This window comes from Lycium barbarum, chromosome 10 (assembly GCF_019175385.1).
Source record: "Lycium barbarum isolate Lr01 chromosome 10, ASM1917538v2, whole genome shotgun sequence".
In the NCBI taxonomy this organism is placed as follows: Eukaryota; Viridiplantae; Streptophyta; class Magnoliopsida; order Solanales; family Solanaceae; genus Lycium; species Lycium barbarum.
In genome coordinates this window covers 13,911,488-13,983,576 of record NC_083346.1, presented here as the reverse complement: position 1 = coordinate 13,983,576, position 72,089 = coordinate 13,911,488, and the positions used below count along the sequence as shown (strand labels likewise).

The window sequence follows — 72,089 nt, the reverse complement described above, 5'->3', positions numbered from 1 at the left end:
TATATATACATAAAAGACCATAAATATCTTTAGCGTCATCACTATTATCATCGTCATCATTATCATCATCACTATCAACATAGTCATCATTATCATCACATATATCTCATAAACTTATCATAACCTTCGTAGAGCATACATTTGGATTTAAAGACAATCTATAAGAATCACATTGTATTCGTAGCATGAACTTCGTAATAATATCGCATGATAGACTTTATAATCTCTAACTAAGGCTCATCATTACCATCATCGTATCTATGGAACATCTCCTACCTTAATCTCATATGGAACCCCTTATGAACATAGGCTCATAACTTTTCGGAACATTGGTCATAGGACATGTATTAGAGCTTATAGACAATCTATAACACTGTCGGGGTGACATGAGGTCGAGAGCCCCCGATTCCATTATGGAGCATTCATAAGTATTTTGCCTCACCTTGAAGGAATTAGCATATAAGGTGAGTGTATTCGATAAACAACATCAATGAATCATAGTATGGATCATTAGCCTTGTAGAGACATAATATTATAGGCCTTAGAATCCTTAGACTTAGACTCATCATCATCATTACCGCATTCGTAACATACCTCTTTTGTTATCCCATATGGCTATTCATAAACATAGGCTCTTAGTTTTCCGGAAGGTAGGAAAGTCATGGAGAGGTAAGGAAAATACTATCATAGGAATCATATAAGGATCATTAGCTTCGTAGGAATATCATATCATGAGCTTTATGACTTCTAGACTTAGATTCATCATCGGTATTGTCATGTTCGTAACGTATCTCTTTTCTTTATCTCGTATGAAGTTCTTTATACTCGTAGATTCATAGTTCCCAATAGGTAGAAAAATCATAGAGAGATAGGAGGATTCATACCATAAGATTCATGCCTTGGAAAGAAAGGACTAGCCTTACATACCTCTTTCGTTTAACAATTTTCATCGCTTGGTTGTTCTTCTTCAATGCTCATGTTTCTACCTTCAAGAGAATTCGCATTCACATTAGCTAATCGATTACATGAATGTGCTTACTAAAGCTAGAGAAAATTGGGCAGCATTTCCTTTGTTTATACAACCTTTCCCATATTGTATATCAATTCCCAAACATTCATAATAACGTTCACAATATCATAACCAACAATCTTCATTCATCTACATTACCCTCGTTTCACAATTCCACTTCAATTCATCCATAATCATGGTCATAGTATACTAGTGCGTTTCTCACATATAATGTTTATCCCACGTCCTTAATATCATTTATAATATAACCATATCACAACACATCAATAATCGTGACCCAATTCAAGTTATCACTCAAAATGACACTATTCACACTTTCATGACCCATTTTCTATACCCTTTCACAATCCAAGTGTTTCAACTTTCAAATACCTTAAACAACATGTAAATACCATAAAACTTACCTTAGATGGTGTAAGATGAACCTTGAGTGCAAACACATCACTTGAGCAAAACCCTAGTTTCACCTTCACTTGGATTCCTTGTCTTAGATGAACTTTAATGAGTTTCTTACATTTGATTAACTTGGTTTGATGTAATTGATCACAAATACCCCTTGAATTCTTGTTGGAGAAGCGTAGAGAGATGTTTTAGAGAGAAGGGGTGTGAAGGAAAATGAAATGAAATGAACTTGGATCCCCTTTTTAATACACAAAATCAGTCCCGACCCATTTATACAGACACACATACGGTCCGTACAATTTATACGGTCCGTATGTGTGACCGTATAATGGTTCTAGTGGAGTCTCTTCTCTGGACAAGTTATACGGCCAGATCTACGGTCCGTATCGTTTGTACGGTCCGTATAATGGACCGTACAATCCACAGTTTTCCGAAAATCATTTTCGTCAACTCGTTTGATCTCCAATCCTTATGGAACCTTCTTGACACTTGTTTATCACTTCATTAATAATCTAGGGGACGTTATAACTCTTATCCAAAGCATCATTAAGTCATCGTTAATTCGTTATTCTTAAATCCTTTCCGATACACCTCGTATGTCTTGCATCCTCTTGGAAACTTTCTTCTCTTACTTCGAATGTCTTTGAAATCTCATTTAGAATCATCAAATGTTATTTCTTACTCATCAAAACATCGAATACGTCGCGCCCTTCGTCAGTCTATTCACTGTGCATGAACGGAAATTTTTTCGAGGTGTAACAATTTTTGTCCAAGATTCTTTTACCCCATACTCCTTCATAACCCATAAATCTATAAGAGTCCATGAGTATTCACCATTAAGCACAGAAAGACAACTCCCAAACACTCCTAGCTCCGAAGTATCACATCATGCTCTATCTCTGTCCATTTCTCATTAGCCAAATTAATAGAAATAATTTGCTTGCACCAGCACCCAAGCCAATGGATTTTCCCATTCACAAGCTTACCCTTATTATTATGTTAAGTTTTGACAAGATAACAAGATAAACTTTATGAACAAGGAAGATAAAACTATTCTATGCTACTACTAATGGATATTTTTCATAGATGTTGATAAAGAGAGGATTACAGGTGCTATATAGAGCTGGACAGGCTCTAAATTTAGTACAAGATAAGGGACAACTGGACCTGCAATTAACTATATTAGTAGAGGACAAAATCTGCTTCTCTAGACAAATCTGAGGGACCTAATTGACATAACTAGAACTTGAAGTTAAAACTTACTAGGGACTTAACTGACATTTATTTTACCTACCTCAACCCTTTGTCATTAATGACTACGTACCACTAACCGAGCTAAAGGTACTAATTCCTCAGCACACAACATTCCTTCCTTCTTAGAAATCTTCCTTGTCCTCAAGAAAGAATTCTGGAAATCTGTTCTTCATGGCATGGAAATCTTCCCACGCGAGCTGATCAGGAGGCAACTGATTCCACTGGATCAATAATTGAGGTATGGCTCTATTTCTTTTTTTTAATCATCCTTTTATCTATGATAGCTTTAGGGCTTGGGCAGTAGGGATTGGTTAGGTCGAGAATGGGTGGGTGATTGATGTTTTTGGGTATTTTGTGACAAGGTTTGAGTAAGGAAACATGAAAGGTAGGGTGAATTGTAACTTGAGATGGGAGTGCTAATTTGTAAGCTACTAGACTCATTTTTTTCAAAATCTGATATGGTCCATAGTACTTAGCTGCTAGTTTTGAGAAAGGTGAATTGGAGAGGGTATGTTGCCTATAAGGTTGGATTTTTAGATACAACCCAATCCCCAACTGAGAATTGTCTATCTGATATGTGATTGTTTGTATAAGAAATCATTCTTTGCTGAGCTCTATTCAAGTAAAACTTGATCAGCTGGAGCTTTAACTCTCTCATTTCTAAACTCATGTCTACCTGTTCATTCACTACAACACCAGAAACATAAGGTAAGTGGATTGGTTGGGGGGGGAGGGGCTGACCATAGAGTGCTTCATAGGGGGTAGTCTTAATGGCTGAGTGATGTGTTGTGTTATACCACTATTCAGCCAATGATAGATAGTGAAACCAATCAGTAGGAGCATCAGAGCAATAACACCTTAGGATAGTTTCAAAGCATCTGTTCAAAACCTCAGTCTGTCCATCAGACTGGGGATGGTAAGCTGTTGAGGTGCTTAGAGTTAGCCCTATCACTCACAATGCTATCTGGCATACCATGTAGCTTGTAAATATGATCCAAAAATAACTGAGCAATGTCAATAGCAGCATAGGAGTGAGGAACACCTATGAAATGTGCATACTTAGTAAGCCTGTCTACCACCACCCAAATGACTGATTTATCTTTGGATTTAGGTAATCGTTTCACAAAATCCATACTGATACTGGACCATGCAGAACTTGGAATCTCTCGTGGTTGTAACAGTCCAGGATATGGAGAATTGTCATGCTTGCATTTCTGACAAATGTCACACTGCTTGACATACTGTGTGACTTTATCTTTCAACCCCTTCTAAAAGAACAAAGAAGAAATCCTCTGATAAGTTCTGTTTAACCTGAGTGACCCCCTACAGGTTGATCATGCCAAGTTTGCATGATCTCCTTCTTGAGCTGAGAGTTGTTGCCAACAACCAACTTGCCATTTTTCCTCAATTGACTGTTGATATAAATGTACCCCTTCTAGTCACCTTCATGCTCCTCAACTAGTTTAATGATGTCATGTATCTCCTGATCATCATTCCAACTAGCTAAGACTTTTTGAAGCATTGAATCTCCTGAGTTGCTCACTAATAGTGCTGAAATTTCTTTGGTTGGCAGCCTTGATAATGAATCAACTGTTGTGTTTTCCTTGCCCCTCTTGTATTCAATGGAGAAGTCATATTGCATTATTTTGGATATCCATTTAAGCTGAGAACCAGTGTTGAGCTTCTGCTCCAATAGGTATTTTAGTGCTCTTTGATCTATTTTTACCAAGAATCTCCTTCCCCTTAAGTATTGTGACCACTTATTGATTGCTAACACCAATGCCAATAGCTCCTTGTCATAAACTGAAAGTGGTTGGTGTTTAAGAGATAGACCTTTGCTAATATAAGCTATGGGGTGGCCTTGCTGCATAAGTACTGCCCCAATACCAAAGTCACAAGCATCAGTCTCAACAACAAATTGTAAGGAATTATCAGGTAATGCTAACACTGGAGCAGTAATAAGTGGCATTTTTAACTTCTCAAAGGCAGAAGTTGCCTTATCATTCTAGTGGAAGTTGTCGTTCTTTAGCAAGTCTGTCAATGGTTTGCTAATAAGACCATAGTTCTGAATAAATCTCCTATAGTAGCCTACTAGCCCCAGAAATCCTCTAAGTTGCTTGATGGTAGCAGGTTGAGGCCATGTTTTGACAGCACAGATTTTCTTAGGATCAGTTGCAACTCCATCTGCAGATATATAGTGTCCTAGGTACTCAATCCTGCTAGTACCAAAAGAGCACTTAGATTTGCTTACAAACAGCTTGTGCTTCTTCAAAACCTCAAAAGTGATCCTGAGACGCTCTAGGTGTTCTTCCATCCCTTTACTGAATACCAAGATATCATCAAAGAACACTAAGATGAACTTCCTTAGGTGTTCTTTGAAAATGCTATTCATCAAGCCTTGAAAGCAGGATGGAGCATTTGTGTGGCCAAAAGGCATCACAAGATACTCATAGTGTCATGAATGGGTCTTGAATGCTGTCTTGGCAATGTCAACATCATTAACTCTGATATGATGATATCCAGATCTAAGGTCCAACTCAGTATAAATTCTAGACCCTCCCAATTCTTCAAGAAGTTCCTCTATGACAGGTATAGAAAACTTATCCTTGATAGTTAGTTTGTTCAGGGCCCTGTAGTCAACACAAAGCCTCTATGAACCATTTTTTTTGTTTACAAGCACCACAGGACTAGCATAGGGGCTGGAACTAAGCTGCAGTATACCTTGTTCTAACATTTCTTCCACCAATTTTTCAATATTAACCTTGTGTGTGGAAGAATATCTACAGAGTCTAATATTTACTGAATTAGTACCAGTCAAGAGAGGGATTTTGTGATCAAAGGAACCTTTGGTTGGTGGTAATCCCTTAGGATCAGAAAACAGCAGTTTATACTCATCAAGAAGCTGCTGAATTCTAGGTTCCTCAATGATATCTTTCCTTTCTTCTTCTACAATAGTAGGAACCACCTTGAGCGTAAATAGTTGAGCATCACACTTTACCATCTTGTTTAAGGCCCCAACATCCACAGTCTTGATTGTTGAAGTTTCTCCCTTTAAAACATGACTAGTACCATCATATATGAATTCCATAGTTAGATTCTGGAAATTCATAATGATGTCACCTACTGTCACCAACCATTGTATGCCTAAGATAACATCACAAGCTCCTAATGGTAGTACCCACATATCAGAAGTGAATGTGGTATCACCCATCAACTATTTAAAGCTTTGACACATTTGCTCAGTAGCTATTGCACTTCCATCAGCAACCTCGACAGACTGAGAACCAATATTTTTGAGTTAAGAAACCCACCTTTTCACAATCTTAGAGTCAATGAAGTTATGAGTGCTTTTTGAATCAATTATCACACTGATAGGCATTTGCTCAGTGTAGCAAATGATTCTCCATGATTGATAATCAGAAATACCATTCAAGGCACTAAAAGAAATGGTACAAGGTTCCATAATCTGTCCATTAACAATGTCAGGTTTTACATGCTCATCCACCACAGTCACACCACCACCTTCCCCCTCTGCTTCAATTATACATAACTGTTGGGGTTGATTCTGGTTGTCATACTCCACTTCTATCATTTATCCACCATCTTCTAATTGTAGTAAATACAGTTGTTTTGTAGTTTTGCATTTATGTCCTGGAAAAAACTTCTCATCACAGAAGTAACATAACTCTTTGAGCTTCTTATTATTGAGCTCAACAGGAGTTAGTCTCTTTCCTTTGTTTCCAGTTGGGGTTTTAAAGGTGTTTGGTTTGAAAGCAGGTTTAATATTGTTGTTTGAGAGGTGGTTGGAGTTTGAAGCTGGTTTAGAAGAATATGAGTAGGTTAGTATATGGGAATAGGTGTTCCTGGTAGGTTTGTGTTGAATGAGGTAAATTAAGTCATATAATCTAGCTAGTTGGTAAGCATGGGGTAAGGAGTAAGGTCTATGAGCCTTCATCATATCTCTAATCTCAGGTCTGAGACCAGTTATGAAGCAACTTACAGCATTTTCAGCTGACAAAAAAACTCTGGCCATGGCCCTATCAAACTTGTTTTGGTACTCCTTATTGTCACCAGTTTGGTTTAACAGTTTAATCTCAGACATGGGGTCCTCATATTCTGCCCCAAATCTGTCAATAACAGCATAAAGATATTCATCCCAACTAGGTGGTGTTAGTTGTATTCTACTTTTCAAATAAGCTTGATGCCACTCAATAGCAATGCCATCAAAATGTATAGAAACTAATTTAAACTTATGAGAGTTTGGAACATTGTCTAAAGAGAAAAACTGCTCTATTTTGTGGATCTTAAATCACTACCATCAAATCTTGGAAAATCAAACTTACCAACTTTTGACAGCATATTTGAAGAATTTTGTATCTGATAGTAGGTATTTTATGTAGCTGCAGCTGTAGGTGCTCCAGATGTATTAGGAGGACCAGTAGTGTTACCAGTTGGAAAACTATTTAGTGTTCTTCATTTTCATGAATTCAAAGGGTCCAGTGGTAGGAGAATAATCTTCAAGAGCCAAGTTTTTCTCCTTCTCATTTCCTTTTTGGTTACCCTTCACATATTGTTTAAGTTCTTCCATAGCCTTATCTCTAGCTTTTTCCATTTGATCTTGCCTTAGTGTAATGTTGTCCAGATCCAATGAAACACGAGCTAGAGCATCTGTAATGGTTTTAAATTCTGAAGCCATCACCATAGTGCAAGGATTCACTACTCTGTATACCAAATGTTAAGTTTTGACAAGATAGCAAGATAAACTTGATGAACAAGGAAGATAAAACTATTCTATGCTACTACTAATGGATATTTTTCATAGATGCTGATAAAGAGAGGATTACATGTGGTATATAGAGTTGGACAAGCTCTGAATTTAGTACAAGATAAGGGACAGCTGGACCTGCAATTAACTATATTAGCAGAGGACAAAATCTGCTTTTCTAGACAAATCTGAGGGACCTAATTGACATAACTAAAACTTGAACTTAAAACTTACTAGGGACTTAACTGACATTTATTTTAACTACCTCAACCCCTTGTCGTTAACGACTACGTACCACTAATCGAGCTAAAGGTACTAATTCCTCAGCACACAACATATTATTGTTATACGAAAAATCCATACCTTGATAATCATTAATACATCTCCAAGAATCACTCTTTAGACTATATATTTTGACCTCAACACGACGTATATTTTCGTGAATAGGAAAAACACCCACTACCTTATAATCATTTTGTAACTCATCATATACAATTTTTTTTTTGAAATATTCGATTTCATCCATAGAGTAAGCACGACTCACTTTAAGTCTATACTTAGGCAGTTTCTTATACTTTCTAATTGATGGGTTCCACAGAAACAACTCATGTAATTCGTCATCATCGTAAACTTCTTTTACAAGACAAATCAATCCATTAACAGAACTCCAATCCAAGTATAATCATTTGGAGTTTTACACGGATAATCTACGTCTAATGACTCGGTTACAGAATCGTAAAGTAAAGCGTTAACACAACAATGCTTGAAATAGCGGTTAGGATCATTAACCTTAAACATAAGTCCATGGTGGGCGTAATTCTTGTTACTAGCGGATAATAAGAGATGTGTCTCCGCAAAATTAGGGCTAGAGATTAAAGAAAGCCAAGATTTTGAAACACAACTGAATCACAAGAGTGATTTCACAGGAAGCTTTAACAAGATCCTTATGATGAGTTCGTTATGCATTGAAATTGTGGGTTTGCTTCATATTTGGGATTCCATTACAACTGCAGCTGCAAGTCTTTGTAATGAAAGGGGTTATAGGGTTTTTCAATTTGGTTTGTTAGGGATTTCCTACAGTTGAATGGGGATTTAATTGGGGCAGGTCGGGCTTTTTCTGTTGGATGAGGTTAACAGCATGTTTGGCTAAATTTCTAAAATCAGCTTATTTTAAAAATTACTTTTTTTTTAAAGCAGCAGTTTGTGTTTGGCCAATTAATTTAAAGAGTGATTTTGAGCAGGAATTAGACCTTGACCAAGCTTTTAAAAAGTAATTCCAAGTGTATTTTCTCAAAAGTGTTTTTGGGGAAAAACTATTTTTTTAGCTTTTGAAAAACTGGTTCTGCAACTCTCCAAAAGTGCTTATTTTGTTCCAAAAGCTTGGCCAAACACTTCACTCTTTTTTAAAATAAGCACTTTTGGAGAAAAATAAGTTTGCCAGGCAGGCTATCAGTTGACTATATTGTTAACCAATGAGAGGCTGCCACGTAATAAATGACATGAGTCCGTTAAAAATGAGGGCATTTTAGAGCCCAAACGTCAACGTCGGGGGTATTTGGAGGCTGAAAGGTGGATGCAGGGTATTTTTGCACCAAACCTAATAGTTTAAGGGTATTTTAGGCCCTTTTCCATATGGTCAAAAGGGAAAAGATTATTAAGAAATAAAAAACGGAAAAGGGTTGAAAATGTCTTTAAACTATGCAAAATTGAATAAAAATGTCCTCCGTTAATAGTTTCCCTTAACCTATATTATCAGTTAAAAAAGAACATGAGATTATTCTATTTTAATTGATAAAACGAGTTTAAGAAGAAAAAAAATAGTTACACACTCTTTTATTAGTTAAAGCAATTTCAAAAGAAAAAAACACTTTAAAAATAATATTTTTATTAGGAAAAGAATGTGATTAAAAAGAAAAGGAACAACATATTTATTAGGAAAAGGGACCTTTTTGGCCCGATTAAGTAACAATTTTTAGACCAAACTATTAATGGCAAGAGCATTTTTGTTCAATCTCGCATAGTTTAAGAGCATTGTTGTTCAATCTCGCATAGTTTAAGCGCATTTTTGTTCAATCTCGCATAGTTTAGGAGCATTTTTTACCTTTTCCCAATGTATTTTAGCACATATGATATTGAATAATTATGTTTTTTGGTCCTTGTACTATTAGATTGAACATATTTAACCATTAACTTAATCAAAAGTTTGACTTTTGACCTAAGAACAAATAGAAGAATTGGAGCCCTTACTAATCCGGATTTAGGCTTAAGGGTGGAGTCCATCCAATCACAATCCTAGTTCCTCAAACTGGAGTGACGTATTAAACCGGTTTCCAAAGGATATTACTGGGAACTCAGAAAATAAAAGAATGAAAAATGAAAAAGCTAAAAAAGTGGAAATAGAAAAATATCCCAAAAGCATTAAACCCAAAACTCTACATTTGTTAAACCCCTTGTCATCTTCTCCATCTTCCATTTTTACAAAAAAAAAAAAAAAAAAAAAAACTCCCAAACATGGTTTTATCTCTCATGCATTCAACACAAACTTGGCTTTTTAATTTTATGATGTGTACTTATTCCACTTCAAAAAAAAAAAAAAAAAAAACCTTTCTGCAAAGATCAATTCTGTCACTGAAAATGCGACTCAAGTTCAATAGATGCTTTTCTCGAGGCCTCATTTGTTTTCATTAAGATTAAGACACATGAATCTGAATGCACATCCGAATGGTTAAGTTGTTGTCTCTCGATCTAAACACTGAATGATAGTGTTTTTTTCAACATCGAAATGTGCTAATATATTTATTTAAACATAATAAATATATTATTTAAATAAAAAATAACTAAATAATAAGAAATAAACACAAATTTAATAAAATAAAATTATTATTTGATAAAAATGAAACATCTATTTCGTTATTGATGGTGGAGATGCTTTGTAGTGGTGGTGGTGGTGATAGTTGATGTCAGTGGCTAGTAAAGGTGGTGGTGATAGTTGTGATGGTGGAGTTGTGGCGGTGATAGTTGTGATGGTGAAGTTGGTTGATGTTAGTAATTGGCGATGGTGGTGGTGGTTAATGATGGTGTTAGTGGTAGTTGGCGACGGTGCTAGTTATGATGGTAGAGGTGGTTGGTACTAAGGATTGACTGCAGTGGTGGTGGTGGTTGATACTAGGTGGCGGCGGTGCTGGTGGTGGCAACGGTGGCTATTGATATAATTATAATTACTAAGTGGTAACTGTGGTAGCGACTAACAATCGTGGTTGTTAGCTGTGACGATTGCTAGTGGTGGTTGTAATGGCAAAGTGGTTAGTGATGGTGGCTGGTGGTTGACAACAGTGGTAGTGGCCGACAATAGTGATGGTTGTAAGGGCAGAGATGTTAGTGGGGGTAGGGGTGGGTGTGGTGGTGTGGTTTGGGTTGGGTTGGGGTGGTGGTGAGGGTGGTAGAGGGGGAGAGGTTAGGGTGAAAGGGGGTTAGAGTGGAGGGGTGGGGGTGGATCTTGTGGTTATGGAACGGGTGGTGATAAAAATTATTTATACAAAAATACCTCTTACTGATATTAAGACTTTGTTCAAAATCTTAATGATTAAGATCTATTCAAATCAAATATGTGTTTAGATCTTGATGTAAACAAATGCAGTTAATGAGCCAGTGTATGGACCATTTAAATTCAAACCTCTATTAAGTGCAAACCAATGAGGCCTAAGTAACATTTTATATATGGCATACCTACGTATATAGAGAAAATTACAAATTTGACCCTTTATGTTTAGAGGTAGGTTCAAAGTAGTCGTTTAGATATACGCATGACAGTTTAATCTTTTCAGTTTTGTCAAAAGTGAGTACTTTTAATTTTAGTCAAATCTTTGGTAAACTCTGTCTATAAACTTTTAGGGACTATGAAAAAAAAATTAAGACATTATGAAAGTCCAGTTAAATTCTAGAAACTGCAACACAAAAATAGTACAAAAGTTGCAAAAGTTGCACCAAACTCTGAACATGAAAAGGTAAAAAATTATTGCAGATTTTTTTTCAACTCTATCTTCAACTCCAACTTCATAAATTTCAAATAAAGTGAAAAATATTTAGAATCAATGGCCAAACGCCTACTTAGACATATGAATTATGATTTGTTCCAATTGAGCACCTGAACACGTGATAAAGTGTTCCTATTAGACATTTCAGTTTAAATTTTAAGAATACTTTTTGAGTGTATTCTCAAGTACCCATTATATATAAGTTAACCACTTAAAATATGTCAGCTCCTTTAATTTTGCGCATTAGCGTGAATAAGCTGTAAAACCTCATAATTCTTCAATTATGACTTATGTGTATAATTAAAGGAAATAACCTATTTTATGCATGTGTGCTTAAAATATTACATAGTTTTTAGTTTTCCAAGCAATAGTAATGTCAAACAAATTGTAACAAAAGGGAGCCTTTTTTTTTTTTTTTAAGTATCGTCTTTTTGTTTGGGGTAGGGGAAGGGGGTTTAAAAATGGTGCAGTGTTTCTTTAGCATAGGGAAACATGATTAAATGAATCATGAAACATTGAAGCTTCTTTTGTGTTTTAAAAAATGATCAGAATATACATTTTAAAAAATATGTTCCACTTTTAAACGAACCAAAGGAATTTATATCATTTCGTCGTCACATAAATTTTTGAAAAGCACAAAAGGAAAATTTAATTATATTAAGAAAGTCCTTGTCCTTGTGCTGAGGGTCTACCAGAAACAATCTCTCTACCTCCAAGGTAGGGGTAAGGTCTACGTACACTCTACCGTTCTCAGACCTCACTTTGTGAAATTTCACTGGGTATGTGTTGTTGTTGTTATATTTCCATGTATTTATGATTTAAATGAAAGTAACATCTACTAACATTTCAACAAAAGAATAAATGCAACATATATAATTGATGTCTCCTGAACTCAATTCTTTTTCTTCTTTTTGGAAGAAAATGTTATAATTCATAACGGATGTAGTTAATCACACTTATGTTATAGCTAAGTTTGATTTCAGGAATTATCAAAGTCTAAATCTAAATAAATGCGATAAATAAATAAAAAATAAGAGTCTGTTTGTCATGTATTTGCTTAAAGGTAAAAAGTAAGTCTAAAGTAAAGATAAAAAAATCTTTGTTCAATTTTTAAATATTTTTGTGTAACTTAATTTTTCAGAGAGCCTTAAGTTTTTAGGAATTTGCAAAAGATCGAACTAATTTTTCAATAAGTTAATGTCACACGAGTGGAAAAAATGTAATTACATTTACGTTTACTCTTAGTTTTAAGCCCGGGCCAAATGCCAAACTAGTATACAATATACGTAAAGATATTTAAACCATATATATATATAAAGTGTAATCCTTCATTAAAGGGTGTCCTGACCCACTTGGTACCTGTTCTAACTTCTTTTTCCCAGCTCCAGACCCACCTGGTACATTCCCTGGTTCTTTTTGACAAATTTATAACTTAAACTGCTCAAAAATGCATTTAAGGGGACTAATTTGAACTTACCCAAACGTAAGGGACCATTTTTATTATTTTCTTAACATACATACACCTTAGCGTTATATTTCATGTTCTCCTCAAACCGGAGTGACGTGTCAAACCGATTCCGCCAAAATGTGGTTCATTGCTAACCCATATTTTAATTATGGAATCAGAAAATTAAAAAAAATGAAACATCTAAAAAAGTGAAAATAGAAAAATATCCCAAAGCCATTAAACCCCAAACCCTACAGTTGTTAAACCCCTTGTCATCTTCTCCATCTTCCATTTTCTCTTAAAAAAATAAATAATAATAATCGTTGTGTACCCTGAACGGGTGAGAGACCCTGAAAAAGGGAGTCTTCTGGTTGCGGGATCTCCGGCATAAGCTTTCTTCCAAACATGGTCTTATCTCTACCTCTTCATTAATTAGCTACCAAAAAAGAAGCAAAATCAGAATTCTACTAAGAGTAGAGAAATTGAGAAATCAGTGATTTACATACTCCTCCCGTTAAAAAATAGTGTCTACTTAGTTTTTATTTTTGATTAAAAAAGAGTGTCCACTTTCAGAATAAAAAACAAGTAACATTATTTTTTCAGATTTATACTTAATATTAAGTGTTAAACATCAAATCCAATACACAATAACTATTTAATTAGGAATATTTTAGTCAAATTATCATTATTATTTTTCGTAAGGAATGTAAATAACTCTTTTTTATCTGGAAAAAGAAATAATAGTAAAATATGCCAAGGGCATTATGGTAAAATGACATAGTAATGGCAATTTCGTAAATAAAAAGAAAAAATGAATGGAAATAAAAAATATCCTCACAATTAAACCCAAAACCCTACATTTGTTAAACCCCTGGCCATCATCTTCTCCATCTTCCATTTTCACAAAAAAAAAACTGTCCAAACATGGTCTTATCTCCACTTGTTCATTAATGGCTACTAATTAAGCTTAAAAATAAACAAGTATGGCAGCAAAGAAGAAGCAAAATCAGAATTCTAGCCAAATTGAGAAAACAGTGAATTGCAGTAGTAAAAGTAAAAAGAAGAAGAAGAATAGTAAAAAAAAGAAGCAGCAACAACAACAGTTTTTGAATGAAGATGATTATAGACTAAGGTTACAAGAGGGTTTATATTCACCTGATTATATTTTGACTAAAATTTTCAGAAAGGATGGTCCTATACTTGGTGCTGAATTTGATTCTCTTCCTCAAAATCCTTTTACTCCCAGTAACAAAGGTAAATTTTCTTCAATGAATTACATTTATTGTCAAAAACACACACATGAATTATCGTTTTTTCGCGAGTTTTACACCTCAATTACTAACATACCTCAATTATTAGTTGAGGTGTGTTTTATAATACGTAGATGGTGATAGTTCAGATAAGTAACAAAGGTAAATTTTCTTCCATTTCATATTTTGAGTGAATTTTGGGAAAATTACGCTCTATGTCTACCGGGAGAAAATATTTACTCCATGTAGCCTATATTTTGAGTTTGTTACGCGATTATAGCCCATATTTGTGTACAAGCACCTATATAACCCCCCTCCGTCGATCATTGTAGATTTCCCTCTTTTTCCCTGTTGCCAATATTTAAATTTGACAAAGATTAGATTAATTTTGGTTGATGAATACTTATGGTATGATACCAGCCACTTCTAGCTTGACTACATTCTTGTACTGTAAATTCTTCTTGATCAAAAAACCCTTCCGTCCCAATTTATGTGGCATCTTTCGGGTTTCGAGATTCAAACAATTTTTTCTTTGACCTGTACTTTTTTCATATGTCAGTTTAAATATTTTGAATTGTAAATTATTGTGACTTAGAGTACTTTTTACTTAGTTTCCGAATATGTAATTTTTTTTTCTAAAAACTTCAAGATTCCATGTCCAAATTCACATTCTAACTAAACAGGTTTGACTCTCGAAATCGGTACTGTGCAACATAAATTAGGACAAAGGGAGTACTATTATATACTTTTGTATAAGGTTGATACATTATGTGTAATGCTTTCCCCTCAGGTATAATGTTGTATAATATTGTATATTGGGCTACGTGGCGTAATATTTTACGATGGACTGTATATTTTTAAAAAATTCTCGAATTTTGGGAAAGCAAAGTGGTTTTGGGTTGATTGTGTAGGTGATAGTTCTGTATATGGTCGTGTTCCATTTCTAGTTCTGGTTAGAAGTGATGCTCTATGGTTAGGGACGTGAATGAAGTCTGTGTTATAGGCAATTGAGTCTGTGGGTTCGCATTACCACTGGCACTACAACTTCTTTTGACCAGTAGGATTTTCACTAAGGGGATTTAAAATATAAAAAAGTAAACACACGTTGAAGCCTTGAGAATTCAACTTCTTCTATATATACATAAAAAATTATTTAATATATACAGTGTAATTTTTTTAACCCCTTTGTGCCCCCTAGCTCCACCCCTGCTTTTGACTATGGGTTCAGACTTAGTATAGATTTTTATACACACACACTGTAGAAATGAATAGACACAATGAAGTTTGTCAGGTAGGTGATGTATACCCTACTGTATATCCACAGTAGGTTCTCTGTATTCTTTTGTCTGGTGTGCCGCTTGGGGAGCTATACTAATGGTAAACAATCTTAAGAAGAGAGGATTATAGTGGTGAGTCCGTCTTGCATGTGGCAAAAGCATGAGGTATTGTTTTTTGGTTGCGTTGGAACTTTGGGCCCTGCTAGTTTACAACCTTCAATATCCAAAGGGTTGGTCTAGGACAGTAGTGAAAATTATATCAGGATGGAGCTAAGGGGCAGCTGAAAAGAAGAAAAAGAAGCTATGGAGGATGGTGCCTTGGCGTGTTATCAATAAACGATATTTTGATTTATTCATATATGTAAAAGAAATAAATAAAATGATCTTTGATATATCCGAAGATCCGAAGAAAAAAAAAAGCCCGGACAAAAGAGAAGTGGGGCTGCTCCTCAATATATATCAGCCTTTGAGCATTTGACTCAAATATTCAAAATGTTGCTGATAGATGACATTGCTAGGCAATTGATTCTCTTGAATGGCTAGCCTTGCTATGCACATAGATAGAAGAGGGATAAAAGGAATCAAATCTTGAAGTCTATACATGAAAAGATGATTCTAGTCGTAATAAATAGAGTAGGAAGGATTAGATTATAGCCACTTGTCATTATTGAAAAGTGAAATGTCAAAGAATGCTATTACATCTTCCTCTTTTGTTTGTTTCTATGGCTGGTTAACGTCGTTACTTCCTTCTGTATGCTTGCTGTGCTAAATCTTGTTCTTCCACAATCAGGTTCCAGAATTTCTAGTCATGCTAGAGAAGAAAACCAAGCAGCAATTAAGAGGAGAAAGGTACGCAAGATAGGTTCCGGGAAAAATCTTCACAATCTCTAATTGCTCATTATCAACACTTAGTTCTTTTCAGTTTATTAATATTTTCTCTTTGTATTTTACTTTTTTCCTCACCAGGTCTCTGCGCCTGCCACCACGCATTGCCGAGCTTCATGTGAAAGTACCCCTCCTGTGAAAAAGCATGGTACTGGGAAAGGTCTAATAACAAAAGGCACTTCGGTGAAAAAATACGGCACTGGGAAAGGATTAATGACTGAGAAGAGTGCTCCTGTTAGAAAGCACGGTACCGGGAAGGGTTTGATGACAGTTTGGCGGGCAACAAATCCTCACGCCGGAGACATCCCCACTGGTGTTGATTTTGGAGAGAGTGCTAAAGAGAGAAAGAAGAAGTTGCTGCAGCGACAGTCTATTTTGGTTGAGCCTCATCCCATGCCTTTGATATTACGTAGCAATTTGTAGTACATGTATGTCTACCAAGTTCCCTTTCTGATTCTTTGCGAAGGTTGGTAATTGCTAGCTGATCTTCTGTCTGCAGAGAAAAATAGAAAAGAAATTGCAGGATAAGAAAAAGGTTGGCGTGAAATGCAGAAAGGTAAAATTCTGGCTAATGTTGAAAAGCTACTACTATTAGTGGTTGAAGTGTTTATTTGATATTTAGTGGCTGGAGTGATTTTAGTTTGGCATTTCATAATTGTAGGCAGTGAATAAAAGGATCGAAAAGCAGAAGCCACCTCGTAAGGAAAAATGTGAACTTGCGCTGGAAAGGAGGAAGTGCCAAGAAGGGTTACCTATCAAAAAAAGAAAATACCAAGAAGAGTTTACTCAGCAGGGGTCACTAGCGGATGATGAGGAACTTGAGTTAATGGAGTTGGAGGCAGGACCTAACTCATTGACATGCTGTACACACTTCGCGGGCAATGGACTTCGTGGCTGTTCACTTTGCAAAGGTTTTATAAGATCCCCTATTTTTTTCTATCGTCTTGCAAATGTTAGTTAATTGCTTCCTGTTTGTTCTATCCTCTATTTCTCTGTTTTGTTAGCTGTTTTTTCTTTTTCTTCTCTTAACCTTACTTATACGGTCTAATTGCTAGTCGTAGATGACCAAGTTATATTACACGATACACCAATCATCTATTTGGCTTGAAGTATACAGATTTACGATTTATGTCTAACAAAATGCCTTTAATGCTTTAGGTTTACTGCCAAAGTTTCCTCCAGATTCAGTAATAATGAAGCTGCCTCTCTATATGCGACCATGGGATTCCTCTCCAGAGCTTGTCAAGAAACTTTTCAAGGTACTTGGGAAATAATATTCTTTGCTGAGTGCCTGAGTCTGATGGTGCTAATACAAATAGAAAACATGATATTGGATTGTCATGGTTAGTGGTATACCTTACTGTTAACGTTCTGTTTGTTAAGAGGATGTAGTGTTCTATGGCTTTTGTTTTCAATAAATTTGCACAAAGATGATCTGTAAAAATGGTGAAGCATTTTGCATTTAGATGGGTTTCTTAACATACACTCACTTTTTTTCCTATTTCGTTTTCTTATATTAAAAAACATATGGCTAATATGCAGTTTGTTTTGCAGATCTTCCACTTTCTTTGTACTTATGCTGCAAGAATTGATATCTGTTCCTTCACAGTTGATGAGTTTGCACAAGCATTTCATGAAAAAGTAAGTTCAGCTGTACTAGTTACTCTCGATCATTCTCTTTTGAGACCTGATAGCTGCTTTTAAAGATGGTGATTAGATCTCGATCAGTTTCCAATTTTGATTTGTTTCTTGTTGTTCAGGATTCCTTGCTCCTTGGACAAGTGCATTTGGCCCTTCTCAGGCTTCTTCTGGCAGATGTTGAAATTCAGCTTGATAGTGGATTCATTCATCAAGCAAGCAAAAGTTGCAATTTCTTGGGATTGGTTCACTCAGTGAGTCTAAATGCATTCAGATCCATTGTCACTTCAATGGGCTTTTGCATATTTTAGCATAGGTTTGAGTCTTTAAGAAGCGGATGCGAGACAATTTATGTACTGCGATTTTTATGTTTTTGCTACTCGGCTAGGTCTAATTTATTTCATTATTGTTACTTTGCTACAAAGGAGGTTCCATTACAATGGTAGGACAATTTAAGAAAGAGAAGAGAAGGGAGAGAAACAATGATGCTTCAGGAAATGAAAGGGGAAGGAATCTAAATTATGCGGAAATGCAACAAAAGAGAACTTGACCTTGTCATCAGTCATCCCACAATTTGTGCTGAGTTATTCCCTGATGAACATCCCTAACCCTGTAAGTTTGTACAAAATATCCTGGAGCATACTAGAATTAGAAGAAAGAAGAAAGAAATCCTTGCTAAAAGGATACATCTTTTTTGTTGGAACGAAGAAGAACAGAGTTATAGAGAATTCTCAGAGTTTGATATGGGTCTTATTTCCTTGTGTTAACTAGGAGGATCACATATACGAGTAGCCTTTGCTTTTCCAAAGTATCCTACTAGCCTACTACTGCAATGTGCTTATCGGAAAACACTGAATAACTAGCCTACTACTGCAATGTGCTTATCGGAAAACACTGAATACCAAGTTTGGCTTGTATAATTGAGTACCAGAAAAGTCCTAATATTTTCTATGGAGAGTTGAGTACAGAAAAGTCCTATAATAATCACCTAGTGCCACAAACCCCTGGACGTCCCAAAATTCTATCATCAAAAGTGGTATTTTCAGCATATTTTTTTTTTGATTAAGCACCGGGTGTCCGGGTCTCTTTGAGCCCCGACTAATCCCGGGGGTGCACAGGCCCTCGGCAAGGAGTTTCCCGCAAGTGCACCACGGGTAATTCAGGGTTTTACCCCAGTCCGATGGCCCTCAGAAATTGTTTGCACCCAGTGGGTTTCGAACTTGAGACCTTGAAAGGGAGCAAACCCCAAGGCTCAAGCCAATTACCACCAGGCCAACCCCTGAGGGTTATTTTCAGCATATTAAAGTAGGTTATCTGCTTCTATGTTGTGTCAGCTAACAATGTTGGCATGTTCTACATGCTCCCTTCCTCTAGCATTCTATGGATGCTTTTCTTCCACATTCACAATGGTAACACTAGTGTCGTGAGATGATTGACTCTTGGTATGAAGGGATGTAATTGGTTGCTAGTCTCTTTCCCTTGAGAGGATAATATGCTGTTTGATTATTTATATGCTCGTCTATTCTGCAGATAAACTTTCCTTTGTTACTGTTTTTCTTTAAAATCTTCTTGCCCATTAAAGTTTGCTATTCTAAAAGAGGAAACATTCATCTTATTTTGACAGATTGAACATGAAGAATTTAGTCTGAAACTCTGGATTAGTTCACTCAATGCCTTAACATGGACAGAGATACTACGGCAAGTTCTGGTTGCTGCTGGTTTTGGGTCCAAACGCGGTAGAGTATCTGGGGAGGCTCTCAGCAAGGTACTGCAGTTTCTGGCTACTGATTTATACGTATTCTTGCATCTTTGATATGTCAGTGGCTATAAGTTATATTCTAATGTTTTTGTTGCTGGATATTTAAAGGCCTTTTGTTCTGTGAGTGGTCATATTTCATTGGAAGAAATAATTTGTTGGGAATTTGAGTCTTCTTCACTGATTAGTGAAGTGGACAAGTACTGTAACACTTATCTAATTCAACTCTCTCCAGAATTCACCCTACAGATACATCTTAAGGCTTGTTTGGAAGGACATCTTGGAATTGGATTTGGATGTAATTAGGTGTAATGACACTGATTTAGCCTGTTTGTCTAGCAATTAATTACTTAGTCAACATGGAATTGGGTGTAACTGAGGGGGAACAATTACTTTTTCCAATCCTGAAGGGGGAGGTGAGAAATGGTGATAATTAGAAAGTTTTTCAAATGTACTATTCTTTTTTGAAAAAAGGTTTCGCTTCCCATTTTCCCTTTATTGTAAACAAGAATTGCTTTCCAACAAGATGCTTCTATGTGGGTGCTAGTATGTTGAAACTCCTCATATTATCCTTCTTTTACCTTTCTCTTATTGCATATGCAGATTGTAGTAAACTAGTACTAGTATTCGGTAGCCCGTGGTACACTGAAGGGTCTTTTAATGATGTTACTCCGTGAATCTCATTTTCTTTCGTTTTCTTGTTTCTTAGGAAGTTAGTTTGATGGCTAAGTATGGGTTAGCCCGGGGTACACTGAAGGGTGAACTTTTTAGCATTCTGCTAATTAAAGGAACTGATGGAATGAAAGTGCATGAGCTGGCTAAACTTCAATCTGTAAGTGGATGTGAATTCCGGTCCTTACTATTAGTATTACTGTAATTTATCACTGCCTCTACATCATCAAATACTTTGGTCAATGAATCTTTTCTTTTTGTTTTGAAGATTGTTGAGTTGAATCTGGCAGCAACAACCATTCAGCTAGAAGATTTAATAAGCTCAACCCTTTCTAGTGACATTACACTGTTCGAAAAGATTTCATCTTCAGGGTACCGTCTACGTATTAATCCTTCTTCACAGGAATCTGAAATTTCTTTCTCAGATTCCGAAGGAGATGACGCAGAGGTTATTAGTGGATACATCAGAGATTATTCTGATTGTGAATCCCGTGAATTAGTTCCAGCTGAATCTGGACGGAGATATCAGTTAGAAAATAGGAACAGTTTATCAATTGTAAATACTGAAATTGATGAAAGCTACTCAGGAGAAGCATGGCTGTTGGGGCTGATGGAAGGTGAATATTCAGATCTTGGCATTGGAGAGAAGCTGAATGCCTTGGCGGCATTGGTTGATCTTCTTACTGCTGCATCCAGCATCGCTGAAAAGGTACAAAATTCAATGAGTCCATTAGGTCCTTAAAAGGAACTCTTTCCTCTAGGTTATCATGCCCTCAAACTCTTCTGCCTTCCAATCTGCATGTCTCTTTTTACTGTTCTAAAATTTTCGTTTTAACACATTATATTCATTTTACTGACTGCCGAGCATGCTAACTAATTTGTAAGGCTGCCCTTTCATACTGCGGAAAATTATATATTCCTAGCTATGTTGTTCGGCCTCTTCAAAACGGAGACGTGTGGTTTTTGGAGGATCTGATATGGGTGCGACAACATTTTTGGAGAGTCCGTGCAACATTTTTTTCAGTTAATAGGCTGTACCTGTTTGTCTCTTTGTTGGTTATCACTGCACTTTTCAGATATTGCTATATTCTGAGTACTGATAAAAACAAGATGTTGCTATATTGTATGAGTACCACCATTCCTAGTGGCACTGACATATGAAGATAAAGAAGTGCATTTGTATGTCAGATCAGCTTCTTTTTCTGCATTTTAAGACAAGTTCTGTCTGCAGGATCCGATGCCATCCACTGTAGAATGTGCTCCTGCAACGATTCATCATGCATCAGGTGGAAAAATAAAGAGGTCATCAGCAAAATCATCCTACTTGGCTGGGCAAACACAAAGTCATAGTGGATATCTTAGTAATCAAGATCCAACAGGGTCATTGGAGCTTCAGCCTGTTGATTCTTCAGTGTCAATGTCAAAAATCTGTAAGAGAAATAAGTCACCTAGCACTGCAAAGAATACCAAAGAACTGGAAGCTGGGGATGATTTGCATCCTATGCAGTCTATCTTCCTCGGCTCTGACCGTAGGTACAATAGATACTGGATTTTCTTGGGCCCTTGCAATGAACTCGATCCTGGGCACAGGAGGATTTATTTTGAATCTTCTGAAGATGGTCACTGGGAGGTGATTGATACTGAAGAGGTACTTTAGTATCATTTTGGTACTTCTATTTCTTATATTTGTAGCATGCAACAACTTCCAAGAAATGAACTTTTTCCTGTGTATTTTATCTGGTTGCAGTCTTTATGCTCTTTGTTGGCTGCCTTGGACCGTAGAGGTACACGAGAGGCTCTCTTAGTTGCATCTCTAGAAAAACGGGAAACCTTCCTATGCCGAGCAATGTCAAATATGCTGAATGATTCAGGAGATAGGCAATCACCTCAATGTGGAAGGACTTTTTCTAGGGAAGATAGTTCATCATCTGCAATTTCTGATGTGGACAACTTAGGCCTTGTTGAAGTGCACAATGGTTCTACTGGTTCGAAGGTGCCTGCAGGGCGGAAAGGAGAACGTCAGCAAGACAAATGGAATATTGCTCAAGCTTTTGACTCATGGATGTGGAAATCATTCTATTGTAATCTTGCCGCTGTGAAACGTGGGAAAAGGTCTTATCTTGATTCACTTGCAAGGTGTGAACAGTGTCATGATCTATATTGGAGGGATGAGAAGCACTGTAAGATTTGCCACACCACGTTCGAGCTTGATTTTGATCTTGAAGAAAGATATGCCATTCATACTGCAACTTGTAGGCAGAACCTAGACCCTGATAACTGCACAAAGCATAAAATTCTCCCATCAGAATTGCAGTCACTTAAAGCTGCAATATATGCAATTGAGGTGAACACTCATTCTAATGCGTTTACAGCTAGTGTTGTATGTCTTAATTTTGATAATCATTTTAAAAGTGTTTAAGAATATAAAGTGCCCTATATAAACAGAACCTTTTATCGAATAACTTGTGTCATTTTGAGTGGTATGCATGTCTTGTTTTATGTCAAAAACATCCTTGCAGTGCTTCATGTTCTTGAGACTAATTATTGCACACCTGTAGTTTAGTAGTGACATGTTTCTATCAGGTGCTTGCATAGACTGTTCTACGCTAGTCTAAACATCAGTTGCCAAAATTTGCAACACAACATCACATTCTCAACTGCTTAAAAGTTTAAATCCCTTTTTATTTTCTTGATAAGGACTTTAAATCCTTTTTTTTTTGGCATCTCTCATTATCCTGCACATCCTTGTAACTTATATCGTGTATATGATGAGGTTGCTAACATGAAGTTCAGTTCATCCATTGCTTGATGCTGCAACGATGCTTAAAAACACATGATGGCAGTTTAGTTTGTTAGGGTGCTAGAAATAAAATCACAGATGGCATGGAAAGTGGATTGTGCTTTGAGAAGTGACATGAATTCCTTTCTTATATCTTTTGGGTAAAATTACGATTATATTGCTCTGATGGGATAGATAACACTGTAGCGTGGTATACAAAAGATAGAGAACCTACAATAAGATATAGTGCTCTACAACTAATGTCAACTCATCTTATACTGAATGGACTTCATGGGTGCACGAAGAATTTTCAAGAAACAAGTTTATCAAAAAATATTACAAGAAAAGGATTTGTACAGAAGTTTCTTCCACCCCTCAAAAGGTCGTATTTCTTCCTATCCAAATTGTCCACATAGAAGCTAGATGAACTAGTTTCCATGTCTTGCTTACTGCAATTTGGGAAGTTTTTGAATACTTAAATCCAAAACAAGATAAGGTCCTTCTTGGGGATGGCGTGGTGGTTGAAGCATGGGAATAATGACCTCAAAATCTCAGATTTGAATCCCAATTATAACACTTGGTGTGAGTCCATCCCTCCAGCCTTGGTAAGCAGGATTACCTTGGCAACCTGTAGGATCAACTATTTGTCCAGTGGAAGAGGATTAATTGAGGTATGTGCAAGCAGGCCTGGATGCCACTGATTGAAAAAAGAAAAAGCAAGACAAGCTTCATATAGCTGAGATGAGATTGGAGATAGACATAAAAGTACTTGATATGCACCTTTATAGTCTTAAAGTTATTTGTTCTATGAAGTACTGTGCAATTATTGATCCAACTTATGTTTTTGCAATTAACAATCTGATATGCGTATTTATCATTCATAATTTTGCAGTCAGTAATGCCTGATGATGCCCTAATTGGTGCTTGGCGAAGATCTTCCCACAATCTTTGGATCAAAAGACTGCGCAGGGCCTCAACTTTATCAGAGATTTTACAGGTGACAAATGCTGCCCATCCTTCAGTATCTTTTTGATAATTGGTCTCCATTTCTCAGGAGTTGCATTTTGGAGAGCTCAAAAATAAGCATAGATCCGTAGAGTCTATAATAAAACCTTTCCAACTGCTGCTAGATCTATATTGTGTGTGACATTATTTTAGTAGAAATTTGACCTAATAATCGGTCTCACATAAGGGAACTTTTATTTTGAAATACATTGTAGGTTCTTGCTGATTTTGTCACTGCGATCAACGAGGACTGGTTTTGTGACTCTGGTCATACTTTGGGATCAAATTATGACCCAGAAGAAATTATTGCAAGCTTTTCAAGCATGCCCCAAACTTCATCTGCAGTTGCATTTTGGTTGGTCAAGTTGGATGCCTTGGTCGGACCCCACTTGGGAAGTGCTCATTAGCAATATACAAGTCTAAAGGTATGATTCTTTCTTTTGATCAAGTTCCTTCCATTTTTTGTGTTGTTGCACTCTTCTCCCATAATCAGGAATCCTTCTATTTTTGTGCGCATGGTTTCCGCATTTATTCTTTATTTCCCATTGTGTTTGGGGGATTTTGGGTTTTTTTTTTTTGGGGGGGGGGGGGGGGGGTCGGGAGGAAGCTTCATATAGTGTTTCTTGGGGTAACTATGTATGTAGCTTGTTTTACCTGATTGAACATATTTATGCTAAAATTTGGTACAACGTGATGTGCATTTCCTACTGTTACTGTGTGCTGAATCTAGGTAATTGAAGAGGTAAGGATAAAAACTAAGTAATTAAATGAAAGGAGCTAAGATCATTGAAATCTTAGGCAATGTGGTATGCTTTCTGTCATGCCCACATAGGTTTGTCGTATGCCTATCTTCTTTTGAAACTGCACAAGTAATGCATCTCTCTTTTGTTTCTCAAAGTAGTTCATATATTTATCTTCTGACTGGCAAAAATTACTTTGACCATTTCCCGCTAAATATTTGACACGGTCCATCTTCATGGTTCGTCTGACCCATCTGTTGATATTCTTTGACATTTCAGGTAGGTTGTTTCAAACAGGTCAATCTTATTTAGTTACTGGATAAGGAGTACATGGTTTGTGTCAAAGTCAGATCCATCAAACTACTTTATGGCAAAATTTCAGATACTTGGAGAGTGAGTTATTCTATCAGTATCCCTGAAGGAATCATGCTGCTTATTGCTACAAGTGCAACAGTGCAACTGAAAGCTTTATGATTTTTTTGGAAAGTAAAGCAGAAAATGAAGCAGTCAGCAATCGGTTCAACAACCAAAGGCTGACGTTAGAACAAATGTACAATGTTACTTCTGGACATCCATTTTTGTTATCATCACTATACGTAGGATACATGAATGCTTCTTGAATGTACATAGTAGGATAGGTTCTCTTCCTCATCTTCGATCTTCTTCAACCCAGTTTTGGCTGTTTTGCTGTATTAGGACTCACTCTTGACACTTGTATTGGTCATTCCTTGTAAGATAAAACTGTTATACATGTTTCTCTTGGCGGCAAATAAAATTTAATGGGGCTGTTCGATGCCTCTGTTTCAGATTCACTTTGGTTTTTAGCCCACTTATCAAAGAAAGACATGATTAACTGAGGCTGCTCAAACAGGCATAGGCCAGACTCTGAATGACTGAATCAACTACTGCTAACTCTAGTTGGACTGAAACTCTCTCTATCTCCCTTCTCTTTAATGTACGCTCTCTACTGAGCTATCTTTCAATTCTTAATTTATATTTGGCTGCTTGAACGCATCAACTGTAATTGTTACGTTCAATGACACACCATACAAGATCATTTACTGCTTTACTTTTGTTCGTCAAATCTTGCACTATATGCGGTCTATATGGAAGGAAAGGAATGTGAGACGTTTTGAAGAAAGTAGCAGTCTCTATTAAGAAAACTAAGATGAGCTTTTATTCCACTTTTGGTGTGAAGAAGAATGGTTAGAAGATGCAAACTCACTGTTAGACATTATAGAATCCTTGTACTCACTTTCATTTTGTTTCTTGAACTGTAATATGGCTCGCAGCAACAGCCTTTGCGCTGAAGACATATGGTATGGTTATTCTCGAAGGAAAAAACCGTGCACTATATTCCATTTATTACGTTTCGATCTTGTCCAACACTTTCAGTGCTTATTGTATAAACTAGTGGAATTTAGCATCCACAAACTATGAGTTGTTTTGGGGTCTAAGCTACTAATAGGTTAAAAAAAAAAAAAAAGAAGAAGCTACTAATAGGTGTATAGTAAGTGGAAATTAGAGAAACTAAAGTTTACGCCCCTGCAATCAGTAGTGTGATTCCTAATTCGGGTAACGTTGAGCAGATATCATTTCTAGGTTGAGAGAGTAGTCAGATAAACATTAATTATCAACCGGACAATGAATGATTTTTGCAGTTAAGGAAACAGGCATTTAATATCTTGCTTTATATGATGCTATATTACATGACAGTAGCGTCTGCTTTAATAACTGAGAAATCAGTCTAGGTCCAATCTTTACTATCAACCGCGGCCATTGAAACTTGGGAATAATGGGCTTGCCTCTACCCTTCTGCCCTTCTCCACTTAAATGCCGGAATAAGTTTGCATGGTGGGCTCGAACGTGAACCCAACTGGTGCTCCACCATCTCTAAGGACATTTTCTTTAAAAAGTATTTTGTTTATTAGCTGAGCCAAAAAGCTCGTATAACACCTGAATCTAACTGGGGCTCCTAATCTCCAAGGACATTTTATTAGGCAAATTCTCCAGCATTCATGGCTGTCGTGTTCATGAATCGACCAAAAATAGTCCATCCTGGTATCACAGTACTCTTGCAGAAAAAAGATGAAAAGTATGTACAGACTATGAACAATTGTGTAAAATTGTAAAAGAAGCTAGCTCCATATGTGTCCAGAAACTCACGATCTTTCTTTACACTACAAACACTGGGACAGCTTCTATGGTCAAAAAAATACTTTAATATAAATACAGATCAATTAACTTTTTGTGTATTCTCGTTCACGCCTCCTTTTCCAGAACTAGAGTACTGCAACTGCATTTGGCAGCCCGGTGCACTAAGCTCCCGCTATGCGCGGGGTCCAGGGAAGGGCCGGACCGACCACAATGGTAAAAAAGATACTTACTTTAATATAAATACAGATCAATTAACTTTTTGTGTATTCTCGTTCACGCCTCCTCTTCCAGAACTAGAGTGCTGCAACTGCATGTTTATGAAATATGGACCTAGTTGTATACAACTAATTCATAACTTTCCTACTTGTATTACAAAGTGAAATGAAAATTATGTATAGAGATGAGTGCAACAATGCTTCTATGATTTGGGCAAATCATGCTATATAGATCTTCCTCATGCTCTTCTTTGGTGCCCCATGCGTCTGAGGCAGTTGAAGTTTACAGAAACTAATAAGTTAGATCTTCTACTAAAGAACATTCACAACAGTAGCCAGATAATCATCTATTCCCTCTTATGTGAACTGAAGATGAAGACGTCCTGTGCCTCAAATTGACTGGATTAGTTTGTGCGAGGCAGCAAAAAGCTAAAGCCTGAATTCTCCCGGAGAGGAAGAGGAGGTTCAATGTCAGCTATATCTATTTGTTCCATTGATTTTGATATGTCATCAACTGAAAACGGGATGCTGAAAATTGAACCATTAAGAAACATCAGCTATTGGCTCAAAGAAGCATAAAAAGGAAGTTTACTAAGACAACACTAATAGTCCTGTCTTATGCACATTCATCTGCACCTTACTCACTGGTAAGCTTCTGCTTGATAACATACCTCTATATAAGCTAAAATTGTAACAATAAAATTATAGTGTTTCCCTAAATGTTTAAAACCTGAACTGGGAGTCGCTGATATTTTCGGTAACTGTTTGAGACTACTTTTCAGATCTAGTCCTAGTGAGATTCAAAGGAAATTCACCACACAAAAGCAAGGTATCAATTTCTACCAATTACAAGCATTGATGCTAACCTTGAATCATCATCTAAGAGAAAAGAGTTGCTGACTGCATGATTTGAATCTTCAGTCATCGACAGCCTCATGCTGGATATGACCTAATAAAATTGCATAAAAACCTTGTCCTTGGTTAATTTTACTGTAGAAACATGTTACCTGAATTATATCTTTTGAAGAATATGACTCTAACCTACGTTGAGTAATAGCATCCATAGAAACTTACATCCGCTGACACACTGTGTGTACCATACTTGTCATCCCAGTACATTGTACTGATCCTATACAATTGCTGGATGCTAAGCACCTGGATGAAAAAAGGTATTATTAGTGACCTTGAATGACATTCCAGCTAATTCTTCCTTCAAATTGATATCACTCACTGGACAGAGTTGATGGCTTATTTCATCCAGTGTCTTTTTGGGTTTTTGATGTATAACCTGCAGCAAGAAAAGTGAGGAACTTTTGAGAACTCTACCATCCCATTTTTAAAAATGAGAGAAGAAAGTTAAATGTAAATGCTTACAAGAAAACCAATGGCTTGTCTGATATGCTTCAGCTCATCCCATGCTGATCCTGCATACTGTTTTTGTTTTTGTTTTTCACTTGGGGGATCAAATATGACTTTTAGGAAACCAAGTTAACAAAATATCTGATGGAGCATACCTCATCAGTTGCAGTGAAGCACCAATGCTCCAATTCCGCCAGTCCTGCTTTGACGTATTCACCATTGCTAAATGAACAGCACTCCCGTCTTAAGAGAAGGCTGTGAAAATTTGACAATCACATGAGGGAACTTTTAAATGCATTGTATAAAACTGCACGCAAACAAAAGTCTATAGGTGCACCTGTTAAAAAGCTGAACGTTGATGAATGAAAATATCTGAGTGAATACTTTACGAACTAAAAATGGGGGAACCTGAAAGTATTAAGTCAGGAAAAGCAAGACGAGAAGTAAGCTTCATAATATTTTGGAATCAAAGGTTTATGTACTATTTCTAATCTTAATAACCATCTAAAGACTTGTGACATTGTTAACTCAGCTGAGCCAATGGTTTCTGGATAAAAAATTCTCTAGGAACAAATTGTTTTTCTGGAAAGGGGTTCAAAATAATTGAAATCAAAGGGAAAAATCAGCTTCACTAACATGGTTTGCTTTTAATGTGTTCAAGAAGTTCCCCAGGCTCTTCACAATTCCCTGCCAATGGGCAATCAAAGCTTGCTGAGCTGCTGTATTAGCTATTGAACGTGAGGACCCTTTAACCAAGCTTGCTCTTGAAGTTCGTGGTGCCTAATATCCAACAAAATTGTTTACATGAAAATGACAAAGGAAAAGATTCAACATAATGGAAAAATGAGGTAGAGTATTAAGAGTTATACATAATGCAAACAAAACACAATCCAAGAGACATAGAAATGTCTCTGGAGATATTTTCTCCACATACCTGGATACACAACCCCAGCAATGGAGAAATCTCCTTTTTCAAATTGTCACGAATCATTCCATAAATTTTCTCCACATATGCTGTAAGTTGCTGCTTGAACAGCAAGGCAGGGTATTTTGCTTCTACTTGGCGTAAAGTTTCAACTCCTCCAGTCACAAAGGAGAGATTGACTCCTTGAGGGTTTCCACGGAAACTCTGGAAAATCAATAACAATGAATATCTAAAAGGAGCTAGTCTTAAACTTCCTCAAGAAAAAGTACTGAACTTGTTTATATCTTTTGACTTCCTACCTGCGACATCCTCCCAAACAGAGATGCCGATGAGGATCGACGACGTAGAGGGGTCATTGCTGCAGCAGCACTTGCTTTGAGTGTACGCTGAAGTAGCAATAGAAGAGTTGAAGCATTTGACAGCCAATAAGCCAGTACATCATTATTGTCCTGGGTTTTCTGTGCCAACCAGAAATGGAATTATAAGAAACAATTATAGTTTTAAAAAGTGAGGACATAAAGTATAAGGAGAACTGGGTGTTGTAGCTCAAACCTCAATAGCATGACCAATAGTCTGGATGATTCGGTCAAACACAGTGGTTCTCTCAACTTCGAAAGATCTCCACTGCAAAAGGCACTTATAAATGATGCAGGCTGCAATTGGCCTGTTTCCTGCAAAACCCAAGTTTTGTGCGATACAACGAAGCAGCAACTCCTGGTTCTCTTGCTGTTTCTCATTAAGTGACTTTTGCGGTTTGTCATCTGCTTCAGGAATTTCCCTTTGGTTCAATGAAGGGCTATGAAGATCCTAAATAATGCAAATGAGAATATGAGTAACAAAATTTGTAGGCATGTAAGTAGAATTTGGCAACACATGTTTTATAAAGAAGGTAAATTACCACGTGCATTCTATTATCCTCAAAACTTCGACCACTCTCAGTTCTCTGTCAATTGAACAGAAAATGTCAGATTCTTCCATTCTTGAATCCTCCAAAGAAACTACATGTGAAACAGCAATACCTGGATAATAGATCTAGAGCGTCCAGAAAGGAACTTATTAGGTGCCATTGATACAGCTTGCTGACGGAAAACTTTGTTCTCCGACTCTAAGTTTGTCATCTTCTCCTCTAACCTGATTTTGCAGGGGTCAGTGGCAACACAAAAATAAACAAAAGCTAAATAGTTCTTTTATGAATGGAAAAATGCAACACAATCATATTACATTAAAATCCTAGTTGCAAAATGCTAGTAACCTTTTTCAAACTTCCAAGCATTATCTACACATGACTACTATTAAAGTTCTCGGAAAAACAAGTGGACTGACAATTCTATTTGTCGTTTGAACATCATGGTGTAGAGAATGCATCATGAAAATAGTTGAAGTAAAGCTGTTCATCACCTATAGGTTAAGTGCACCAAATTTAATTCACAATATCCTAGGCCTACTCTACCGACTACTTCAATGTTTTCGCTCGGGTGACCATATTCTTTCTTTCACAATCAACATCCTATTGGTAGGTCAATATTTCATTGTGTACAATGTTCTGATGGAAACTCTCAACTGCATCATTGCTGTAAGAGTTATCCAATAACTTTTAACGATAATTTTAAGTTGAATTAGTCACATCAGCATGCAGTGTTAATCTTCTAGCTCATTCAACACTGCAAGACAAAAATGCATATCTATATCTACAATAAAAATAAAGTTCGTGTTATAAGCTGGAACAGAATATAACTGAAATAAAGCACAGTCAGAGCAATCTGATTACCCTTTCAGGGATTCCTGGAGTTGAACAACTCTTTTTTCTGTTTCTTCCAACTTCCTGCGACTTTCTTCCCCAGATTCTTGAGCCTCAGTATATTTCTGTTTCCAGTCATCAGAGTTCTGCTTTTCTTGTTCTAGAGAAACCTGGACAGAACACACAGAGATTGACAAAGAGTATAAGCTAAGCACAAGAGCATGGGCGAGTACCATTTCATATTATGATCCTTTTAGGGGATGTTATGAAATGATATTACCATTTACCTTTATTTTTATCTAATTTGTTCTTTGATTAAGCCACAAAAACATAAATAGTCAGTATTTACTCTTCCACAAGTCTCTGCAGCCGGAACTACAAATGAATGTGCATTTGGACCCAGCTGCTGCATACAACTTTACATTTCAGCTCTAACCGGGTAGAAACTTCCAAGCATAATGCTTGTACACAACAAAATTTCCTGAACCTATATGCTGGGAAGTTACTAAACTGTAATGGGCTTTCAAATCCTTTCCACCTCATGCACCTGTACAACTAAGGATCCATCAAGGCAGTCTGGGACCCTTCTTGCTAAAACTATGTTTTTAACATCTTAGTTTCTGCTAACTAGTCATAGGTGGTACATCTTGGGAATCTACTAGTTTGACACTCCCTGATCTCATAAGCAGTACTCGTTTTCGCCCATGGTGGTCAGTTATTTGTATGTGGACCCAAAGAACCTCATCCACCACAAATATGTACATTGTCTGTTTGAACATCTTCCGTCATAAAGGGAAGGCACCACAAATGCAAAAGCAAACAAAAAGACCAAAGTAGATGCGGAGAATGCAACCTTATATTGCTTGACATGTTAATGGCACCCTCTGTCGCTAGTGGATGATCATAATTTTTTTCAGCACAATTCGTAAAATGTCCGACTACCCTAAGTAGACTTCCCCTTCAACTTTTGAGCATTATGAGATCACCTAATGGACCAACTCTATCCTATTGGAGTTCAAGTATATGAAATAAGTAAACTTAAGTTTTAATTTTTGAACCTTAATTTTTTAACGTCACTTATTTCAAACTACTCCAGGAATACAATGATCTTAAATTCCATTAAGTCAACATGTGATAAAAATATCGGTTCTCAAGCGTGTTTGATCAGGCTGCTGAAATACTATCAAAAGCAACTTGAGTAGGAAACGGTTACTCTTCTGACACAACAATTACTTTTCATTGAATTATGAATCAAATGCAAGGTTTTCTCAAAGAACAAACTATCTTGAAACCAGCCTGATCGCATTTGAAAGATACTAGATTTTTGGAATACTAGTCAGACTGTTTGAAACTTCATATGATTCGTTCACATTATTATAAAATGTTCAATTCCATGAATGAATCCACAAATCATGCGAAGAAATCAGTGTCATTTCCAGGTAGTCTCTGATTTGAAGGAAAGACCAGACAGACTGTCAGTCTTCAATAACCAGATTTATTTCCTAGTTTAGTTTTAGATTCGGGGCATAATATCTTTTCCTATTATTGTACATATTTTTCTTTTTAGAGAAAAACTGGTATGCCCTTCAATGGTATAAATAGGGCTGTATCAATGAAACTTATTTGTAAACAGTTTTTAACCTTCTTCTCAAGCATTTAATGATCAATAGATTGTCATATTCAGCACCACAACAGAATGAGATCCTTGTAAATTGGATTACCTTTAAACTGTTATTTTCTTCCATTAGAGATTCTACTTTCTTAGTATCTTCAACATAAACTGGAGTTTCCTGGATTACAGGAGGTGCTTCTTCAATAGCCTTTTTTGCAGCTTCTCGTTCCTTGACCACCAATGCATTTGCTTCATCAACTTTTTTTTGCATTGCTTCCAAAGCCTCTTGCAACTTTGCCATCTCTTGTGCTTTTGATTCTTCCAAGTCAGTCTGCATAATGGTTTGAGTAAAAATTTCACTCAATTGTATGGGTAGAGAATGGTGTAACACAGAAATGCTGAAAATTATAGTATCTAACAACAGGATGCAAGATTCTTAGGAAATTTAGCATGCTAGTAAGAGTTTCTTCTTGAGAGTAATGCATCTGCACGTATCTAGCCACAGTTGCACAAAGCATAAGTGTACTTTGAAAGTGTGATCTATACAATTAAAAGATGAGTTAAAACATGATATTACTCTTAGACGTTTTTCCAGTTGCAACCGCCATGTAAGCTCCTCCAGCTGTTTTTCAAGCTTATCCTTTGCCTCTTTGAGTGCACCAGTATCCCTTGCAGCCTGCATGTAGTTGAAAAACGTAACAAATAGCAAGGTCAAAACGCATATCCATACTCCAATTCAGCCTTATGCAGCTTAATCGGATTCTGTGCTATCTCTTGGTGAACCAGCATTAGTTAGGGTTCAGAAAAGGTGAATTATTTTCATCTATAATCTTTCTCTAGCATCCTCTCTGGTAGAAACCAGTAGGGCTGTAAACTTCATTACTTAGCTTGCAAAGTACACTAATGATTATGGAGTCATGAGACACTCTAATCAGAGATGTGTTTTGTGTTTCCTACTGGATTACAAAGTTGTTCGCTTACCATTTTAAGCTTCCTTAGTTCCTTTTTGGCAGATTTTCCCCTCCATTTGCATTGTGCAACAAGTACTCCTCTTTTAAGCCTTTTATAATATGAAGAAGCTTTATGACAACGCCACCGTGCCTGAGGAGGATAATGACTAATCTTAGACTTGCATCAATACCAGATAAATCATGCAACACATAGCACACAGGACTTCTACCTGAATCATTATTGCAGCTTCAGTTTGCTTCCTAAATCTGAATCTCTTACGAGCATCCATAGCTCGCAAAACAGTCTGCACCACGAGCACTGAGACCTGGAGTTTCCTATAGGCCTTTCTAGCATGATGCCTGCGTGCGGTCTTCTGAATTTTTATAGCAGCTGCTTGCCTCTTTATTTGCACATAAACTTTGCATGCCAGTTTACCTAAAATATGAAAAATAGATCATGTGTTGTGAGATTAATTTTACTCTACCAAATGCCTATTTGTTGAGATTAATTTTACTCTGCCAAGTGCCTATTTGTTTCTTCCATTATTTCTTTTGTCCTTTATGGGTTTTTGTTCGGATGGAGCTTGAAACAGACAAAAAAGAAGCAGACACTGCAAAGAAGATGTAGTTCAACCCTTAAGATTGTTTTCCATTATGAACTTGCCATGGATCTTCAATAGTTTTAAGATGTCTCACCTCTACATAAAGACTGTAAAGCTATAGCAGCTCTTCTCAATGCTACGAATTGGTTACGAGCAATGTGAGTTCTTATTCGTCGTTGTATAACTTTGGCTGCATTGTTAAGAACCTCTGCTCGTCGTGCATCCAACTCGGCCATCTGTCCGGCCCTTAGGAATACCTTAGTCTTTCCTATCTGTGAAAGCAAAGTGGAACTAATCACTGAATCTCATTCTGTGGCTGCAAATTTTCCTTTCCAATGGCATTTGCAGATAGCATGCTTGATACTAATGTGGAGTACAGGTTTATGGATGTTTCGTGACCTTAGGAAGGAAATGATCCCTTCTCCTCAGAATATGTGAATCAGAAATATAAAGACTATACTGATGAAATAGATGCATTCTGATCCCAGTAGAATGATACCTCAAGGAGGAAGAAAAACTAGGATTACCTGAAATCCTTGCAGCCCCCATTTTTCCAGAATCTTCTTGCAAGCAGTTTTTTCGTCATAGCTGCCATGCAAAAATATCTACGATTCAGAATCATCTGGTGAATCCTAGAAAAAATACTTTTCAAACAAATTCAGCCTATGTAAGACATCTCAAAGTAGTGTGGCTCTTGACATTTTGTTCAAACTAAAAGAAGATACATACCTCCCTTCCAAAACCTCTGGCGCTAGGAGCCCAAACCTGTGTGTGAATTCAAAGAAAGGGCGGCGAGTAGGGAATCCAGCACAACTGATTCTAATTGCCTCTAAAACACCCTTAAAAGAAAATCCAGTTGGTTATAATCAATAACTATCACAAGTAAACAAACATCTATGTTTCCCCTCTCCCAAGGTGGGGATTTGCTAAGATGGAGATGACTTACACCACAGCGCAATTGTCGCATAATGTTGTCATTTTCAAATACAGCAGGTTTTAGGAGATTATTAGGCTTTACACATCTGATGTAGTGAGGTTGTGTAGCATTCAGCGTCTCCATCAACTGCTGCAATTGTAACTGCATTTCAAGTTTGTATATCATCAGCACATGAAAAACTGACAGTTTCAGAAGGAAGACTAATAACGGTCAGCATATAGAAAAAGGTAACACAGAGTTTCATCATGTACATAAATCAAATAAGGCTCAAAATGAGCAGTGACCCAACAAGTAAATGCAAGAATACCTTAAAGCGTGAACCAATTGAAGAAAATTTTGAAGACTTTGAAGTCTCTTCACCTAATGAAGGGAAGAGTCCTGCTACAAAAGAGCATTTTGAAGCACATAGGAGGTCTTGATGTTCAGGCACTATATAGTCCTTGTTTTTGTCTAGAAATTGGTCAGATTGATATTGCACCTAATAAAAAATGGATTATATTAGGAAATGTGCATGGAAAATCACTTTAAATAGCTGTTTTAAATCAGACTCACCTCTCCAGCATAATGTGAAATTATGAAATCCGTACGAGACAGTTTGGGCTTAACAAAGCGCTTGTGAACTTTGAATGTCTGATATAGCTTGTTAGAGAATGTTTCGTGTGTTGACTTTGGGAACATACTGGACAATGAAAGTAAATAATGATAACAAACTTTATCAGTTAGCTTAAACAGAGTTACAAACTTAAACTCAACTATTACCATACAAAAAGTATACAGAAGTCTTAAGTAACAATTAAGTGGCATACGATTAATTTTCATAATAAAGACTAAGATGGGATATATCTTACCAAGCTTCATCTAGCAGAGCAACAATTCCACCTGGTTTCTGCAAAGAGAAATACCACAATTACAGAACTAATTGTAACATTTTGAGCAGCATTAATATTTCCTTTTGTAAATGATAAGTTAGAAGTCTGTTGTGGATCTTTCATGCTGCATAGTTTCAGTGAGATGCTGGTCAAAAGTTGAGATTTTTCCTTAATTTTCAAGTGAGGGTGTTTTGTTAGTCACTCTAGATAGACTCCTATGTTTAGTATTTCTTTTTCGCAGATCTTTTACACTATGGAGAAATAGTTTCATCATAGCTTTCCTTCTCTAAGGAAGCAGAGCAGCATAGAGAATTACACTATTCAATTACCCTAACAACTCAACCTTTTCCTAATATACACCTCGTGCATTTATTACCTAAATTCTAAATTTCTCAATTACCTGGGATCCAGTAAGCAAGAAGATATTTCTTTTTCGATAATAACAACCCAATAATCATGTACAACCAGAACATTACATCTTGATAAGTAGCCATAAAAATACTTATGATCTTTTCTTTTTTAAAAAAAAACTATCCAATAACTAATGCAACACATTTCGCAAGACGTTTGTGATGTTATTACAGAAAATTTTGAAATCTATGTGTTTTTGCTGTATAATAACCTAGAAGTCCATCTTTTTACTCTTTTTTTTTTTTTTTTTTGAAAAGGTAAGTAGAAGTCCAAATTCTAATCATTAAGTTTGAACATAAATTTGTTATTTGTTATTTGAAAGAGGTGATGCCATGTACTGTTGGCATAAAGAAAATGTTACCAGCAAGAATTGAACACAAGACCTTTGAGTCATGAGACCTCAACCTTGCCACTTTAATAAAATAATCATTGGATGAACTTAAACCTCTGTTTAACAAACTAATAATTCTCAAGTTGTGAATTCAGAGGAAACTGCAACTACCTTTTCGATAAGATCTAAAACATCCTGGTTATCCACGAACTCAATGTAGCTCCAATCAATGGCCTCTCTTTCGTATTCTTCTTGTTCCATTTTGAAGACATGCTGTAAAGCCACAAAAGGTCTGAGAAATAATGCATAAATCAATGCTAACATTGCCAGCAATATAAGCAAAGTCTACCTGATTGAAATGTTGCTGCAGCTTCTCATTTGTATAGTTTATGCAGAATTGCTCAAAGCTGCAAAGCATGATATAATGAGGCACAAAAACAAGAGTTGCAAATCGTTGAACACTCATGCAGACATTTCGTTTAAATGAAACAATGTTATAGTAATTGGAAAGGCGAGCTAAAGACTCGCAGCTACCTGTTGTGCTTAAAGCTTTCAAAACCATAGATATCAAGGACTCCAATGAGACATTTAGACTGGGGATCTTGTCCAATTGAAACATTTATCTTGTCTACCAACCTGCATTTCCCAAGAGGCAAAAAAAACTTTACATCTGTGAAATTAGTTAATCAATCATGCACTAAACTTTGGAAACTATTTTCAAGTCTGAATCCATGTGGATGCTGATTCAGGAAAAAAAATTACAAAAGCATCTCTCTGTGTGTGAGTACATACACACATTCATATAATATGTAATATATATGTACATATACATATTGGCTTCAACGTGGCATATATTTTCTCTTCTCCTTTCTTTCCAATTCATGGTTAGTTTTAGTGAGTCTAATATCTCAAATCAACACATTTCTTTCACAATTGCACTCTTTATTTGTTACTATCACAGCAAACAAGTTTTATAACATCCTTGAATTACAATAATTGTAAATAATACTCCATCCCATTTTATGTGAAGGTGCTACTATTTGGGAGTCAAACAGTTTTTTCTTTGACTTCGATTTTCTCAAAATCTTTTTAAATATTTGAATTATTAACCCTGTTGCCCTATAGTACGTTTCATTTAGTTTTCAAATATATAAATTTTATTTCAAAAAATTTATGGAATCTATGCCCGAATTCACACTGAAAACTAGGCACTTTGACTCTCGTACTCCCCTTCACATAAATTGTGACAGAAGTTCCCTTTTAAAGTTAAGATATAAAAAACAAATAAACATATTAAGTCTTCAGTGCCTTGCAAGAGACAATAGCTAGTACATTAGCCATGTATGGTGATAAATCATATTAAGCTTCTTACCAGTCAAATAGTCTAGAATATATTGTTTTAGCAAGACCATCCCTACTTATTTCAGCACTGCGAGGATCAAGGCTACGTTTTATCACTTCTTCGGGGGTGATCATCACCCTTTTGCACAATGCATCTTCCAAAGCTACAGGGTCACACCTAAAACATTAGGAAAATCAGAATCCAACCATTATCACAGCCACATAACATTTGAATATGGAAGGTGACATTAAGAATGTTCCGTACCTCAGAAGCTCTGCTGCAGTTTTGAGATGAAGTTTGGCTTTTTCCTCTTTAATAACTGATGAATCAACCTCTTTTCCTTTTGCAAAGTCAATATTACCAAGATGAAGAATTGCAGCAACAACTCTAAAAATTGCTTCCTGAGGGAGCCCGGGGGGTGGGTGGAGTTAGATGTAGTGTTTACTTCTTCTTTATTGAAAGGAAAGTAGAAACATGAAGCTGGCAAAGCTGTTTGAGATATATACCTGGTCCTGTTTACTAATTCCCACAACATCCATTGCTCTTCTAGTGGCAAGGTACTCCTCTGCATCGCTCACACCAACTAGTTCGTAGCACTTTGACTGGTTAAGATAGCGAAATGATTTGGGATGTTCCAACTTATACTTCTCAATCTCCTACAGTGATTAGGAAGATTCTCAGCAACATACTATCACCAAAGAGAGTTGATGCAAACCCACAAAACATTCATAATGTCTTCGAAGTTCGTATTGCAACAGAAAATTACCTCTTGGGGGGCCGCACAAAGAAGGTAAAAACAGTGGTAGTTGCGCTCAGGATCAGAAATTTGGCAAACACGGGATCTTTCGAGGAGATAGGTCCTGATTGCTGCTCCTGATATCCTTCCATGTTTGTCAAACTGAATCTCAACGAATTTGCCAAAACGGCTGCAGCAATTTTAGGTTAAGGAGAAAATTAAACAGCTTCAATCTAATATGTTAACATAATTATTTGGTATTGATTATCTGCAATCACAAGTAAACTTCAAAAATAGCTTATCTATTACAAGGAAAAATAGTAGTAAAACAAGCAGTTCAATGTGCACTTTTTGATGGAATATGTATCGCAGAATAATTAATCCAAGTCGAAATTACATATAACTGCATCATGTGAAAAGCAAATGCTGAAATGCACAAGTGCTAAAGAGCTTGACCTGGAATTGTTATTTCTAACAGTCTTCGCGTTGCCGAATGCTTCAAGAACAGGATTAGACTGCACTTGAATGGGTTCATGCAAAGATCCATGAGAATAAATATTAAATCAGCAGAAAATTAAAAAAAAACAAAAGTAGAGGAAATTTGTGTTAAAAAGTGAGGGGTGATTGAAAAATTAAAGAGCACATAATAGGTTATCAATTTTTTTTTTTCAAAGGAGGGATGCAACATAGGTATCAATGATATGTTATCTTACACCAAGGACTTGTTGCTCTACTGTGCGCCCTTCAGTTGCTGCACGGCCACCCAGAAAAGCAAGATATCGCATAAGCATCTTGGTTGTCTCAGTTTTACCGGCTCCACTTTCACCACTAACAAGAATAGAATTGCTTTTCCCCTCATGGATCATTGCCCTGTTTCCAGCAAAGGCTGTTCGATATATCATGCTATAATAAGACGAAAATTATTGTAATTATTGTGCTTAAACTGGGAGGAACCTGTAAGCAACATCTGCAATGGCAAAGACATGAGGGCTTAATTCTCCAAATGGTGCTCCCTTGTATTGTTGCATCATGTGTGAATCATACAAATGAGGCAATTTTTGAAATGGATTTATTGCGATTAAGATATTTCCTGTATAAGTCTGTAATTATATCAAATATTAAGAGATAGGCGCTGTTGTCTGTACTGTAACATAAGAAAGAGCTTAAAATCAGACATAATTCAAACAATCACTACAGTATCTTACGTAAATCTCATTGAGTTCGTATCGCGTTTTGAGGTTCTGCAGTACTCCAGGCTCATGCAAATAGGATAGTTTTGTCATGTCATCAACACCCGCAGCAGGAGCTTCCACATCTTTTGGATAAAGTTTTGACAATTTCCTAACAACCTGAAGCATGAGAGGACGACATATTATGGTGTGATGTATCATCCAAAAAACAGGATAGCCTGCCTTTATCAAACCGACATGTTAACTAACAGGAACAGATATATTATTTGTAGTCTCTTCTTCTATTAAATAAGGAGTTCAGAAAGTCATTTCTATCATCCACTAATTTCGTTTCTTGTTAAGGGATGCTTCGCTAAGGGTGCATGAGATAAGGTTATCGTATTAACTGTTCCACCTATAAGAATTAGATAAAAACAATGATTCCATAATATTTTTCATTCAGCAGCATGCAAATGGTCTTGAATGATGGGTGCAAAACTCAGTATCATAGGAGGTCTATAAGATAAGGAAGTAAATACCCAATTTAGTTCTAAGGTAAATTGCTGTAAGAAAGTGCTTAATAAATATCAAGAAATGAAAGAAGTAATTAGCAATTAAAATGCAGAACAAAGTACCTTCTTTCCATCGGTCCTCTGAATCTCTGCTTCCCCATTTGTTATTTTCTTTACTTCTCCATCAATCCAAGCTACCTCCGGGTCTTCAACCCATACATGAGACCCTACTATTATATTAACTGCAGTGCCCTGGAAGCCCGAAAAATAAAAAAGTTGAAATTAAGAAGAGCAGGTTCAATAGAGTTGATCACATTAAAAATTTATCTCCCATATGATCACACAATCTCTTATGTCATGCAATGTAAATGAACAATAAACACCAAAAGGAGTCAAACTCATGAGTAAATCAAACAAAGAGATATAACGGTGTAACACAAATCTATTCAAGTGTTTTCCACCAGGTTATAGCATACATACATTAGTCTAATTATAAACATTGTTTTCGACCAGACTGTGGCATTAGCCCCGTGAACTTTAGCGCCCGATGAACGTCTGAAGTGTTTTTGAAACATTGCTTACAAGTCTAAAGCAATCACACAGGCAAACTACCAGATATTTTTTAACAGTTGCTAACACATGTTCATACACAGTAAACTTCATTTCCATGTAGCAACCTAATAAACAATAATTTTACCATTCATTCCACCTGTTACGATCGTGAAGGACAAATTAAAAAGATAGTTTTCAGGTAGACTGATAATCCTGTATAAGTCCTTATGCAAAACCATACTAATAATATACTCCATCTATCTCAAATTATCTGTCGTGTTTCTCTTTTATACGCTCCTTAAAATAATATTAATTCGGAGAGATTTTAACTATTTTACTCTCATTTATGTATAAACATAAAAACTCTCTTCATTAAATATCTTTTCTATTGAGGTGTTTTTACTACTAAGGATAAATCAGGAAAAAAATAATTAATTTTTTCTTGAACTTCTAAAATGACAAATAATTTGAGGCGGAGGGAGTAATTAGCTTCTTCTTTGTGAATGCACGTGTGCATTAATTCTAATTAAAAACATAAATAGTGAATTCCAAATTTCAACACTTTAGGTTAGATAAATCGGCCTTCAAGATCCAAAATCCCTAATTTACTCTTCAAATAATCAATTTCATCACGTTTTCCAACTCCAAAAACTGTTCAACAGCCATTGAAACTCAAGGAAGATTGTGCCTAATTTACCACATTCGGAGATTATCACGGTTTCCTAAATCCTAAGCATATAAATTCTGAAAAGCATAATTTTTATCACCTGTTCCTCTAAAGTTAAAACAGAGAAAATTTACTCATACAATGTAAACTACTCCCTCTGTCTCAAATTATCTGTCTGATTTCTAAAAATAGTTGTCCCAAATTATTTGTCGTTTTAGAAGTTCGAGATGAATTTTTTTTTTCTTTTCCATTTCACCCTTAGTAGTTATAGTGATGCTATAATTGTTCAAATACTAATAAGAGTAAAATAGTTAAAAAAAATCTTCCTAATTAATGTTTCTTAAAGGACGTGTAAAAGAGAATCGTGACAGATAATTTGAGACGGAGGGAGTATCAATTAATGGTTCAAAAATAACTTTATAAATTTGAATAATTTATTAAACCTGAATTAGTTGAATGATGCAAACGTTTCAAAATTTAACAAAAAGTGTCATATGAATTGGAACAACGACCGTAACATTTAAGCCAGGGGGCATACCATTATGGAGCTCTGATTGTGATTCTCAAAAAAAATAAAAATTCAAATCATTCAGGCTTCTTCTTCTTATATACGCTTGCTCCTAATAATAAGAACGTAATGTCCATAAACAATGGGTAGTGAAATTTGATTGAGAAACAAAGTCTGTTGGGGTGTGTGTATTCCAACAGTAAATTTTTTTGAGTATTCTTTTTCTTCTTTAGTGTGTGTTTGGTGTAAATTGTGGAAGAGAAAGACATTGCTGCAATATCGGATCATCTTCATCTCTCTGCCCTACACCACCGTTCTTCTCTCCATGCATCTACTTTAAACTCCCACGTACTTCCACATTGTTTTTTTTTTTTTTTTTGTTTTTTAATATATTTGTTTGGTAAAAGTTTTTGGAAAATATAAGTTACTTAAAGATGGGGAAAATAATTTCCCGAATGGAAGTAGGAAAAACAAGTTTAACAAGTGATATTCCACACAAGGGCGGCTCTAACATATTTGATGGCCTAAAGCCAAAGTTTATCAAGAGGCCTTAATTTTTTTCTGTAAAAAAACTTTTTATTTCATTTAAAGTTCATATTTCTAGCTTTTTGATCAAATTTATAATGGGCTTCTTCTAACAATTCTTTTTTAAATGGACATTATAACGGAGTCCGGAACCAAAATAATCCAAAAAAAAAGGTATGAACCAACATACCCCAGGAAAAAAGAGAGGTACAAAAGTACCTTTAACGCATGAAAATCATGTGTTATTGGATTGTCTTATTTTTTTTCTTTCTTTCTTTCTTTTCTTTCTTTCTTTCACACTTTTTTTACATACTTTAGCCATATATTAATCATGCTTTGAGACTCCAAAATTTGAATATTTTATATAAAATCCTATTTATTTTTGTGCGATTAATAAGGTAGGCTCAACACATCAAGGATACACAAAACTTCGGATTGTCGTTTTAGTGGTTGAAAAGTGCTCGAAGTCCATTTTTGTTTGAAGACTTGTTGTCATTAGCTTTAAGTTATTTATGTTTTAGGGTTTCACGTTATTTTTATATTAATGCGTAACTTTATTTTTATAATCAATTAACAAAATATCAATTCATGATCAATTATTTATGTGTAATTTTTTTTTGTGTGTTATACCCTTCAACCCCCAACTAATTGGAGTCCGCAACTTAAATAACCCAAAAAGTGGATTTGGGTACCAAAATAACCCATTAAAAAACCTTTTGCGCACTAATTTTTTTGTAAGTTGGTGAAATTTTAAATGATCATAACTTTGCGCTCGGATGTCCATTTGATGCGATTTGTTTTTTGATTTTGGGTATTTTTTTGAGATCTATGCGTCTGAACTGCCGCAAGGCTGTTCGCCCGCCCCAAATTTTCCAAAAACGTCCGTTATCCCATTCAATTTCAATTTTCCCCCAAATTCGTGCGCAATTTTCATTTATTTCTTTTTTAAATCTAATGGCGAAAAATATATTTCAATTCCATAATCCCGTGATAATGATGTTTTCAATGCCAATTTCAAGATCCAAATTCAGTTTAAGAAAACAAGTTAAATAGCATTAGTGAACATACAAAATAATAAACAATGTTCTACATTGTTGCTTTAACCAACTTGGCTTGATGGTAAAGCCTTTGACTTTTGACTTTTTTTTATCTCATCCATCAGAGATCAAACCTCGGCGGGAGCGTTGAGAAGATATTATTAGTAAAAAAAAATGTACTAATTTATTTAGTGATTAACATGGGAAAAACAATTTCAGAAATAAATATATTAACAATGCCATAATTAACAAATAATTAACGGAGATCCATGGAGATGTCGTATTTGTAAATACTAAATTATTCATTATTCTTGAAATTAACTAAAAAAAAATCTCTAATTAGAACTTACTTAACTAGGATAAGTTATGGAGGATTTAATTAGTTATTTTGAATAATCCATGATATTGTATTGTTGATTATAATTTACTTAACTCATGTAGTTAAAGTAATAACGAACAAAATTTTATATTAACTAACTAATCCTTCGTCAAAAAATTATGTTAACTAACTAATCCTTTTCGGAAATTCTGTTAATGATGTTCAATCCAAAACTAAGGATTTAGCTTATCGTTTGTTATTCAGGATTTAGTTTATCGTTCATTATTTGAGATTTAGTTTATTATTCGTTATTCGGGTGTCACGACCCAACCCTATAGGCCGTGACTAGTGCCCGATCTGAGCACCCGAACACATCTATCAAATGCTATCTCAAATTTTATCAAACGCATTCAAGTATATAGCGGAAGCCGACAAGGCTATATTTCAAAGTTAGATAATTTCCAGAAAAATTTCGGCAGAGTTTCCTTTGTTTTACAGGCTATCCAAAATAACCCTGCGCACAAAAAATACCAACAAAAGACCACACAGGGCCAACGAAGCAACATTTAAACATATGCGGACCGGCCGCCGCGGCGAATGAGATCGCCCAAACACAACATATACACGCATTTGTACAGAAAGACCCCAACCCACAAACATGTCCACAGACCTCTAAACAGACCGACAGAATCATATGACGGGACAGGGCCCCGTCGTACCCCTGAGTGACGTACATTTATACAATAGCAGGAGACTGTACCAAAAATATAGGCTCCGGATAAGAGAGCGCCTCAGAATAGCAGAATAAGATCCTAAGCGGGCGGATCAGCGAACCTGTCATATGTACCTGCGCGGCATGAAAATGCAGCCCCCGAAGAAAGGGGGTCAGTACGAAATATGTACTGAATATGTAAAGCCTGAATTACAGAAACAAAATCATAACTGGTACAGAACGTACAGAAAAAGTGAGTAGAAAATCCAAAGTATCAAATACATATTTTCAAAACATGCGGAGTGTGTACAGAAACATATGTCATATCAAATCCGACCCTTGCCAAGGGACTCGGCAGACAGAACGTGGCCACCCTCCCGACGCTGGTGCCACAACACAGAAGAATCAGAATAGGGGCATAACCCCGTAACATAGTATATCATATCAGATGGCCATGGCAAATCATATCAGAACATGTGTACATGGCACAGCATACTCCACAAACCCATGTACACGTATACCTGCCCCCTCACATCGAGGCACGGCGAACAATGCAGAGGATTACGCTTGACAACATATCCTGGCCCGGGCTCAGTGTGGGAAACATTGGGTCATCCACGAATAGAGTAGCGAGAAACTAAATGCAGTTAAAATATCATAAATATTTTCAGAGACTCGATGAGGCATATCAATGACAAACCAATTCAATGAAGTCAGACGGGATCATAATAAGTGAGTTTCGGATGTCATAATGAATTACAGAAGCATAACCTTTCTGAAGTCGTTCCGAGTGCCAAAACAATTTATAAGACTTAATGAATTATTTAAAACAATTTTTGTTTAGTAGTTAAAAGAGTAGTCAGAACATTTCTTTCCAAAAACTGCTCGAAAACGAGCCTTAAGTACAATAAGGGTAAAACCGGGACTAGTGGGCCCACCTTGGGACAAGCAAGGCGGTGGGCTCAAATTACGCATTTTAGGCTTATGGGGTCACCTACGAAGGTTCTACGGACATTTTATAACTTTTCATAAAGTTTGGGGAAGGTTTGCATAATTTTCAAGAAAGCATACAAAAAAAGGTTCAATTCTATTGAATGAAAGAGGGATATTTTCAAATGCGGATTCCGATGAGCAGAATATTTTCCGAGGCTCGAATCCGATCCTAGTACACCTAGGACATGCCAAAAGAAGAAAAGGGATAGCTTTACATACCTCGAACGCACTTCCAAGATAACCAATCTAAAGCTAATCCAAATCTACGCCTCGGGCTCCCCAAGGTCTACAATTACGCCAACGAATACCAATCATTAGCTAAGGGCACTTAAGCCATTCATTCCAAACTAATCATTAAATTCTACAGAAAATTCGGCAGCACTTCCCCTGTAAATAGGCCATCCCGAGAATTTATCTCGCTCAAAATCAACAACAACAACCACAATAACCAACCTAGTAACATTGATAACCAATTCGAAAGGCAAAATAATAATAGTAACTCTCTTTTACATCATTCAACAACTTTCATAAATTCAACTCGACGACTTACCTTCAAGCCAACATCGATGCTTATATATTTAAATACTAACCCGAATCCATACCAACAATACTTAAAGACATTCTAAGCAATTCATACAACATTTCCAACAATCCAAAAATTTTCCCTTCCTTTCCACATAATGTAACTCTTCCATTCTAACTTCACACCCTCCAACTAATATCAACATTTTTCCATATTCATTAACTAACTCAAGATTACCCAAACATATTTCAATAACATTTTAAACAATATCCAAGGGTTCGAACTATTCCGCCCATTTCCATATTCCATTCGAAACTTCTACAATTGCAACGAAACTACCAAATCGCATTGTTTTCCTTCCAAATTCATTAATAACAACCATAGTTCACATTTAGCATCTTACTTTCATAATTGCATAAAAATTATATAAAAATCACATAAAACAGTCCATTAACTCCTTAAATCAACTCCTACACGGCTTCAACACAACCACATACAAAATTCCATAATTTTCATTCCTTTCAAACACACTACATCATTCAAACCATCCTTAATACATGTACAAGAAATTCAAACATTACTTCACATAAGCCCTTCACACGGCTAACTTTAAATTTCAACAACATTCAATACCAACATGCACCATTTTATACATATTCACAATGCATCCAACTCATTCTAAATGTAAAAGAAATAACCAATTCTTACCTTGGATACTTGACCCCAATTTGTGTCTTAAATCTTTATACTTGTTCTTGCTTTTCCACCTCTATCTCCTTGTCTTCTCCTTAGAATTTTATTAAGCTACAAACTGATTTTTTTTTTTTTTTTTTAAAACCTCAATCTGGCCGTGAGAAGTCATGCATATGCTTTCTTGTTCTTGAAAGTTGATATCCAACAAATGCATTGGAAAATGCCATTTGCACTTTGCCTTATTCTATGTATATGGTTTCCCACCATGTTACACGTACACCCCCACTTAATGATTCAATATTCCACCTTGTCTTGTAAATTTTCAGATTTGCTTCCCCTTTTTTTTTTTTTTTTTTTGGGTGGGGCCCACATGGCCCTTTAAGCTTAATTAATTAATGAAGTGATTTAAATTTTAATCCCAATTAATAATCTAATCATAGTTAATTTACCCCTAATCTCCAATAATATCTTTATACCAATAAAATTCATACACAATTTATGTTTTAATTAAAATTGAAAATTAACAATTTCTATTTCGTATCCGAAAATAATTCCGCCTTTAACTTGAGTCGATTTTCTTGCGGATAATTAGTCATATAAATGTACGGGGTATAACATCGGGATTTAGCTTATTGTTCGTTATTCGTTAATGGATTATTTTGGTACCCAACCCCACTTTTGAAGTTATTTAAGTTGCGGACTCCAATTAGTTGGGCGTTGAAGGGTATAACAAAAAAAAATTACACAGAAATAATTGATTATGAATTAATATTTTGTTAATTGATTATGGATTATTAATTTGTTAATTTTTTATTTATTGTTAATTTTTTTATTTGTGAAATTGTCAAAATAAAGTTACGCATTAATATAAAAATAACACGAAACCCTAAAACATAAATAACTTAAAGCTAATGACAACATGTCTTCAAACAAAAATGAACTTCGAGCACTTTTCAACCACTAAAACGACAATCCGAAGTTTTGTGTATCCTCGATGTGTTGAGCCTACCTTATTAATCGCACAAAAATAAATAGGGTTCTGTATAAAATATTCAAGTTTTGGAGTCTCGAAGCATGATTAATCTATGGCTAAAGTATGTAAAAATGTGTGAAAGAAAGAAAGAAAGAAAGAAAGAAAGAAAGAAAGAAAGAAAGAAAGAAAGAAAAGAAAGAAAGAAATAAAAAAAAAATAAGACAATCCAATATCGAATGAAAATCATGCGTTAAAGGTACTTTTGTACCTATTTTTTTTCCTAGGGTATTTTGGTTCATACCCTTTTTTTTTTGGAGTTATTTTGGTTCCGGACCCCATTATAACGGATGTGTTTTAGTTTTCCATGTGACATTGTTTAGAGAGCTCCTTCTTGGGATTGTACAAAAGTTTCAACTTTGTTTTTTTTTTTTTTTTTGTGTGTGTGTGTGTGTGTTTGAGTAACATGATTCGTATTTTATTGTTTGCCGTATTTGAGTTCTAAATGAGTACTAAACAAAGAACAATATACACCTTTGAACTAAATATATAAGAAAATGTAACAATATGTGAAAATTTTCATTATCGAGAATTAATTTGACTAATCTTCGAAGCTAAATTGTATGATATCAATTTAATATTTTAAAATTTAAAATTAGATATTCAGAAACTATACGAAAAGTACTATACGTTGCAACTCTGTCATGTTAATTTAATGAAAATTACATTTTTAAGTGTTGATCAAAGTTCACATAGATTGAATTTCACGGAACGAAAAATATTACTACATGAATTGACTAGGAGGGTGTAATATTCTAATAATATAACATGATTCTAGAAGTCGATAACTTGATATTAGTACAAAATTTCACTACTTCATTTTGCTTGATATAATGGTAGAAAACTTGAAAATTAATGGAAAGAAATGTGAAATTTTAATTCTTCAATGCTCTTGCTGTTGAAGATATTTTATTTTTTAACCTTAAAATATTCAATAATCTTAAAGACAATTAACCACAACTATTTAGAACCTACTGTTATAATAGAAAATGGGCAATTTGCATGATTGGCCTTATTCGGGTTTAATTTTTGTCCCTCAAATTGGTGGTCTTTAATTTTTGTCCTTCGTTAAAACCCCTTGGTTTTGAGTTCGAACTTCCGTTCAGTCAAAAATAAAAATAAAAATTGGAAGGTAGAGTTTGGATTCGTAAGACAGAGTTTTGCATTCAAGCAGAGTTTCAAACTCTGCCTGATCAGGCAGAATTTGACTCAAACTCTACCCGATCAGGTAAAATTTGACTGCAAACTCTACTTAAGGCAGAGTTTTGCCTTCAGACATAAGGCAAACTCTTCTTAAGGCAGATTTTTCCTTCAAGCATAAGGCAAAACTCTACCGTAATTAAAGCAATATTCTACCTTAAGGTAGAGGTATGCAGTAAGGAAAATTGTTTTTTTTTTTTTTACTCAGTAGGAATTTTGTAAAACTTTTCCTTAAGGTCTAACTTTTGCCCGAATAGGGATAATTTTGCTACGAAACTCTGACTTGAGATTTTTTTTTTTTACTGAGGTTCGAACTCCAAACCTCATGATATTAGGCGGAGGAAAAAAATGAAAGACCAGCATTTTGAGGGACAAAATTAAATACCAGTGTCTTTGAAGGGCAATCTGGACAAAAAAAAGGAATTTTTTACTTGGTGTAACTTCTTCTAAGAGGTAATTATTGATAATAACTGCCTTTTAATTTATTTATATTTAGTAGCTACAATGATTTTGTAAATTATCATTCGTAGTTATATCAAAATACATCAAGTTGGAGTGGTGTTTATAAGTTAAATGAAAAGAAAAAAAAGATCCTAAGAGGAGTACTATTTTATAGTAAGAATCCTTACTAATTGTTCCCGTCATTTCATTTTACACGAGGTTAAATTATTTAATCTTTTGTATAAATTACACATATCTTAAATTTTTAAAAATAAAATTTACATATTATGTAACTATATAACAAGTATAATTAATATATGTAATAATTTAAAGTATTTAAGAAAATTGTGGTCAATAAAAATTTCTTTGCCTTCCTAAATAGCAATAATGGAGTAAGTCAATAGAAGCTTCTAAATGAAAAAAAAAAAAAAAAGGTTCTAAAACTGAATAATTTTCTCCACTATGCAAGAAAATCAATATATATGTGACGCCAGATTCATAGAATTCACTTTTAGAATTTGGTGCCACATATATGCCTTTCATTCATTAATTCCTTTGATTAAAAGAGTAAACTTTGAATTATATGTGATGACATCCAATTTCTTGGAAATTTCTCCTTCATTCAGAGGGTCTTCTTCTCTCTCTATATATATATATAAATGACTCATTAGAGTTCAATATTCCTCAGTTACATGCAAGCTAATTAGACGTAACAATTCCTAAAATGAGCAACAAAAAGAAAGAACCAATAAAGGTGAAGTATATATCAAGCCCTGTTATGGTAAATGTCAAGAATCCTTCTGAATTTCGAGCAATTGTTCAACAACTTACTGGAAAAAGTCCTCCAAAATCGTCCAATCTTTATAATCAACATGCAAAAATAGGGAACTATCATGAAGGAGCTGCAGCCAATAAAGCTTGTGAAGGTTCAAGTAATTTCGTGCAACAGTTTATGGGCAATGAAGCTAGCAATTTCTGGAAAGAAGATTCAAAAGGCTTTTCTGGATTTCATTATCCATACTAATAGTGTACTTAATTAATGCTCTTTCTCACGCTTTGTTGCTTCAGTTTACAGGTATTGTTATAAGTTTTGAGATTGATCTGTACACCGTCCAGTCCTGACCATTTTATGTACTCCATTACTTATTTGTTTTCAATTGTTTGCGAACTTATTTTCTTTTTAATTCGTTATAAAAAAAAAGAGTATTTTTTTTAAACTTAAAAATAATTTCACTAAACTTAACATTTTACTCTTAGAATTTTTTTATAACTGCAAATATTATGATATGTCTAATCACACAAACATTATGTTAATTACTTAAATAGTCACCCCAATTATGAAAATAACTCAGTAAAGTCATGTTTCGGTGTTACAAACCTAAACTGAGGTAGGACATAATTGAAAATCACACTAAAATACCTTGAACTTACTTGTACTCAGTATTATAATCGTTGAATTAACTATAAGATAGACTTATTGTAAAATTAAAGAATCTAAATTCTGAATTGATAATACCAAATCGTATGTCCCAATGAAAACACTAAATTATAATCGGAACTGAAATAATATTCGCTATGCTAGTTAAAGTCATGAGCCTCTAACAAAATACTGGCAAAAATCTGAATACACATGACCTCTGGGCATGCAACAATATACCCAGTGAAAATTCACAAAGTGAGGTTTGGACATGACCTCCGGGCATATCCCCAAAGAATATTGAAAATAACTTAAAGTAATAAGAAGACGAGAACTCCCACCTAAGTGAATAGCGGAAGTGAGCTAGTTGGATGATTGAGGTGGCAGGACCTAAAACTTTTTTCTAAATGGCAGGACCCTCATTTTCTTTTCCATTTATTTTTGCTCCAAAAAATTACTAATGATGGGATTAGCAAACACATGGGGGCCTCTTTGTATTTTTAAAAACTTCGGAGTTAAGATTTAAACTTTTCAACAAAAAAACTTTCTCTTTCTCTTTCTTTCTTTCTTTCTTTCTTCTTTCATGTTCTTCTTTTCCGAAAATCATTCTTTTACACCCAAATTCTCTCATTCCTTCATCTTCTATGTGTGTAATTGTCGTTGAAAGCTAAACTTGAAGTATATATACATTTTGGTTGCTGAAACGTGAAAGAGGAGCTGGAAGCCATTGACGGCCATTAACAAAGCTTCGAAATTCTAATTCGAAAGTGTGGTTACCACAAACGAGCTTCGTTTGGAGTGAGTGATACCTTAAAAAAACTGGAACATCGAGGAGAATTCATAACTGAAATTTGAGGCAATTTCGTTGAGATTTGACATGATTTTGGATCGATTTTATAACAACTCTCAAGGTTGAAGAAGATGATTGTTCAAATTTTGGATTACTGCAATCATCTCTATTTTCACATGAGTGATATCTCAAAAGAACTGGAATGTGGAGGGGAGCTCATAACTGAAATTTGAAGCAGTTTGGTTAAGATTTGACATGGTTTCAGATCAAATTACAGCAGTTGTTCGTCCAAACGAAAGAAGACGACAGGAATAGTCTAGCAAAATCTTTACTCAGGTCTATAAGAGCCAATGCAGAAGCTTAGTAGGAACTATAGGATGCTAATAAACCTAATAAAGATTCTGCTAGACTATTTCTAGCAGTGTCGTCTTCTTCCTTTTGGATGAACAGCTGCTGTCATTTGATCTGAAACCATGTCAAATCTAATGTCTCAAAAAATCGGAACATCGAGGAGAATTCATATCTGAAATTTGAAGCAATTTCGTTGAGATTTGACATGATTTTGGCAACTCCCAAGGTTGAAGAAGATGATTGTTCAAATTTTGGATTACCGCAATCGAGCTCTATTTCACATGAGTGATATCTCAAAAGAAACGGAACGTGAAGGGGAGCTCATATCTGAAATTTGAAGTAGTTGGTTAAGATTTGACATGGTTTCAAATCAAATTATAGCAGTTTTTCGTCCAAAAGGAAGAAGACGACACTGCCAGAAATAGTCTAGCAGAATCTTTACTCGGGTCTATAATAGCCAATGCAGGAACTTAGTAGAAAATATAGGATGCTAACAAACCTAATAAAGATTCTGCTAGACTATTTCTGGCAGTGTGGTCTTCTTCCTTTTGGACGAAAAATTGCTATAATTTTATCCGAAATCATGTCAAATCTTATATATATAATGCATATATACAGCAGTTGTCATAAGGAATGTAGCAATTTAAGTTTTATTAGCATCCTATAGTTTCTACTAAGCTTCTGCATTGGCTATATCTATATAATGAGAATTGAAAATGGTCACATTTTAGCCACTAAGAAGCGACTACGATTTTTGTAAGCAACCTATGGTTTAGATGAAATGATCTTGAAAATTGATGAATTAATTCTTGAAATTTATCATTGTTGGCATTTAAATGAATATGTAACAAAATAATAACGTCATTATTGATATAAATACTACTATCATTGAAATATTACAAGTCGTTCGCTATTAATCTAAACATTACAAGTTGGTCGCATAATTATTTCACCTATTGCAATAAAGACAAGAACATTTTACATTGATCGCATGTAATTATGTCATCAATTTCAATATAGATCATATGTAGTATAGTAACCATTTGCAACATGGCTAAAAAAAATGTGATGTTCACATATAGTTATGTCACCAATTCCAAATTGTTACATATAGCTATGATCATCATAACTTTTTCTTCAACACATTATTAACATTACTCATTAATTATCATTATTTTAGATTATTATAGTGTTGTTTCACTAATTTCATGTTGATAACATATTGTTTAATTAGTTACAAATATAAGTTTTATAATCTAAAATTAGTTCGCTTCTTATTAAAAAAAAAAATCTTTTTTGGTTACAAAAGATGAAATAATGCAAGTCGTTCGCTATTAATCTAAACATTACAAGTTGGTCGCATAATTATTTCACTTATTATTGTAATAAAGACAAGAACATTTCACATTGATCACATGTAATTATGTCATCAATTTCAATATGGATCATATGTAGTATAGTAACCATTTGCAACATGGCTAAAAAAATAGGGAAAAAAACTTAAGTAGACAAAAATATGATAATATTTACATATTGTTAGCAGGAAAATGTAATTAACATTCTATGACACATTAAATAAGAGTTCTATTGTAAACAAATTGCAATGACTCCAATTTCCTCGTTTGTCCCTGATTTTGTGCACAATGGAATTATTTTTATTTACAATTGTAATTTTACCTTTTTTCTCTTCTTTCAACCTTCTCTCTCTTTAATATATATTCATTTTTTTTTTCAATCATTATTATTATACTCATAATATTAGTGGTATAATTAGTATATAGATTATTATAATCATAAATATTACTGGTATAATTATAATATACATTAATATAATTATACTCATAATATTATTGATATAATCAATAATATTACTAGTATAATTAATAATATACATTATTATACATAGAATAATATTCGTAAAGTTTTGTTATACCTTGTATAATAATTTTGTATACCTTGTATAATTAATTTTATATACATCGTATAATTTTTTGTGTGAACTAAATAATATTGTATGCAGCAATACCTCATATAATAATTATTTTTCGGATATGTTTTTTATAAATAAAATGAAAGAATGGAAGAATAAGTAAGAGGAGATGGAGGATATATTTGTTGAAGAAGATAGATAAGTTGGTAGGTGTTTATCCTTAAATCAGAGAGATAAATGATGGTTTATCTAATAAATGATGGATAAATGAAAATAAATAAATAAAAAAAATATCACTCCCTAATTTAAGGGACATTCCCATTGTCACATATTTATTTTTAAATGTTATAAATGTAATAAATAGTGTTCTTTTTGTCGAATATGAAAAGTTGTGCTATTTATGTTCTTAATTCTTGTATAGTGACCTATGGTGTAATTTTCTCAAAAAAAATATGTGATATTCACATATTGTTATGCCACCAATTCCAAGTTGTTACATATAGCTATGATCATCATAACTTTTTTCCTCAACACATTATTAACATTACTCATTAATTATCATTATTTTAGATTATTTTAGTGTTATTTCACTAATTTCATGGTGATAACATATTGTTTAGTTAAAAATATAAGTTTTATAACCTAAAATTAGTTCACTTCTTATTAAAAAAAAAAATTGTTACAAAAGCAAGTGTTAGGTTGTAAATTCTAATAACATGTAGCTGGCTTATTAGCAAAGTATGCAAGTGTGGTGACATAGCTCTTTTGAGGACCCCCTTCTGCTATAATAGTTCAATGGTCTATGCATAGACGTTGTCTCGTCTATAATAGAAGTTATAAATCTGAAGTGTTCATCTTCAACCTCAAGTTCAAATTTGAAATGTTCATCTTTTACATCAAGCTCAAATATGAAATTTTATGCAAAACCACCTTTAATTTTCTCCAAATTCTCTTAAATTTGAGATTTAGACTCCTCAAAAGATCCCCAACAAAACCCAATAATATCCACTTGAAATAAATCACTCCATAAAATCAATTTTTCAAGTTTGAAGCTCAAGCTTCAACAATGGCTATCCTCAAGCTCAAATCTGAAATTTAATCCAAAACCACCTTAAATCTTCTTGAAAATCTCTAAAATTTGAGAATTAAACTCATCAAAAGATCCCCAATAAAATCCAACAACACCCACTTGAAATGAAGCACTCTTTCGAAAACTCATTTTTTCAGGCTTGAAGCTCACAACTCCAACAATGGCTGTCAATGGAGTATATTTCAGATGTAGGAGGAAAAATGAATAGAGAGAGGGGAATATATATATATATATATATATTTATAAGGTAAAAAATATATTTTTAGATTTTTATTTTAGTTTATTTTATTATTTCTTACTTTGGATCAAAAGGGTATTTTTAAAATTTGGGGGCTGGTTTGAAAACTTGGAATAGTTTTTATTTTACTATTTTATTATTTTTTATTTTTTAAATCCTAGGACGAGCATGTATTTTTTAAAACTTGGAGGCTTATTTGACACCCTAATAACTTGCTCCACTTAATTAGCCTTAATCCTAAATAAGGTCCTATCATCTAATAATTAAAACTTGGGGTTCAGATTCCTAAAAAAAACTTGCTATGGGCCCTGTCACCACACTTCCCGGAGCTAGTTGAAGGCTGAAGCTAACTAGTCATAGCATGGTCAGTTGTATCTACAACAAAAAATGAAAGTAGGACCTCACGTGCTATGTTCACCGATATAATACCATGTAATTAAGTCTCATGGACTACACCCTAAAAAAGGGTAGCAAGACTTACCGAGGAAAAATCAAGATATGCGTATCCAGATGTAATTATGTAAATAACTTAAAGGCTGAAAACTAATTCTGAACTGAAAGCTGAGAACTGTAAGCTAGTGAAGGTGTTCTGCCTAAATAGTAGACATAGGAAGAAACTGAAAATTAAAAGGAGAATTAATCTGAATTTTTTTTTTTGCTGAAAAAGTATTTATGCATAATGGTCATAAGTTCGCGAAACTGTCATTATACATGGGGGAGTGTTAATCTAGTAACTGAATCTAAACTGAGTAAAGCTTAACAAGAAATTGCACATAGCAAGTAGCGATACACACAATCATATATTTTTCTGAAATTGGGCCTGGTCACGCACAAGTCAAATAAGCAACATATGTCACATATATTACTGTTATTTTCTTGTTTTAAGTCTTTATTGAGTAAAATGTATTGAACTCAGCATTCGCTTGCTCCCACAAGCACTTTGTCACAAAAGTCCCCTTTTAAACACACCGTAGAAAGCATAGGGAGCATAAATTTTACTAAAATTCCCTTTTAGTTTTAAGAAGCCAATCTTACCTTAAAGCTTTATTAGCTTCAGTTCTTCTTGTCAAGCTTTACGAAGTTTTCATAACTCACAATCTACAGCGATATTCATACAATTAATCCATGCTAGTTGGTTCAACTCTTGTCATCACTTGCACTAAACATGGATCATTGCCAATTCAAACATTATCCTCTAGGTTGGTTCTTTTATTTAGATTAGGCTTTTGATTTCAATGCTAATTCCTAGTCATTCCTTTACAATATTAGAACAAAAGAAGCCACCCTTTAAATCGCCATAATTAGATCCACTTCGGTCCTTTTAAATCTTAAAGTTTTTTCGCCATTCTGTGCTTCTTTGAAAAATTTCAATCCTTTTTATCAAATTCATGCCTTTGCATTTTCATAATACTCTAAGTGCAGGGAGTTAGCAAATATATCAAAGCATTGACCACTTACAACGATTTTTCAAACCCTAATCCGTTAGGTTATTGCTTCAACTAAGTCTCGAACCGTATCGTCACTACAAGAAAATATGCTTCTAGAATCAATTATTACCGATAATACTAAACTTTAGCCTTAACAATAAATGCCGCTAAAGGCTTTAACGATCTTGGATCTAATGACATTAACCAATTGCTGGTAAACGTTTTTGTAGCAATAACTATTGCCGCTAAAAGAAAAATATATTGCCATTAAAAGCCTCTTTTGATGTAGGTGCGTAAGTTTCTTAACATGTCTCAAACTCGTCATTATCTTCAAATAAGTTCCAAACCTTCGGCTACGCACTATTTATATTGATCCAATTTGGTTATGAGCATTACGAGGCATTACGGTGGTATCAGAGAAATGACGTGGCATGTTACATCACCCACTTGGAAGTTTTCAAATGATCATCCAACTTATGAAATTTCCCAAAGTCATCATTTGTTTCTCAAAATAAATTTGGTGTCAAGTCAATATTATTGAGCACTTGATAAATACTTTCTTTCACCCAAATAATATTTCAATCTGTTCCACCGGGTAAAATATTTTTTCGTTTGCCGAATTCAAAATTGTTTATCCAATTAATAAAATTTTCACCAAATAAAAGATACGTTGATTTAAGGAACAAAACAGGGTAGAAAAATTCGTGTAATTAAAAGAACTTTTTACTCGATAAATTTTGTCTTTCACCAAATGTCTAGGGCCAAAAAACTTAGTACAAAATACTAGGGGCAACTTCTTTGCATTTTCAATTTTTAGTTTAAAAAAATGGGACATAATTCATCAAATAATCAACTTATAATAAATGCAAAGGCAGTGCTGACTGCTGACCAGAAAGAATAGGAAATATTCCAGGTTGACGTTAAATTTTGGCATATCTAATAATAATAAAAGGAAAGAGACATCTAATGTTCCATTTTTCCAGTCATATTGGCTTAGTTTTTCTCGTCAAAATGAAGGCTCGTGCATTAATGTGGACATGAAAGGATTTGATCTATCACTTTCTATTATTACTGGATGAAGAAAACATGATTCCCTCGAGCTTTTGACCTCAAACTCAATTTCAAATCCAGCTACATAAATATATATATTCTTTAAGAAATTAAAAGATGAAATTGAGGGCTTTTTGTATTCCGCCATTTTGTCACACATACCACCTTAATTTTTCTAAATTTTCAACTAATGAAATATGACTATAGTTTGAGATTTTAAATTAAAATAATACTCCCTCTGCTTCAATTTGTTTGAACCTATTTCCTTTTTCCTCCGTACCAAAATGAATGACCTCTTTTCTAATTTGAAAACAAATTCACTTTATGAATGATTTACGACCACACAAATTTTCAAGGCTTATTTTGAACCACAAGTTTCAAAAGTCTTCCCTCTTTCTTAAATGTCGTGCCCAGTCAAATGGGTTCATATAAATTGAAACGGAAGGAGTATGTAATTTTATTATCTTATAAGCAAATTGAAAAGAAAAATGAGTTTTACCTTTTATGTTTATATATAACAACTAAATAAGATTTAACTATCAAATGTCATTATAGGTGTATAACAACCAATTACTATCAAAGATAACAAAAAATCTGAACAAACGAGTCCATTCTAAAGAAATTTAACTGTACTTTTAATGAACTAATCCAAAAAATGCATGATGATATCGTCATGGCAAACTTCACAGATAGTTAATTTCTTCTAAGCTATTGGTCATTAACTTGAGCAATCAGTCAAAGCTGTGGACTTATAATACGATATGTTAGTACATGATGACTGTTGATCTTTATAACCGGGAAAGACTTGAAGAAAGTTTATCAACAAGGCAGACTTGCAAACCTCTCTTTGAAAATATTTAAATTTATGTGTTTAATCAAATATCGTTATATAAAATTGAAATGACTAATTAAATCCTGCTTATTTTTAACCATATCTTTTTATATGTCCGTCCCTTCAATCTGAGCATGATAAAAGAGAAAAATAAACACTTTAATAGTATATAGCAAATGTTGATTTAATCCTTGTGCTAATTGTCATCCATCGAATTAATTTCTTCTTAATTGAACTTTTGTAGTTTTCGTTCTCAACTTGTTCATCACTACATGTCAAGGCAATCCAATTTTGTGATGACCCATTTTTAGCCAACTTCACATGTATCATTTCAAACTGATTGTAAAAGGTACAATCAGATTAACAAGAAATATATTTAGTGTAATTAGGATCAAAATATTTAATTATGTATGTCATATGTAAGCTAATGAAGTAAATTTTGGACAAAGATAAATAAGACAACAAAGAAGATATATAAAAATTAAAGAGACATAGTAATTTAACATGATTTGATCAAAAAACCTATATATGAACAATTCACTGGTAAAAAGAGAGTATAAAAATATCGAGAGAAATATATTTCCTTAAACAAGACTCTCGAATACTAAAGGACTAGTTCTAGATATTGTGTGTTAAGTGACAACTAAGAGGAATGATCCTCAATTTATATAAGTGCCAAATATCTTTTCCTCAAAAACTAATGATGTTATATGTTTTTCACTTCCTTCAAGTAAAATAAAAATTCAAATATATGATAAGAAAAACAGGAGAAACTTTTAAGACGTTGCGCCCTCCTTAGAGCCATGATTCAAGTACTTTTATGCATTTAAAGTTATCAGTTATTTAATTAAAGCAACTCTTTGGAGGGTCAATTAGCTGATGACAGATCAAGATATTTGTATATAATAATTCCTAGGAATTATCATAAGAGTCATATGTCCAATTTTATAAATATGATATTGTACTACATGCAGATTGACCAATGAGTATTATATTTTACTCAGATTTAGAAAGTTCCTTTCATTTTGATTAAACTTAGAAGGCAATTACGCCACATGATGTCAGTTGTTATTGCTAATTAAAATCCGTTTAAATTTTGGCAACATTTTCTTTGCATGCAATGCACACGATACAAGTTCCCTTGATTTCTTCATACATTCAAACATGTGTTCTCATTTTCTTGGGATCGAGTTCTCTTGTCTGTTTCCCACTTTCTTATTTTCTTTGAAATTTCTTTCCCGATATTATTTACAAATAAAATAACCAGATTTCAACGTATTCAAGATGTTGATACGAAAGCGTAGAAATTCAAAACACCTTGGCTATTATATATGTCGATCGGGTACTTATTACTTACCACCATGACTATTCCACTGTACGTGCAGAATATGCTATATATACATTTTCATAGTATAGATAGCTTATAATTTTGTCTACTAGACAAATGAGAAGAAATTATCTAGTATTTTTTGTTTTTATTAAGACTTTTTAAACCCATTTGCTTAACCATTCTGCCACCAAAACTTAGATAAGTGAAAAAAAAATCATTAAAATTATTTACCGTTTTTATAAAGTTAACAATTAAAGTAAACTATAATTTAAACAAATGAGAAGAAATTACTTAGTATGTTTTATTTTTATTGAGACTTTTTGAACCCATGACTCCAAAATTTGTTTAAACATTGTGCCATAAAAACTTAGACAACTGAAAAGAAATCACTAAAATTATTTACCATTTTTATAGTCACCAATTAAAATAACATTCAACGTAGACACTTTTCCATAATTATCTTACCCCATTCCATATTGTACCCTTTTCAGATAGCCATTTAATTTGACATATTGGTCAAAGCACATATTCAAACTTTACCAAATTGATTATGATGGTTGCCACTTAGCAGTCGACAGTTATCTTGCTAGATTCTTTGACAATATATTCGAAAAAACAATTATTTTATGATCTCCGAATCCATTAACAATTCTATGTACGAACCAACAGTTTGACCAAAAAAAAAAAAGAACCAACAGGTTTTGAGAACCAGTTCATTTGGTAATTAAGCTCATGTTACTATTGCACGTGCTATACATGGACACCAAACTCCATACTATATAACTTTTGATATCTAAATTGAAGAAAGTAATTTCATACTACAGTATATGTAGAGAAAATATGTGCAACAGAGAGAAATAAACCTTAGCAGAAACTTATCATACTAGAAATAGTAGCAAATTTCAAAATGAACGTTAGAAGACCCTGACATCATTTAAGTCGAATAATTTGTCTTTGCTAGTAGTATAAATTTTCTTACATAATCTAAATTTTCTATATTGTGAAAGATTAAAGTTATAATACATCATATGTACTTTTCATATATATTTTACTTCAAACAAAAATAAAGCATTGATGTTCCAATTCGTACCAAATAACCCCACATGAAGGGTGTGTTTAGTATGAAGGAAATGCTTTCCACCGAAACTCTTACTTATTTTCTAGTGTTTAGTACATAAAAAAAAAAATCTCTCTCAACAGCGTTTATATGTAATTTAGGAAAATAAATGAGGTGGGGTGTGGGTGTTTGGAAATTGGGAGTGGCCGGGGTCAAATGGTCAAAGGATAGGGGTTGGGGGCGTGGGGGGAGAGGGGGGCACAATGTGCTTGGAAGACTACTTATAGAACTTGTTTTTCCTACTCTCATTGGAGAAATCATTTTTCTCATTTTTAAGAAATTTGTTATCCTAGAGAAATATTTTGACCAATCAAACATTAAAAATTTGAAAAACATACCAAACACACCCGAAGAGTGAAAATTTTATGGCCTAACCCGTTATATCGATTTCCTTTCTTATACTAGTGATCGTAACTTGGCGAAAGACTTGCAAATGTAATTCTCTAGAGAAAAATAACTGCTAGTAGGCAATAGGTGTAACACCATATGCAAATAAAAATAACTAAATGTCATGTACTTATTGGGTTAATATAAAAACTGCATATAGGCAAGGTTTTTTCGTTCGTTTGTCTGCAGTTTGATCTCCTATTATTTCAGTTTAGCTTAACAGATCTTGAGATTCCCAACATTTTTTTGCGCGGATTGCCTTTCTTTTGGAGTGGCCTTTAATTTTTGCCCCTCAAATTGGTGGTCTTTAATATTTATCCTTCGCTTAATACCTCAAGGTCCTAGGTCCGAACCCAAGCTCAGTTAAAAAAAAAAAAAATCGCAAGTCCAACTTATGCCTCAAGGCAAACTTTTATCCAAAATTAGGTCTTAAGGTAGAGGTTTGCAAAATTCCAGCAAAGTTTTTTTTTTTTTGGCCCCTAAGGAAGAGTTTGAAACCCAACTTATGCATTGCGAATTTCAACTTTTGTCCGAAATTTTTTACTGAGCGAGGGTTCGAACCCGAAACCAAGAGGCTTTTAGCCAATGACAAAGATTAAAGACCACCAATTTGAGGGCCAAAAATTAAAGACCACCCCCAGCGAAGGACAATCCTGCAAATTGCCCGACTCCAAACCTCCAAAAATTCCATGGATCAGGAGTAAAAATCTCTTTTTCCAATGAATTGCAATATCAAAGCCATATGTTCAATATATTGGGCCATGGGCTATTTGGTTCCTCCGAATTTGTAGAAATAAAACCAGACAATTGCTCGTAGTATCACTATTTAAAACATACTCCGTTTTTGAAGACATTTGGATAGGAAGTTAGGCTCTAGATAAGGTAAAATAGCGCTAATTGATCACTTTTTGACTCTATCTTTAAATAATAGCCATTGTCATAAAGTTTCAAATTTAATATGTGGGCTAAGAAGTGGCTATCCGTGAATTTTGTTTGAATAAAAACTTCATTCAACCTTCATGCATGATAGAGCCCAATTTCATACCTGATGGTCTAAATTTCGAAACTTCGGACCCTTCAGCTTCAGATCCTAGAGGCAACTAAACTATAATAACTTTATAAATATCATGTATTCTTTAAATAGGGGTCCTAAAAGCACCTATTTACGCACAACTTCATGCATGATAGAGCCCAATTTCATACCTGATGGTCTAAATTTCGAAACTTCAGATCCTAGAGGTAACTAAACCATAATAACTTTATAAATATCAAGTATTCTTTAAATTGGGGTCCTAAAAGTGCCTATTTGCGCACTTTGTCCTCCAAATTTTTGTTCTAGTTCTCACAAGCAAACATGCCAACAGAAAGAAGAAAAAAAATCATCAAGAAAGCAAATGCAAACCAAACAACAACAGCAACAACAACCCAGTGAAATCCCACATCGTGGGGTCTGGGGAGGGTAGAGTGTACGCAAACGTTACTCCTACAACAACAACAGCAAATGCAAACCAAAATGACCTAATAAATTTACATTACATTATTTTACTTTAGGCCAAACCCATCGACAGACACCTGTGGTCATCCACTTCTTTCACTTGAACACCTCAAGTGCCCCTTGTTCCTATTGAGCACTTAGACTACCCGAATTTTGTTCCAATTAGACACTTTTTGTACAATCTACTAAATATGTAAGGTGTGTGAAACACACTCGCTGATGACGTGTCAAAGTGGCAAACGAAATGAAGACATGTGGCACATATTCCCGGATTAATTATTAAACAATATATATTGTGAGTAAAAAAACTATTTAGTTAATTAAAAAATAGAAACAAAAAAAAAAAATTGCAACAGCTTCCTCCTCTGATCTTCTTCTTCAAATCCTCCGACGACGACCACCATGACTGCAAATCCAACCACCACCAGCGCCTCATTCTTCTTCAGTTTCTATCACCATAACCACCAGCACATCCTCCTCACCCTTTATCGAATTTGACCTCTACCACTATCAGAATATTTTATTGGTTTTCAAATGATACCCATGACAAGTCCAATTTCAAGAAAACCTTTGAATACCCATGTCCTTAGTAAGATTTGATATGCTGAAAGCTTAAAAAAACACACGGCCTCTTTTGCTAGAAGCAATAATATTACACACAAAATTATTTTGAATAACGCATGTCTTGCATCAAAATTGGTGTAAAGAAGTGCCCTGAAAATGATTGAACAGAACCATCTCATGAATCATGATTGTGGAGGTGGAATCGGCGCCATTTGTGCCGGGGAAATTTTCCGATCTTGCGATATATAATGTTTTTATTGAATAACCCATGTCCTTTCTTTACTGTTTTGGTGATACACAAATTCTTAATTGATTTAATTTGCCACGGGAAAAAATGATAGAAGAGGAGAAGATTGAATATATGGTGGTGGCATTACGGTGGCAGGATGGCGGTGGATGGTGGATGAAGTCTTGGAAGGAGAGAGAAGGAAGAAGAATATGTAAAAAATAAGAACTTTGCAAAATTTAAGCCTTCCACGCGCCTCTTTTAAGTGATTCACACAAACCTTGTCATGTCGGTAAAAAGTGCCTAATTGAAACAAAATTCGGATAGTCTAAATGCTCAATAGGAACAAGAAACACTTGAGATGTTCAAGTGAAAGAAGTTGACGACTGTCCATCGATGGATTTGGCCTTTACTTTACTACCTATACCTATATAGAAGTGGCGGTTGAACTCTTTGTTTAACCTTGGTCAATGGCATAATAGGATTTCTCCATAGAGTTCATCATCAACCTGTACATCTAAGCTGTTGTCATTGTACTTTTCCTTTAATAGTCATAAAAAAACAAAATCTTTATCACAATTACCACACCTGCCCTTTGAATTAACCAACTGCTGCAAGGGTATTTCAGACATTTAGTATTTTTTGTGTGCTGCAGTCTTTTGTACCTCATGCATAAGAGGTGGAACACCTTGATTTATTTGGCTTAAAGAAGCTCGATTTTCTTCACAATTTCTCTTCAGCCTTGTGTTGGAGTTCTTTGGAGTCTGGGCCAGATCTCAGTTAGCCGCAATTTACAAAGATGGGTCCTACAAAACATGGAGCCCGCATAATTATTTAGTTGGAATAAGTACTCGTAAGAGTAATTATTGATAATAACTGCTCCTTCGGTCTCAAAATGATTGTCAACTTTTGAATTAGTACAAAGTTTAAGAAATAAAGAAAGACTTTTGAAATGTATGGTCCAAAATAAGTCTTAGATATTTGTGTGACAAACTAAAAAGGAAAGGAGGACAATCTTTTTGAGACAGAAGAAGTATCTTTTAATTTATTTATATTTAGTAGGTACAGTGATTTTATAAATTACCATTCGTAACTATACCAAAATACATCAAGCTTCTGTGACTGAAGTGGTTATTGGTTGTGGCTCGGCCCCTGCCCGCCCAGGTTTGAACCTAGCCAACTACATTACTTTTCTTACATATTTTTCCTAACTTCTTCTCCTTGTATTTTAAGTGTAAAGTTCAAATACATATAACATCAGATACAACTGAACACGTACACTCAAATACAATACAGCGAAAACATTGTCAAATACACGTGAATAGATGAAAGGTCGCTATGAATGGTAAGAAGAGACAATAAAGTAGTTATTTATGTAAGTTTACCTATTTAGTTCTCCTCATTGAAGTCTTGATTTTGGGAGGCTACTTGTGTCGAATTACCGGAGAAAGAAATAATTTTATTGGCTAGAAAAAATATTTACCGTAGCTTCTTTGTAAACTTTTTTGTTGTTTGACTATTTAATCCCTCTTCATGGGAGTGTTTAGAGCTCATCTTAAATTTATTTGTAGGGAATATTGTAATTATGTGGTTAATATCACGGTGTACATTGCAGTGATTAATATTTCAATGGAAAAATTGGAGGCATTTTTTTGTTATTTGTGTTTACTCGATTTTGTTGGATTAGTTTCTACGAAACCCCACGACTGAAATTGATCACTGGATTGAATTTTGCAATTCGAAAGGAGGTTAAATTATTTGAATTGAACCTAGCAACTAGCTGGGGACTTGATGTTGGATGAAGCACAAGGATTTTTTTTTTTATTTGTACAATTATCATCCCTGTTCCCAAGCAGTGGCGGATCCAGAATTTTCATTCAGGGTGTTCGGAAAAAAAAAAAAAAACTAAATATACACTGTAATTTTTTGTCGAGGGTGTTCAAAAGTTAATATATGCACATAAACACAGAAAATTTACCCTATATATACATTGTAATTTTTTGCCGAGAGTGTTCGGGTGAACACCTTGGCCCCCAAGTAGATCCGCCCTTGTTCCCAAGAATTTATTACGGAGTTTCATATACATATCATAAAGTGAGATAATGATAAAGTTTTTAAAAAGATATCACGAATTGGATAATGATAAAATATGTAAGTTTGAACTCAAGGATAACGTCAATTGAAACCCCATGATTGTGTTCTACAATTCGAATAAGCCTTACATAACTATTTTTTTGATAAATGAAACTTTTAGATTGTGTCCTGGAGTTCAATTAGACATTTGAAACTCCAAGATTTTGTCATAGAGTTACGTAAAAAATCTAGAATTCAAGCTTATAAAAGTAAACTCAAATTTCAAAGTTAAACTCATAAACATTCCAATTTTTTTTTTTTTTGGAGTTTAAACTGCACATCTTAAACTTTTTTCTGGAGTTTGAGTCATGTTAGTTTCAACTTCAGGAACATTTTTTAGAGCCCTTATATTTCAAGTTGCGTAATTTATTTATTTTTAGATTTTTCGTGTTTTAATCTAGGAAAATGATTGTTCAAATGATAGTCCATATTAAAAAATGGCTAACTTAACTAATTGTCACAACTAAAGGTTGATTAACGGTTCACAAAGTGACTATTTGCCCATGTCTCGCATGTTATTGGGCAGCACGGTCTATCCTAACTTGTGATATTTAGAAGGTGCAGTTTTAGACATTTTAGATTCTAGCCAACAAATTCAAAAGTAGAAGAGGCTTTTGTGTTTCACAACACATTACAAGTCCCATTATATAACAAAATCCTTCATAACAAAACCTTCTAATTCTTGCCTTAACATAAAACTTAATTCCCATCTTCAGAAGCTTTCAAGTAGAGATTCTCACCTCCATCACCACCATGTCCACTCGAGCCCCCGCCCCGTCCTTGATCAGACATAGAACTCCCAATTTCCTGCTTGTTTCCACTGCCTAATCCTCTGCCAAAGTCAGGGAAGCCACCACCAACACCGAGTGCAGTGTTAGCATTATCAGTGTTTTCGCTTTGCAGCATGTGAAGTCCACTGCTTCCTCCACCGGAGCTGCCCATTCCGAGTTGCTGGCTATGATAGGCACCTTGCTGTTGTTGCAATGTTGATAATGGCTGTTGTTGTCCATAGAGCATTGAGGAGGATCTTGCTGCAGCCATAAGTGATTGCGTTGTTAGTTGCTGGGCTTGTTGCTGATTCAGGTAATGTGCCCCTGCCTGCATCATCCCACCTGAAGCTAACTGCAAGGAATCAAACATCAATTCATCATATTTACACTACAAAAAAAAAACTTGAATTAGCTACGAATTTGGTCGCTAATCCACCGCTAAATTTGTTTGTAGCTAACAATTTTTTTTGATAATCCGTCGCTAGTTTGTTGCTAAACGGGATTAGCGACAGATTTTGTTGTTTAGCTACAGAATTTGTCCGTCGCTAAATCCTGCATTTAGTAGTGTTACGATTGCAACAAATGGCTTTTCAAATATGCTAGGGATATTCAAGAGTCACAGGAAACAACATATATCAAGTAAAAAAGATTTTTAACTTCTATAGACTGACAATGTGAAAATCTCTCTCTATCAGTACATCTAATCACTCATAATAAATTGAAATAGTAACCTGAAAAACAAGGCAAGTAACCTTATGTTACTTGCACTGATAGTGTAAAAATTTCAGTACACTGGTGATCCACTATGTTACTTGGACCTTCGCAAAATGTTGTCACACTCGTGTGGGGTCCTCCAAAAATATATAGGTTTTCGAGGATCCGACTTACACCTGACGGTTTTATTTGAGTAGTCCAAGCAACATAACTTGTGGATATAGGTTAAGTCCATTTAAAAAGGGTAGAAAATTGAAATCCCGAGATATGTTATCTTACCTGAGAATGCATAGTAGGAGGTTGGGGCTGTGAATCAGCAATAGCTGCAAGGTACATAAGATTTCTCTGAAGTTTAGCTTGGGACCTGCCACAGCAAGAAGAGTTAGCACAAGTGTTAAATTTAAATAACCCTGTAATATACTCCCTCCGGTCCTTTTTACTTTTTATGTTTGCCTTTTGTATGCTCATTAAAAAACATTAACTAAAAGGATAACATTAATCTCTCTCCACATTTATTTGAGTAAGGATAAAGGTTGAAAAAAATCATTAGTTCTATCTTGATTTTCTAAAATGACAAGTAATGACGACAAAAATAAAACGGAGGGAGTAAAATCTATCCAGGCCACCACTTTATATTCTATGTTCAAGTATTAGAGTAAGGATAAAGGTTGAAAAAAATCATTAGTTCTATCTTGATTTTCTAAAATGACAAGTAATGACGACAAAAATAAAACGGAGGGAGTAAAATCTATCCAGGCCACCACTTTATATTCTATGTTCAAGTTTCAAGAATGTCTCCATAATAAAATTTGCCACAGCAAGAAGAGTTAGCACAAGTGAACTTTAAAGAGCACTTCAATATAAAATCTTTTCCAGGCCACCACTCTATATTCTATGTTCAAATCTCAAGAATGTCACCATAGTGTTGAATTGATGAAAACAATAGATGAATTTCAAATCAGGTGAAAACTATGTTAGAGCAAGAGTATTGATCCCTAGATTGAAGTGCATTTGGAATGTGTTAGCCTGTAACTAGAGCTATAAAATTAAAGGGAGATCATTTAAATAAGATGAACTGAACTTACTCTGCACATTCACTTAGTTTGCCAGAGTTCTGGCTCTCAACAATCTTCAGAATTAGTGATTTGTTCTCATCCAGGAACTGAAACAGAAAAGAACAAAAGGCCAGCTATTATGTCCATATCATTAGGAACTTTATGCATTACTATTACATTTAACAACTGAAAACTAGGGTCGGTGTTAAATATAATACATAAAGATCTTACAATATTTCCAAAGAGAAAATGAAGCTCATGAGACTGAAGTCGACAGTTTTTACATTTAAAAAGTTCAAAAGTAACATTCAATCTTTAATGAACACTTTTGAGTACTGTGAAATAAGGCAATGAGTTGTTTCTTGTTGAGAGAAAAATATTTACTCAACAAACTTTAGCACAAAAAATGTTGTCACCAATTGCAGATATTGAAGGGAAAAAAAAGTCGACAACTGCAAATATTTTACAATAAAGAGCAACTTTCAGCAAAAACTTGACCAATAAAAAACTTCATCTTCTTTGTAGCACTCATGCAAGACAAGTACCTAAGTTTTCTTCAACTTCTTTAGTCAAGCTGTGGATATATAGATAATAAAACTTAAAAGCAGAGAGAACATTGGGGGAAATTCATCTTTTGGGCAGCCAAAAAGGAGGAAAATATACAGTAAAAGCATATTTCTGAAGACATGAAAGGAGCAATAGGAACACAAAAAACTGCCAATACATTATTTGTTAGTTTCTATTCAGGTAGCAGCCACTTTAGGAAGACATAGAAAATACTAGAAAGAGAGGAAAGCTAATATGCATAAAAAAGAAACTACTATTATAAGCAGCATAAAGTTTCAAGAAGAAAAGGCAAAAGTATGATAAGCAGAGCCAAGAACCTAAAAGCAAGATCTTTCTTTTTGTATATGGCACAATAAACCTTGACAAAAGATGCACTTTTAGCAGGACTTTATCAACCAAGAAAACAACTCTTTTAAACTAGAAGCCAAGAAGAAGCAACCAAAGTATAACAACCATCATCATTAAACCACTACTAGTACAACTGCATACATACACAAAGCAGCCAGCCAGGCAGATAAATGGCAGATTTCTCAGAGGCACGGAGAGGATCAAGAAGAGATATGAAGGTAGAAAGAAGAAGACCTGTTGAATATGATCAGTAGTGACGTTGTTTGGATAATAGGCTGCCATCATGGGCTGCATCTGCATCAGGTGCTGCTGCTGCATATTTCTATTGAACTCCTCCTTTTATACACACTAAAAACACACACTAAAACACTCACACACTACTTTTTGATGTCTTGTTCCTTTCTCTCTCTAAATGTATATATACATCAACAAGTGTAAAACTGAAAAAACGTTTGATTAGTGACACTGGAAAATTGATGGGGACAAGAGACAGTAGGCTAGGAGAAAAAAGCAGATACTCACTGTACTGTGTGTCTCCTTATTGACAGAGAGAGAGAGAGAGAATCTAAATTCTGGGTAAGCAACCATTAATAACCTTCCTGGGAGTAAAGGTTTTTACCTGCTTTGGGCTTTGAACCTTTCTTCTTTTTAACCTTATCATCAACTCATTAATTTTATTGGACAAAGATAGGATCCTGAAACAGTAAAAATGCGAAAGTCGCTATCAATACTCCCCCTGAAGGCTTAAAAGACAGTCAAAACTCGATGCTCATTCTCCCGCCTGGTTCCTAAGCCAGTAAGAAAATGCTTTAAAGTGATATTATTCGTTTTAAGATAAACCTCGCATGATTTTCTCATAAAATATTACTGTATGCTTAAAGGTATCCGTATAATTTATTTCTCTTTCTTTTCAGTCATTAATGTAAGACTTGTTTGCGCAACTAACAATTTCTCTTTCAACCTAACTTCTACATGACACATCACAAACTTAGTTCTATATTATCCATCACTTAGTTCTATATTATCCATCACCTTATTAGCTTATCTAGAGATTAAGTTTGTGTTTACTCACAGCATTTTTTATTTGTGACCACCAACGTCCACTAACTTCTTTTAGCGTATGAATCTCCAAAGCTAAAGATAATGTAATAAACCGGCTCATAGATTGGCAAAGGCAATAAGTTTAGCCTCACGCCATCATTTCGTCATTTCCATATTCGTCTAACCAAACCATTTTATTCTTAACGTGTTGTGATATTACCCATTTTAGATTATGTTCGCACTATTTTCTCAGAAAGCCTTATACCATTACGAGTATTTGTACAACTCTTCTTTTATTCAGCTGCTAATGTGTGACTTTGTTCGTGTACGAGCTAAAATCTACATTACTCATCACCTTTATGAACTTATCTGGAGATTAAATGTATGTCACCTACACCACGCTAGTAGTTGTGGACAAAGTCCAAAGCCCATTGGCTTCCGCTAGCTTTTTGTTGTGTATGCATCTTTAAAGCTACGGGTAAAGGTAGTAAGGGCCTCGTAGACAGGCAAAAGCACAAGCCAAGTCCCACGTCATAACTGTGTCATCTCCATACTTGTCTTTCGGAACCATTGTCCCCAATACTAGTTGTTGGGTACACTAGCTTAAAGATACTCTTAACGATGTGATATTATCCGTTCTGGATCAAACATCCACGATTTCCCCCAAAAAGTCACACCATTAGACGTGTTTCTACATCCAATATGAAGCTTCTTTTTCATCTCTACTATTAATAAAATATGAGACTTTATTCAAACGCCCAACACCCACAATATTGGTCCAAGACATCTCTCTCTTTTTTTTATATATGCAAGTAACCTGCATACACCTCAAATTTTCCATCAAATGTACTTGTTATCTTGCCTAAGCACACGTATCAGCAAAGGCGTATGTATCATTATAATTATGGCTTCAATTTAATCCCTAACTTTCAACATTGAGCATAATTTTATGTGTCAAAATCTACTAAAATTACAATTAATAGTAGATATGAACCCATAACTTTAAAAATATAATAGGTTCAATGCTAATGATCTTAAAATTGAACCCACAAAATTTAAATCCTGAATCTGCATATGCATATCAAGTAATTTTGGTAATCAAAGTTGAGTCATATGAGGAGATACTCCCTTTGTTTCATTTTGTGTGACATTATTTATTTATTATTCGTGAAAAAAGAATAATACATTCTATATTTTGAAGTACTTAATTCTATCTTC

At 34.7% G+C, this 72,089-nt stretch overlaps 3 protein-coding genes and 1 pseudogene across 3 annotated transcripts; 1 reads left to right on the top strand and 3 right to left on the bottom strand.

Annotated features, from left to right (window-relative positions):
• Positions 1–7,145: 7,145 nt before the first annotated feature.
• Positions 7,146–8,417, bottom strand: LOC132612746 (F-box/kelch-repeat protein At3g23880-like; annotated as a pseudogene).
• A 5,360-nt stretch (positions 8,418–13,777) lies between these two features.
• On the top strand, positions 13,778–25,746 carry LOC132612589 (homeobox-DDT domain protein RLT3). The gene is made up of 16 exons (XM_060326670.1): positions 13,778–14,186; positions 16,250–16,308; positions 16,426–16,722; positions 16,844–16,900; positions 17,006–17,255; positions 17,503–17,603; positions 17,899–17,985; positions 18,105–18,236; positions 19,607–19,747; positions 20,448–20,570; positions 20,679–21,119; positions 21,642–22,058; positions 22,158–22,754; positions 24,082–24,186; positions 24,410–24,619; positions 25,214–25,746. The coding sequence occupies exons 1-15, from the start codon at positions 13,916–13,918 to the stop codon at positions 24,599–24,601; spliced, it is 3,270 nt and encodes a 1,089-aa protein (XP_060182653.1). The 5' UTR covers positions 13,778–13,915; the 3' UTR covers positions 24,602–24,619; positions 25,214–25,746.
• A 1,100-nt stretch (positions 25,747–26,846) lies between these two features.
• LOC132612588 (myosin-11-like) lies at positions 26,847–41,048 on the bottom strand. The gene is made up of 37 exons (XM_060326669.1): positions 40,923–41,048; positions 40,324–40,467; positions 40,073–40,218; positions 39,832–39,988; positions 39,575–39,633; positions 39,149–39,308; positions 38,889–39,038; positions 38,647–38,783; positions 38,413–38,559; positions 37,575–37,676; positions 37,390–37,447; positions 37,212–37,313; positions 36,278–36,315; positions 35,982–36,108; positions 35,737–35,907; positions 35,439–35,570; positions 35,222–35,331; positions 35,020–35,080; positions 34,587–34,764; positions 34,121–34,326; positions 33,922–34,041; positions 33,518–33,616; positions 33,050–33,271; positions 31,359–31,498; positions 30,610–30,721; positions 30,489–30,533; positions 30,143–30,397; positions 29,890–30,048; positions 29,600–29,794; positions 29,302–29,445; positions 29,003–29,073; positions 28,821–28,920; positions 28,681–28,737; positions 28,538–28,594; positions 28,381–28,461; positions 28,173–28,255; positions 26,847–27,834 (listed from the first exon to the last, which is right to left on the bottom strand). The coding sequence occupies exons 2-37, from the start codon at positions 40,399–40,401 to the stop codon at positions 27,711–27,713; spliced, it is 4,383 nt and encodes a 1,460-aa protein (XP_060182652.1). The 5' UTR covers positions 40,402–40,467; positions 40,923–41,048; the 3' UTR covers positions 26,847–27,710.
• Positions 41,049–66,956: 25,908 nt separating this feature from the next.
• Positions 66,957–70,416, bottom strand: LOC132615857 (GRF1-interacting factor 1-like). Its single transcript, XM_060330453.1, has 4 exons — positions 70,065–70,416; positions 68,946–69,022; positions 68,140–68,224; positions 66,957–67,498 (listed from the first exon to the last, which is right to left on the bottom strand). The coding sequence occupies exons 1-4, from the start codon at positions 70,146–70,148 to the stop codon at positions 67,076–67,078; spliced, it is 669 nt and encodes a 222-aa protein (XP_060186436.1). The 5' UTR covers positions 70,149–70,416; the 3' UTR covers positions 66,957–67,075.
• Between the last annotated feature and the right edge of the window lie 1,673 nt (positions 70,417–72,089).

What these genes read in the sequence shown, in the direction of transcription:
- LOC132612589 (XM_060326670.1), top strand. Translation starts at nt 13,916, where the DNA reads ATGGCAGCAAAGAAGAAGCAAAATCAGAATTCTAGCCAAATTGAGAAA. An exon ending in CAGCAATTAAGAGGAGAAAG is followed by an intron (nt 16,309 to 16,425) that starts GTACGCAAGATA and finishes TTTCCTCACCAG; the next exon opens with GTCTCTGCGCCTGCCACCAC. An exon ending in TGGCTGTTCACTTTGCAAAG is followed by an intron (nt 17,256 to 17,502) that starts GTTTTATAAGAT and finishes TTAATGCTTTAG; the next exon opens with GTTTACTGCCAAAGTTTCCT.
- LOC132612588 (XM_060326669.1), bottom strand. Translation starts at nt 40,401, where the DNA reads ATGACAAAACTATCCTATTTGCATGAGCCTGGAGTACTGCAGAACCTC. An exon ending in GAATTAGTAAACAGGACCAG is followed by an intron (nt 38,784 to 38,888) that starts GTATATATCTCA and finishes GGGCTCCCTCAG; the next exon opens with GAAGCAATTTTTAGAGTTGT. An exon ending in CTATTGGTCATGCTATTGAG is followed by an intron (nt 30,049 to 30,142) that starts GTTTGAGCTACA and finishes TGGTTGGCACAG; the next exon opens with AAAACCCAGGACAATAATGA.
- LOC132615857 (XM_060330453.1), bottom strand. Translation starts at nt 70,148, where the DNA reads ATGCAGCAGCAGCACCTGATGCAGATGCAGCCCATGATGGCAGCCTAT. An exon ending in AAACTAAGTGAATGTGCAGA is followed by an intron (nt 68,225 to 68,945) that starts GTAAGTTCAGTT and finishes TTGCTGTGGCAG; the next exon opens with GTCCCAAGCTAAACTTCAGA. An exon ending in CTCCTACTATGCATTCTCAG is followed by an intron (nt 67,499 to 68,139) that starts GTAAGATAACAT and finishes GATTCCTTGCAG; the next exon opens with TTAGCTTCAGGTGGGATGAT.